The following is a 68,698-nucleotide window of genomic DNA, read 5'->3' on the forward strand; positions in this document are numbered from 1 at the left end:
GAGTACAGACTGCACACAACTGTGTTAAAATCCTCCTTCTTAGACTGTTGTAACTGCTGTTGCCTCCCCCGCAGCCTTCATCTCCAGTTCCTCATCATACCCAGACAAAGCCCCAGTTGGGGGTTGCACAGCCCAATTGGGGGTTCTATAGCTTCTACATGCTCCTCACTCCCAATCTCTCCCTCCTCCTCACTGTCCAACTCCTCTGACAGCCACACTGGCTGACTATGCCCAGATGGACTGGGTTGATCTCGCTCGAATTCTGTTGCAAGAAAATCTGGCTGCAATCCAATGGCAACAAGATCCAGTCTGCAAAGCAATGATGGGGAATGTAAATAGTCAACCCGCATTGCTTCAGTCAGGTCTATCCAGTACGAAAAGGAAACATTGGACTAGCATGGATTTGGCATGGTCTAGCCAATGTGAAGAGGAAATATTGGACCAGCGGGCTTTGCCACAGTCTACCCAATGTGAAGAGGAAATATTGGACGAGTGTGGCTTCGGCCCTGTCTGCACAATGTGAAGATGAAGCATGTCAGCAGTTTGTGGAATGGTGTCAAAACGTGGCCATAGACACCCAGTCAGCTATGCACACCCAGTTGGACATGCCTAGTTAGTGGCATCAAGCTAGCTATACCCATCCAGCTGGCCACAACCACCCATCCCCCCGAAGTGAACCACAGTCCTGATGGGGCCCTCAATGAAATTGAGTTTGACACCCATTATTTAGCATATGATTTTTCTGCAAGAAAAAGACGAGATCCATCTATCTATGTTTCTAGAGCAAAAATGTCTAAATTGGATTTGAAGTAGAAAGCAGGCAGGGACAAACTACACACAAAAAGAGCAGCAGAATTCCTGGATAACAGAACTATCAATCTTCTGCAGGTTCCATTACAAAGTAAAGGGGAAGAAACAGGCAATCTCAGACTAAAATTATTCAGGAAGTGAACAGTGAATGGATAGCTTGAAGTGAGCAAGACCATGTCTCCGGTTATTAAGGAGAGGGGCGGCATACAAATCTAAATAATAAATAAATAAATAAATAAATGAAGGATAATTTGCGCCAACAGCAGAAAGGCAAGACTCCTATCATCTTTGTTGGAGGGATAATTCACATGATAGTTGTTAAAGACATCCTTAGACCAGGAGTGTCAAACTTAGTTTCACTGAAGGTTGCATCAGGGCTGTTGGTGACCTTGAGGGGCTGGGTGGGCATGGCCAACTGCTTGGGATTGGCCACCTTTTGACACCATTCCCCAAACTTCTGGAATGTTTCCTTTTCCCACTGGGTACACTGGGCAGAAGCCATGTTGGCCCAATGTTTCACCTAGGGTAGATTAAGCCAAAGTGATGCAGGCCCAATGTTTCCTCTTTGCATTGAGTAGACTGGGCTGAAGTGATATAGTTTGACACCTTACACTTTCCAGGATGGCTCTGCAGGCCAGGTCTGACCACATTGTGGGCTGAATGTAAGCCACAGCCTTGAATTTGACACCCCCTGCCTTAGTTAAAGAATTTTGATTTCAGATGCAGTTCACTGTGAACCCTGCCCAGAAGACCAATATCCCAACAAGGACCTTTGCATTGCCAAGAAGATCCACTTCCTCTCCTATCAAGACACCCTGGGATACATTTTAGTTTTTCTTGCTCTTTTTCTTTCTATGATCACTTCTGCAGTCCTGCTGATTTTCCATAAACACCATGATACACCAATTGTCAAAGCCAACAACCGAGACCTCACCTACATCCTCCTGCTCTCCCTCCTGCTCTGCTTCCTCTGCTCCTTCCTCTTCATTGGTCAACCAGGCAAGATCACCTGTCTCTTCCAACAATCTGCCTTTGCCATTCTCTTTTCCATTGCAGTTTCCTCTGTGTTGGCAAAAACGGTCATGGTGGTTCTGGCCTTCATGGCCACCAAGCCAGGGAACAAGGCAAGGAAACTCTTAGGAAAACCACTGACCAACTCCATTGTCATAGGCAGTCCTCTGATCCAAGCAGTTCTTTGTGCCATTTGGCTGGGGACGTCTCCCCCGTTTCCCAACTTGGACTTCCACTCCTTGTTTGGAGAGATTATCTTGGAATGTAAGCAAGACTCAGCTTTAATGTTTTACATGGTCCTCTCATACCTAGGTTTTCTGGCCTTCATTAGTTTCACAGTGGCCTTTCTGGCTAGAAAATTGCCAGATAGCTTTAATGAAGCCAAGTTCATTACTTTTAGCATGCTGGTCTTTTGTAGTGTTTGGATTACTTTCCTCCCCACCTATCTGAGCAGCAAAGGAAAATCCATGGTGGCTGTGGAGATCTTCTCCATTTTGGCCTCTGGAGCTGCTATTTTGGTTTGTATCTTTTTCCCCAAATGCTACATTATCGTACTGAGGCCCCATCTGAATTGTAGAGAAAATATGGTAAGAAATAAAAATTTCTAACTAATGCAGGATTGGCCTCTTTTATATGTGTCTTTGATGCATATTTTGAATGTGATAAAATTACATTTGTTTAACCCTGCTGTTCTGTTTGAAAAAACTCCCTAATCTTATGTTCCCGGGTCTATTTGACCCGGACTGCAAATTGATCATTTTAGGTACTTATATTTGGTCTTTTTGAAAGCTTTTTTCACCTGGAAACAAGTTTGAACATTTCTGCACACAATGGAATGAAAATTGAACTGAAGAAATTAATCCTTATTGGTTTATTTTGCACATAAATGTGCCTCCACCCCGTTTTTGTGAATTTTTTTTAGGTTTATTGATAATTTTGCCCGCAAAATGCATTCTATTTTACTAAAGTTGGTGTGGGATTGGTAGCTTGAACATTTCTGAACATAATGATATGAAAATTGAACTGAAAAAAATGATCCTTATTGGTTTATTTTGCTCATAAATGGGCCCCCATGCTTATACTCAAATATGCTTATACTCGAGTAAGCTTATACTCGAGTATAAGACAATATGGTATTATATTCAAAAATAAACCCATAAGAATCATTTTTTTCAGTTCATTTCTATTTTTCTTATGTTTAGGATTGTTCAATTTAGTATATCAAAACTTTTGGGGGAATATTCCTTAGAAATTTGTAGCCTAAAGAAATATAAATTGCCAAAAAAGTCAGAAAGCATTGGGGGAGGGGCTTTTTGATCAAAATAAAAATATAAGCCTCAATTTTTTCAGTTCAATTTTCATATCATTATGTTCATAAATGTTCAAACTAGTTTTCCAGTGGAAAAAGTTTTCAAAAAGACCAAATTCAAGTACCTAAAAAAAATCATTTTGGTCCAGGTCTATATGACCCGAAACAGAGTCAACATGATTTTTCTTTTTGCCCAGAAAAATTTTTTCCCCACCCCCACAAATATTTTTATGATGATCAGCCATGTTAAAATGAGTAAATGAATGCATAAGATATTAAAAATATTTCAGATTTGAAGCCTGCGTAAATATAAAGTGAAAATGTTTGCAAGCAGCCAAGGGGGTGGGGAGGGCTTATTTATTATTGTAAACAACCAATAAGAAACATTTATTTCAGTTCATTTATATTTTTCTTATATTCAGAAATGTTCAAACTACCAATCCCACACCAACTTTAGTAACATGGAACACATTTTGCAAGCAAAACTATCCATAAATTGAAAAATATTTCACAAAAATGGGGGGGGGCATGCATTCTATCAGCAAAATAAACCAATAAGAATTACTTTTTTCATTTCAATTTTCATATCATTGTGTGCAGAAATGTTCAGACTACTTTCAAATTGACCAAACATAAGCACTTCAAATGAAGAGTTTTCGGTCCGGGTCAGGGTGACCCGGGAACAGAATAAGTGTGACTTTTTTGTTTTCAGCAAGAAAGAACCCCCCCCCCCCAAAAAAAATGTCTCATAGAGAGAATCCCTGAAATGATGAAAAGTCATGAAATTTCAAGTTTCAGATATGCAGGGAAAAAATTTTACAGGGACTCAAACTTGGCTTCGGGTCACATACGACCCGAACAGAACAGCAGGGTTAAAAATAATCTTTATTAATTATTTACATTAAGAAAAAAGACATAAATACCACAAAACAAACAGAAACATGTCCTATATAGATATTGTCTTTCATAATTACAATTGTATATCAAGTCTTAAACACTCATCAATTTACACATTTACCAACCTACCTTTTGACACTATTGCTGCAACTATTTTTATTTTATTTCTTCAGCATACTAGTTTACATTGCTATATTATATATTATTACCTAAACCCTACTCTTTATTAATTTCAATCATATTACCTGAATCATATATTATCCAAAATTAATTGCTAAACAACAATTTTATCTTTTATATCTAGTAAATGAAAGGAGTAACAAGATTGCTTACATTTCCCCCCCATTTTCCTGTATACTTTCAGATTGTACAAGTATTGGCTGCTTATAGATATTTAGGCTTTGAAATATTTTTTTATTATCCCAATCGTACCATCTTCTCCAAATTTGGTAGAATTCAGTATTGAATGTGATAAGATTTCTAATAAATGATGATGCAAAGGATGAATTTGTCTGTAAAACAATTCCTTATGAAATGCTGCAACTGATTGCAACATATCCTTGTTCATTCTTTTGTTTATCATGTTTTCAACTTGGGCTTAGTAAGTTCCGGTGCCCTGCATGGAAGGAAATCTTGTTGTTAATGATGTATTTATTATTTCAAGGAGGATATTTTCTTATTTTATTCCTTATTTTATGTAGTCTATATTTCAGGTAGCATTTTAAAGGATTGGGTTCAATATGAATGTTGTAATAGCAGAATTTAACCCCCCCCCCTTACAGGTCTGCATAATGTCCTCATCAATGTTGGACAGAATTTCCCTAAAAGTAGTGAGTAAAGACTGTCATCATTGTATGCAATATATTAATCATACTGATAGGGATGCGGTGGCTCAGTGGCTAAGACGCTGAACTTGTTGATCAGAAAGGATCAACTTGTTGATCAGGATCCTTCCATAGTTGGATAACTGTGTTCCTATCAAACAGGCAACAAGTTGTCAAAATAGGGAGTGCAATATCTAACCCTGTTCCAGTTAAGAGTGTCATCCCCTATGGCAGTGTACTTGGACCAATCACTCTTCATATTCTACATAAATGACCTTTGCGATCACATTACAAGCAACTGTGTTCTCGTCACCAATGATGTAAAACTTTTCAACACTACTGCTAACACAGCTACTCTCCAGAAAGATCTTGACTTGGTGTCCGAATGGTCAAACATTTGGCAACTCCAAATCTCAACCAACAAATGTTCTGTCCTACATATTGGCAAAAAGAATCTGAACACCAAAAAGAACCTTAATAAACAACACCTTACAGACAACCCTCACTCTGTAAAAGACCTTGGAATACTCATGTCAAATGACCTAAGTGCCAAGGCCCACTGCAACAACATCACCAAAAACGCTTCAAGAGTTGCTAACTTAACCCTGCGTAGCTTCTGCTCTGTCAATCTCACACGACTAACCAGAGCATACAAAACTTTCGCCAGACCAATCCTTGAATACAGCTCATCAGTCTGGAACGCATATCGCATTTCAGACATAAACACTCTACAAAATGTCCAGAGATACTTTACAGAAGAGCCCTTCACTCTTCCACTCACAAACGAATACCCTACGAAACTAGACTTACAATCCTAGGTTTAGAAAGCTTAGAACTATGTCGCCTTAAACACGATCTAAGCATAGGCCATAAAATCATATAATAATAATAATAATAATAATTATTATTATTATTATTATTATTATTATTATTATTATTGACTAGATTTGTATGCCGCCCCTCTCTGAAGACTCGGGGCTACAACATCCTTCCTGCCAACAACTACGGTAGTATCATGTATAAAATATTATTATATCTTTACATACCTCCAATATGTACTTGACAAAACAAACAAACAAGAAAGCAAACAAACAAATAAATAAATAAAATAAAGATTGGCAGTTTGGTGGTTTGAATCCCTAGGGATGCGTAACAGAGTGAGGCCACATAATTGCCCCTGCTTCTGCTAACCTTCAAAAGCATGTAAAAATGTAAGTAGAAAAATAGGGAACATTTTTGGTGAAAAGGTAACAAGCATTCTGTGTGCCTTTGGTGTTTAGTTATTTAGTACATGGGTGAAAAATTACAAGTTGACAAAATCAATGTCATATAAGGAAAACATGCATAAAATGTTTTAGAGGTAGCATTTAGTGCCAGCAAGGTTTCCAAAGATGTATCCCAATCTAACACCTAATTTTTGTAAATGTGGACACAATAACAATGCATTTTTCCATATGTGATGGACTTGCCCTGAAATTTAAAAAAAAAATTGGAACAAAATCAAGATCTGGATAAATGAAGTTACACTACAGCAACTCAATATGAAACCAGATTTTTTTTTTTAATTAGGCATAATAGAGCAATAGAGTAATAGAGTTGTATTAGTACCTTACACAACATATTATAGCAGCTGCAAGAATCTATATTGCCCAAAACTGGAAACCAGAAGAAACACCAACAGAAAGGAATATTATAAAAAAAATATTTGAATGTGCAGAATTAGATTGAATGACACTGGAGCTAAATCAATGATTAGAAAAAAAGGAAACAAAAGAAAGCTGTATAAAGGGAAGTTAAATATGTTAAACAGATAGAGAAATTATATGTTAAAAAGGTTAATATAACATTAAAAGAAATTATTGAAATATGAGTATACTATAATGGGAGTTAACAGGAAGATATTTAGAAAGATAGGTTTCGCATTAAGCCAAATATCAACCTTTGTAATTATGCACTATAAAATATATTAAAAGACAAAGGGTGAGCTTTCCAGAAAGACAGGTGGGAGGGAGAGGTTCAATGGGTTTATTTTCAGTTTCTGTCTTTTTCTTCCTGTGTTTTTTCTTGATCCCATCTTCCCTGGGACAGTACCTCCAACACTCTGTATTTCGGCTAATTGGGTTTTACTATGAGATGTTTTTGTTTGATCTTTTTTGGTTTTCCCCCTTTAGTTTGTTATTGGAAGTTTTCTGGTGTTTATTTTAGAGGGTTTTTTTTATTAATGGGCGATTATTATTTAAAAGGTTCTTTAAATATACATGAAAATTTTTATAGAAGAGATGTGCAGAAATTTGAAATTTTATAGCCTAATCATCTTTTAGATATTGAAAATGTGAACAGCTTAAAGGAGGTTTAGCTATTAGCATTGTTGTATAATGAAAGAAAATAAGCAACTATTTTTTTTAATCTAGATGTCAAAAGTCAAGGAGGCAGCATTGGTTTTTTCTTTTGTATACCATAATTTTAAAAGTGACCTATTGTAAAGCAATTTGATTGTATTGGTATTTCTTTGTATCATGTATGGAAAGAAAAAAATAAAAAAATACTTGAAAAAAATCATCATAGGGCTGGAGGGAATCTTGGAGGTTTTCTAGTCCAGCCCCTTGATCAAGATAGGTCTCCTTATACCATGCTGGACAAATGATTGCCCCATATATTCTTAAAAATCTCCATGGATGGAGCACACACAGCTTCTGGATGTAAACCATTTCATTGATTATTTATTGTCTTTCTCTGAAAATTAATCCCCATTCTAAGTTGGATCTCTCTTTGATAAGTTTCCAACCATTACTTTCCTCCAGTGATTTTGAAAATAAATTGACCCCATCTTCAGTGGGACAGTACCTCCAACATAGGAAAGCTAGTACTGTATTTATGCATCTTTGTGGTGTAGTCATGTTGGCCACATCACCATGGAAATTGTTTTCAGACAATGCTGCTTCCTTCGACCAAGAAACAGAGATGAACACCATTCCCAAGAGTCAGATATAATTAAAAAGGAAACTTTTACCTTTTTGCCATCATTTCAACCCTAATCCTTTAGTGCAAACATACTATTGCCCTTAAATATACATTATGCCAATTCATATCCAAGTCTCTAATCATCTTTGGGGTTCTTCTCTGGTCTCTTTCTAGTGTCTCAGCATCTTTTTCTATCGGAAACTGCTTTGGTCGCGTTGATGGATGATCTCTGGCGGGGCTGGGACAGGGGTTTATTATTATTATTATTATTATTATTATTATTATTATTATTATTATTAATTTATTGGATTTGTATGCCGCCCCTCTCTGCAGACTCAGGGCGGCTAACAACAGTGGTAAACCAACATGGACAAATCCAATTAAGTTTATCCTCTGTCCTGGTGCTTCTTGACCTCTCAGCGGCTTTCAATACCATCTACCATGGTATCCTTCTGTGCTGGCTGGAGGGGTTGGGAGTGGGAGGCACTGTTCTTCAGTGGTTCTCCTCCTACCTCTCTGGCCAGTCGCAGTCGGTGTTAGTGGGGGATCAGAGGTCGACCTCGAGGTCTCTCTCTTGTGGGGTGCCTCAGGGGTCAGTCCTCTCCCCCCTGCTATTTAATATCTATATGAAACCACTCGGGGAGATCATCCAAGGACATGGGGTGAGGTATCATCAGTACGCTGATGATACCCAACTGTACATCTCCACCCCATGTCCAGTCAATGAAGCAGTGGAAGTGATGTGCCGGTGCCTGGAGGCTGTTGGGGCCTGGATGGGTGTCAACAGACTCAAACTCAACCCGGATTAGATGGAGTGGCTGTGGGTTTTGCCTCCCAAGGACAATTCCATCTGTCCGTCCTTTACCCTGGGGGGGCGGAATTACTGACCCCCTCAGAGAGAGTCGGCAACTTGGGCATCCTTCTCGATCCACAGCTTACATTAGAGAAACATCTTTCAGCTGTGGCGAGGGGGGTGTTTGCCCAGGTTCGCCTGGTGCACCAGTTGTGCCCCTATTTGGATCGGGAGTCACTGCTCACAGTAACTCATGCCCTCATCATCTCGAGGTTCGACTACTGTAATGCTCTCTACATGGGGCTACCTTTGGAGAATGTTCAGAAACTTCAGATCGTGCAGAATGGAGCTGCGAGAGCAATCATGGGCTTCTCTAAGTATGCCCATGTTACTCCAACACTCTGCAGTCTGCACTGGTTGCCGATCAGTTTCCGGTCACAATTCAAAGTGTTGGTTATGACCTTTAAGGCCCTTCATGGCATCGGACCAGAATATCTCTGAGACCGCCTTCTGCCGCACGAATCCCAGCAACCGATTAGGTCCCACAGAATTGGTCTTCTCCGGGTCCCGTCGACTAAACAATGTCATCTGGTGGGACCCAGGGGAAGAGCCTTCTCTGTGGTGGCTCTGATCCTCTGGAACCAGCTCCCCCCAGAGATTAGGATTGCCCCCACCCTCCTTGCCTTTAATAAACTCCTTAAAACCCACCTCTGCTGTCAGGCATGCGGGAATTGAAACATCTCCCCCTTGCCCATGTAGTTTTTGTGTATGATTAGATTGTGTGCTTGTTTTTTATATATTGGGGTTTCTTTCCCCCCTGATTTTTTAACCTAAAACTGTAATTTAGATATGCTAAATATTAGATTTGTTACTATGTACTGTTTTTTTACCATTGTTGTGAGCCACCCCGAGTCTGCAGAGAAGGGCGGCATATAAATCCAATAAATCTAATCTAATTTAATCTATCGTGGAAACCTGGCCATTTTGCCATGCAGAACTTCCACTAAAATAGCCAACATCTAGAATTGGATGCAGATGCAAACCAAAAACCAATGCAACTTGTATAACAAGACAACTGCATGTGCCATTTTAAGGGTGGCTGTAGCTTCCAAATGTTCTTCAAAGGTAGCCCTATGCAGAGCCTATTGTATGAATTCAAATGCAAGATGATCAGAATGAATGAGCAAAGGGACTCACGATGCAGGAAAAGCTCCAACTGCACATTATATGAAGTTACGCTAAATACTACCTAGTTGCAATTGTCACCTGTTCCTCAAGCAAGAGTTATGAGGCCAGGAGGTCCCTCAGATTACACACTCACTTAGTCTGATGCACTACAACCCTTTAAATGTCAAAAGATAATAAACACTCAGATACAAGAGCAACCTATTCATCCACAACCACTCTATTCTAGCCTGTTATTTCCCATTCAGATCCCATAACATTCAGGTGCCATGAAGAAACATCCATAGTATCTGTTACTTTACCTGGCACATGGATATGCAATGGGGCAGGGGTGAGTTCTGCTTTTCTTCACTGCTGTTTCGCTCAGGGACAGGGTATGTTCGTGTGCATGGTGTCGCCTATGGCGCTGCTGAGAGAACGGGCCAAAGGGTGTGAGAGGCCTTAGTCACTACCAGTTATATAGAATTGGTCTGAACTGGAAGGAACCAATCTCTGCAACACAGTATCATCTGCAAACAAATATAGCACACCTCTCATTCCACCTTGAGATCAATTGGGACTGGCCACGGAGAAAGGCAATGAATCAGCCCCAAATTATACTCCACTCTCTTAAGTCTGCTGCTTCCTTCGACCAAGAAATAGAGATGAACACCATTCCCAAGAGTCAGACAACTGAAAAGGAAAGATGTATTTATTTATTTGCTTGCTTGCTTGCTTGCTTGCTTGCTTGCTTGCTTGCTTGCTTGCTTGCTTGCTTGCTTGCTTGCTTGCTTGCTTCCTTCCTTCCTTCCTTCCTTCCTTCCTTACTTACTTACTTACTTACTTACTTACTTACTTACTTACTTGACTTATATGCCCCACCTCTCCGTGAACTCGGGGCTATCATTTTTGCTAGCATTTCAACTCTAACCCTTTAGTGCAAATATACTATTTTACTTAAATATACATTATATGCAAACAGATACATTTCATTCTGTTATAACATGTAGATATTAAACAGGAATAAGGAGAGCACCAAGTCCTCAGGGACCCCTTCAATGTAAGGGCTGCATGGTGGACCTCTTGGAGCAGATTCAAACAATTTTCTCAACCAGGTGCATAGAGTATTCCTCGGTGAGGCCTGAAGGAAAAGCAACATGTGACCCTTACCCAGAAGTTTCCAGATAATCTTTTAAAAGTCTATGGGAATAGAATAGAATAGAAAGTTGGAAGGAATTCTGGAAGCCTTCTAGTTCATCCCCTGTTCCAACAGGAGTATCTCTTCCATTTCAGACAAACAGCTGTCCAAGTCTCATCTTAAAAACCTCCAATGATGGAGCATTCATAAGTTCTGTAGGGAAGCGGTTCAACTTGTTGATTGTTCTCACTATCAGGAAATTCTTCCTTAGTTCCAGGTTGCTTCTTTTCTTGATTGGTTTCCATCTCTTGCTTCTTGTCCTGCTTTTAGTTGCTTTGGAGAATAGCTTGAGTCCCTCTTCTTTATAAGAACGCTTAGATATTGGATGGGAGTATCTGCTTGGGGTGAAAAGCAGGACAAAGGGGACCCCAAGGGATGGGAAGTGTTGATGGCTCAGGGGGCAGGAGAGCCCTTGGAATTACACCTGAGGCACCACGTGTCACTAAAAAGGTGCACAGTTCCATTCTGTAGCATCTCTTCCAATTACAGGCCCTTCTTCCCATTTATTACAGAAGGCCACTCACCTTTCTTTCCAACCTATCAAATGGATCTCAATGTGTATAATGCAGAGACTAACTGTGCCCCAGCAAGAATCTCTGTGGCGGCCCCGGCTCTCTGGAACCAACTCCCCCCAGAGATTAGAACTGCCCTCACCCTCCTTGTCTTTCGTAAACTACTCAAGATTCACTTATACCGCCAGGCATGGGGGAGTTGAGACACCTTTCCCCCAGGCTTTTTTATACTTTGTTTTATGTTTGGTATGAATGTGCTGTTTGGTTTTTTAAATAATGATAGGGTTTTATATGTTTTTTAATATTAGATTTGTTCCACTACTATATTGTTTTTATTACTGTTGTGAGCCGCCCCGAGCCTTCAGAGAGGAGCGACATACAAATCTAATAAATAATAATAATAATCTTCCCATGGATAGGATAGGATTTGCCTCATGTATCCCAGCAACCTGTTAGGGCTCACAGAGTTGGCCTTATCCACATCCCATTAGCCAAACAATGCTGGCTGGCAGCCCCTAGGGGAAGAGCTTTTTCTCTGCGGGGTGGGGCAGCCCTGTGGAACAAACTCCCCCCCCCCCAGAAATTCGCACTGCTCCCAATCTTCCAGTCTTCTGGAAGATGCTTAAAATGCACTTTATCCTGCTCCTGCCAGAGGTCACCCAAAAGTGTGACTAATATTGACCTTGAAATCTGACTGGATGGTTTTGAGATAATCCACTTAACCCAGAATCCTCTCAAGGTGCAGCACTACCACTTTCTCAATCTCATTCTCTTAAAAGGGGAGGAGAGAGGGTAGATGAAAATAATCAGCATGTGGGGTCCATCAAAGACTTGTTGAGTAGAAAGAAGATATGCACTTGTTTAAAGGGTGCTGGGAACACCGTCTTCCTTAAGGATTAATTAAAAATTATTAGTATCCACCCACATTTCCCCTTACAGGTGGCCTTGACCAGCCAAGAAGGGCATGGATCTAGTTCATAGGTGGTCATATTTACATCCCAAGGAATCTGTCTACTTCCTTGGGATCAACAGGGCCAAACTGTTCCTATTTAACTGGATACATCCTTTCCCTCGCCATATTCATAGGATCTACACCATGCTTGGCCACAAAATCTAGAGCAGATCCAAATGATTTTATCAACCAGATGCACAGAGAATTCTTCTGTAAGGCCTGAAGCAGAGGTAGTTTGCTCCCGGTTTGGATAAGTTCCATACAATCCATAGTGGGAATTTCCCCTCGCTTTCTGAACCGGCAGAGAATGCTGGTTGACCACAATACTTGGTGGTGCCACCATCTTATTTTTGGCTCCTTCACGTGCAAAGAAGCTTGGATTTTCAGCACTGCACATGCACACATGCTCATGCAGCATGGGGGGAAGCGAACTGGCAGTGAGAACTCGCCCTTAGCTAAAAGGTAAACCTACACATGACTCTTACCCACATAAGCTTTTTTTTTTTAAAGCCATGGAGTGGCACTCAGTGTAAGAAGAAATACAATAAGAATGGAGAAGTATTGACATTTCACATCTAGTAGTACCAGGAGGTAGGCCTGAATAGCAACTCTAGCACACGTTGAGTCAGAGTCATCCCTCATCTTATCCAAACATTTCTCTAGATGTCTTTCAACCTTCTTCAGCTCCCTCAATTCTTCCATAAATCACAGGGTGGGAGAAATGAACCAAGGGAGATTGCATGTGAGCAATTCTATCCAAGGTCTTAGTAGTTGTCGAGGCTTCGTCACATTTTAGTTCAGAGGTGGAAAAGGAGTTAATAATAATAATAATTAATAATAATTTATTAGATTTGTATGCCGCCCCTCTCCGAAGACTCGGGGCGGCTCATAACAACGATAAAAACAATATTATAATGGCACAAATCTAATATTAAAAAACTAAAAACCCTATCATAATTAAAAACCAAACAGCACATACATGCCAAACATAAATTATAATAAGCCTGGGGAAAAGATGTCTCAAATCCCCCCTGCCTGGCGGTATAGGTGGGTCTTAAGTAGTTTACGGAAGACAAGGAGTGTGGGAGCAGTTCTAATCTCCGGGGGGAGTTGATTCCAGAGGGCCGGGGCCGCCACAGAGAAGGCTCTTCCCCTGGGGCCCACCAGACGACATTGTTTAGTCGACGGGATCCAGAGAAGGCCAACTCTGTGGGACCTTATCGGCTGCTGGGATTCGTGCGGTAGCAGGCGGTTCCAGAGGTACTCTGGTCCAATGCCATGTAGGGCATTGGACCAGAATTGGAACTGGAACCATCCGATGAAGGCACAGTCCCCTCCAAAAAATGTGGAGTCCAGTGGCTGAGTACGAGGTAATCCCTGGGTTGTGTGGCACTGGGGGAGGGGCAGATGGTAGTTTCCTCCAGGAGCAAAGCAGCTGCAGCAGGTCAAGACAAATGACAAACTCAAGAGCACTTTTGATGAGGAGCAGCTGTCTCACCAACGTGGTACATGGACAAGGGCAGCAGAGCCAAAGAAAGCATAGAGGAGGCCAGCAAAGCTTCTTGTGGGGACCCAGCCATGTCCCTCTTCACAGGGTCCACCTGGCAAAGAGTGAGTTAGCTAGACCCTGAAGGAAAGTGTGTTTGTTGGGAACACCTGCTTGTTATGATATACCCCTTCCCAGCTTTCCTTGATTCTGTTTCTTGAACTCTTGGTTGTGATTTGGACTATGAACTTCAGAGACAATAGATTTCAAAAGGACCAGGCAGAAGAACCTCAGGTATAATTCTCAATTCTATTTGGAACCTGTTGTGGTTAGCTCTGGCCCAGCTCCTGCCCCAAGGACTGTGGATGTGGGGGAGACATCCACATGCTGCAGGCCTGTTTTGCCCCCGGTGGAATCTGCTGATGAAGGCTCCTCTGACCAAGAAGACATGAGTGACAGAGAGGAGGACAGTGGGGCAGACAGCTCAGAAGGAGATCAGTCTGTGGAGAGGGGCGGCATACAAATCTAAATAATAAAAAAATAAAAAAATTATTTAGCTCCTCCTTGGATTCAGAACAAGAGTTAATGATACAGCCACGCATGCAGAGAGCGATGCATAGGCAACAACAACTGAGAGATTATTATCAAAGTAAATGAGGCCACCTGTGGTTGGATCGGGCTGTGGTAATTAGTGAGGCTGCTATAAATAGCAGCCTGTGGGTTTGGCCATTGTGGAGGATTACCTGATTGTTGTGTTTCGTGACTGCTTTACTGACTTTGACCTTTTGTGTGCTGATTTTTCCCCACTTTGAAACTAAACCAGAGCAAAGTGTGTTTCACTTTGTGAAAGAAGAAGGACTATGAATTGCCTCACAGCTGCAAGCTAAGTATCACAGAACTGATAAGGGACTTGTACAAATTACCAGTTTGTTTGGAGACGAATGCTCTTTGCTATACCAAAAGAGGGCTTGGTTTAAGTGAATTTTCATTATAAAGAACATTGTTTTGAATTTTCAAACGTGTGTGTGTCTGAAATTTGTACCTGTGAATTTTTGGGAGGAGTCTATCAGAGAGCCCGACAGAACAGAACCCTATCATGTTTATTAGTCACTAAGAGTGGACCGGTCAAATAGATCTAATCTTCCTGTAGAGAGGGGCAGCATAAGAGAATGTGAAAGACATAAGGACTTGGTATGGCCAGGACACAGGGGACAAGGATAGCTCCCCCTCAGATTATATTGCTACTTGCTTTGGCAAGAAAACCATGTTGGGTTTGTCATCACTGTGTTTGAGTTGAGCAATGAATTATGATGGCCATGGTGAGATACCTACCCCAAGGATAGCACATTGACATCCCACACGACCATTAGTCTGAGGAACCCCATAGTTATTGGAGACATGAAGGTTGCTGTGCAACAGGCAGGCTGGGACGTATCAATGACCCCAACTGGCTCTGTGAATCTTCAAAAACAGAGTCTGAGCAACATGGGGAGCATCATGTCTGTAGACCAAAAAAGATTCCTGAAAAACAATCTGCTACCCTTAGGCTATATCAAAAGCACTTAGTGCAAGACTGCTAAACTCCCAGTCTGCAAGCTGAATGTGTCACATGTTGTCCATGCCCACATCTAGTTTAGCATAAAGTCCTGATACATCACATTATGCTACCATGATGATGTGGGTTTGACACCCCTGACTTAGTATCTTCTCTGAGACACTTTCTAAAATTACATTTCTGCCTTCTACCCTATTGGCACGCTATTATTTGACCCAACTATGGCATAAGCCAAAATCCATCTTCTACTCAGGGATTTAGTTTCATCTGTCAATTACAAAGCTTCCCTATGACTCCATCTGCTGTATGAATTACAATAAGAGACACAAACATGTCCCCCTCCCCCCCATTCTGCTGCATGAAGAGAAGCTGTTGCTACGTGGGTAGGACACTGGCTGTTCCTTGCAATTATCTGAAGTACAGTCATTCTTCATGTATCCCCCGTGGATTTATGGACACAATAACATATCAAGATGAAACCTTCCTTAAAAAGTACCTCTGAATTCTCCAAATGGGGACAGGATAAGACACTTTAGCTGCTCTTGCAAACATCTTAACTCGTGATGTTGAAGAGACTCACATGCCTTCATTGCCTCTTTGGTCACAGGCCAAACACAGGTAAGAGGATACATTGTTCATATAAATTTGCTCTGTGGCCATCCAGATGACACAGGCAGTGTCTCATCTGTTAAATTTGCAGTGAGATTTGAGGAGCAACCTTCAGATCAGATTCTGCATAAAGCTTCATTTCTGTTCTAGGAGGGAAGGTGATAAGAAAGACCAGGAAAGAATGATGCTACTGCTGATACCGATATTCTTCTGGCTCCTGGCTCCAGCTACAGTGAAGAAGGTGCAAACCATTTGTGTGTTCAGGGATTTTATGGACTTGGATGAAAACTACTATAGGCCTGGTGATTTCATTATTGGTGGGAATTTGCCCTTCGGAACCACATTAATACCTCTTATCCCAGTCTTTAATACATTGAATCTTATTGTACATAAAGTGTAAGTTTCACATGGAGGAGAAACGTGCAAATAAATGTTCTCTTCATTTTAAATTCTAGTACTACATTTAGGAATACTTCTAGTACTTTCTCTTGTCCTAGTGTAAGTACAACCTATTGTGCTTTTATCAATAAAGTAGTATGCTCTTAACAGATGCTGGAATTCTAAATCTACTCAAGATAAAAAGTAAAAAACAAACTTAAAGATGATCACTACATTAAAAGCTGTGCTGGCCTAGTGAAGAAGTTCAGTTACAACATTTATGTTGATAGTAACTTGTGGTGGAAAACTCAAATAAAAATTCAATCCTCTTCCAGTGTTCAGGAGTTACAAAAATCACTCCCAGTGTTGGAATTTTTCATGAAAAATGGCCTCAAGTAAATATATGAGGTGACCCCCCCCCACCTTGGTCTTGTGGTCATCAATGTTTACCACACCTGTAGAAGCTGCTTCAAAAGATACCCAAAATCATTAGTATGAAAGGGAAGCAGCCACTGGAGCAAAGTGAACATGTCAGGGATGATAGAGAGTATAAAACAGTCCGTTATACCTATAGAAAGGCTTGTCTCCTTTCTCACAAAGTCATCTAAGGGTAGTCAAGGGAGATCCATTAAAAGTACCTAAAACCAATGAAATTACCTGTCTCCAAAATCTCTGCCCCCTGAAACAGTGTAGAAAATTCTACCAGCAAACATTAGCTTTCCTGTAACGTTCCCCAATGTTTTACTCACTACAGGTTCACCCCCAGTAACTACCAGCAGTTCCTTGCATTGATGTTTGCTGTCTCTCAGGTCAATAAGGACTTTCTTCTGCTCCCAAATATCACCCTTGGCTTCCACACCTATGAACATTTCCAAGTTGAGATATTTATTTCCTTAAACAGCTTCTCCATGCTCTCATCACGAGGCCAAGTGGTTCCAGGTTACAAATGTGATCGGAAGGACATTCTGCTGTCTGTCATTGGTGGTCTCAATGCCAAATTCTCAAGGCTGATGGACTCCATCTTCAGCATTTATAAGGTTCCACAGGTAAGAGAGCACCCCAAGATACAATATGGAATAGACAAGTATCATCAATGTACACAGAAGGCAAAAGCAGCTTTTTGTGTGTGAGAGAGGTCATATTATGAGCTTCTGACTCTGTTTATATTTGATAAAATAGTAGCTATTGTTTTAGTGCCATTTATTCCCTGTATCAGGTTTATGGTTCCTTCTCTTTTCTTCTAACGTACCCCGACCAATTAAAATGTGTACCGGGTGGTCAGTGAAGGGCTACCAAAATTTTTACTACCGCACTATGCGCGTGGCTTATGCAGGTCACCCTGTATTTTCTTTCAACATCTTTCAATGCAAATTGGGTGCTCTGGGGTGGAGCTCCATTTTTGCTACCCCACTGCGTTCCTCCCCCAGCCGAGCAGTAGCCCACCACTGCTGGTGGCTCTCCAGTGGTACCGTGTTTCCCCGATAGTAAGACAGTGTCTTACTATCTTTTTACCCGCAAAAGCCCCACTAGGTCTTACTTTCGGGGTATGTCTTACATACCCCCCCCTGCCGTTTCCCGCCTCCACTAACCAAATTGACAGGGTGAAGTCGGGAAGACCCAGGGAGGCCGCCCAGCAGCTGATCTGCTCGGTTCCCTCCGCTTTGACGGCGCTGGTCCGCTCGCTCGTTCCCGCAACCGACCCGCTTCCCCGACACGCGTCTGGAGGGGAGGAGCCGCTCTGCGCAGTTGGGCAGCCCCACCTGCCTGCCAGAAAGGAGGCGGGCGAAGGAGGGCGCAGCTCCGGCCGCCCGCTCGGCTCGCTTCTACAACTTCGGACCAGCGCCGTCCTTCGCCTCGCATTTCCGGGTTGGCGAGCCTGGATTGTTTTTCCTGCGAGCGCTGGTCCCCGCTAAGCCTTCTGCGCCTGACTCTGCGAGGCGAGAGGGAAGAAGGAGAAGCGCTTCTCCTTCTTCCCTCTCGCCTCGCAGAGTCAGGCGCAGAAGGCTTAGCGGGGACCAGCGCTCGCAGGAAAAACAATCCAGGCTCGCCAACCCGGAAATGCGAGGCGAAGGACGGCGCTGGTCCGAAGCCTCACTCGGCGAGGCGAGAGGGAAGAAGGAGAAGCGCTTCTCCTTCTTCCCTCTCGCCTCGCAGAGTCAGGCGCAGAAGGCTTAGCGGGGACCAGCGCTCGCAGGAAAAACAATCCAGGCTCGCCAACCCGGAAATGCGAGGCGAAGGACGGCGCTGGTCCGAAGTTGTAGAAGCGAGCGGGCGGGCGGAGCTGCGCCCTCCTTCGTCCGCCTCCTTTCCGGCAGGCAGGTGGGGCTGCCCAACTGCGCAGAGCGGCTCCTCCCCTCCAGACGTGTGTCGGGGAAACGGGTCGGTTGCGGGGACGAGCGAGCGGACCAGCGCCGTCAAAGCGGAGGGAACCGCCGCCAGGGCGCTGCGAACTGCTCCCTCGCTTTTAGTACCGTGTTTCCCCGAAAGTAAGACATATGTCTTACTTTCGGGGTATGGCTTATATAAGCCGACCCCTCTGAAACCCCCCATATGTCTTACAATCGGGGGGGTCTTACTATCGGGGAAACACGGTAGGATTCAAATGATTTAGCAACTGGTTCTGGGTGTGTGGCTGGGTGGTCGTGCGACTGGCTGGTCATAGCCAACTTGATTGGTCTCACCCTTAGGATATTTCTCTTTAGTCCAACTCACAATAAAATTGAGCAATAAAATAGCACTGTTCCAATATATAGAATAGAATAGATCAGAATAGAACAGAACAGAACAACAGAACAGAATAGAATAGAACAGAATAGAAGCTGAAAGGTCTCTGAGGTCTTCGAGGTCAACCCCCTACTTAGGTAGAAAACCCTATACTACCTAGACAAATGGTTATCTAGAAACATAGAAACATAGAAGACTGATGGCAGAAAAAGACCTCATGGTCCATCTAGTCTGCCCTTATACAATTTCCTGTATTTTATCTTACAATGGATATATGTTTATCCCAGGCATGTTTAAATTCAGTTACTGTGGATTTACCAACCACGTCTGCTGGAAGTTTGTTCCAAGGATCTACTACTCTTTTAGTGAAATCAAATGTTATCTGGTCTCTTTCTTAAAACTTTGTCCCACTGATTAATTGTTATGTCAGGAAATTGTTTGTTTGTTTTTGTTTGTTTGTTTGTTTGTTTATTATTTGGATTTATATGCCACCCAACTCCCAAAGGACTCTGGGAGTTGAGGAGCTCCTACAAAACGAGGTGGGTCAAACTACAAATTTTGTATTTGTAGTTTACCAATACAAACTACAAATTTCAGGGGTTCCTGCAAAAATGAGGTGGGTCAAACTATTTTCCAAAGCACATGACAAGAAAGAACAGATGGAATTAACCAGAGAGGGAATTTTAGACTTTAAGAAATTCCTAAGATGAGACCAATCAACCAATGAAATTGCTTGCCTTCAGAAATTGTGAGTACTCCATCACACACAGCAACACAATTACACGATAATTTGAAAGCTTTACAGTCTAGTACTAACTCTTAAATGCTCAAAATGCAGGATCAAAATAGGTGGATATTGCCTATCTGGACTTCAGCAAAGCCTTTGATACGGTTCCACATAAAGAGCTGATAGATAAATTAGTGAAGATTGGACTTAATCCCTGGATAGTTCAGTGGATTTCAAGCTGGCTGAAGCATAGACATCAGAGAGTTATTGTTAATGGCGAGTATTCTGAGCAGAGACAGGTTACAAGCGGTGTGCCACAAGGGTCTGTTCTGGGTCCTATTCTTTTTAATATGTTTGTGAGTGACATAGGGGAAGGTTTGGTAGGGAAGGTTTGCCTATTTGCCGATGACTCTAAAGTGTGCAATAGGGTTGATATTCCTGGAGGGGTCTGTAATATGGTAAATGATTTAGCGTTACTAGATAAATGGTCAAAGCAATGGAAACTGCAGTTTAATGTTTCCAAATGTAAAATAATGCACTTGGGGAAAAGGAATCCTCAATCTGAGTATTGCATTGGCAGTTCTGTGTTAGCAAAAACTTCAGAAGAGAAGGATTTAGGGGTAGTGATTTCTGACAGTCTCAAAATGGGTGAGCAGTGTGGTCGGGCGGTAGGAAAGGCAAGTAGGATGCTTGGCTGCATAGCTAGAGGTATAACAAGCAGGAAGAGGGAGATTGTGATCCCCTTATATAGAGCGCTGGTGAGACCACATTTGGAGTACTGTGTTCAGTTCTGGAGACCTCACCTACAAAAAGATATTGACAAAATTGAACGGGTCCAAAGACGGGCTACAAGAATGGTGGAAGGTCTTAAGTATAAAACGTATCAGGAAAGACTTAATGAACTCAATCTGTATAGTCTGGAAGACAGAAGGAAAAGGGGGGACATGATCGAAACATTTAAATATGTTAAAGGGTTAAATAGGGTTCAGGAGGGAAGTGTTTTTAACAGGAAAGTGAACACAAGAACAAGGGGACACAATCTGAAGTTAGTTTATTATTTATTTTATTTATTACTTAGATTTAGTTGGGGGAAAGATCAAAGGCAACATGAGAAAATATTATTTTACTGAAAGAGTAGTAGATCCTTGGAACAAACTTCCAGCAGACGTGGTTGGTAAATCCACAGTAACCGAATTTAAACATGCCTGGGATAAACATATATCCATTGTAAGATAAAATACAGGAAATAGTATAAGGGCAGACTAGATGGACCATGAGGTCTTTTTCTGCCGTCAGTCTTCTATGTTTCTATGTTTCTATGTTTCTATAAACATGAGATATGAGACAAATGTGCCCACTTTCACCCCTTCTATTTATTTTAACTGTAGAAGCACTCACCAAAATAATTAGAAGTAACGAGCTAATGAAAGGTTTAAGAATCAAAAAGGAAACATACAAACTACAGGCCTTTCCAGATGAACTTGTCTTCATTTTTGAAGACCCAATGGAATCGGGTCTGAAATTACTGGATATATTAGAAAAATTTGGGAATGCAGCAGGATTAAAAATAAACAAGCAAACAACCAAAATGATAATTACAAATATGAGGGAGGATCAAAAAAAGGATTGACTGCAAAGTTAAATATTCAGATTTAAAAAAGGATAAAATTTAACAGCAGAATGTCTAACATTAAAAACAGATAATTATGATAAATTAAATGGAAAAATTAAAAAGATTTAAACAAATGGGGGAAAATTCAACTCTCTCTTATGGGAAGAATCACGACAATTAAAAGGAACATATTACCTAAAATTCTTTTTTTATTCCAAACTATACCCATAAAATTAAAACAACAATACTTTACAAACTTGAATAGTTTAGTTAGCAAATTCATATGGCAACACAAAAAACCCAGAATCGAGCTTAAATATCTACAGGAAGCACAAGAGGATGGCAGTCTTGGTTTACCAGATTGGAAAGAGTACTATAATGCTTCTTTATTTACATGGATTAAAGATTGGATCCAATTAGACAATACCAGGTTACTAGACTTAGAGGGTCATGTTTTACAATCAGGATGGCATTCCTTTTTATGGGATAAGAGATCCAAAATGCATAGATATTTTACAAACCATTAAATCAGAAATTCACTGTTGAATGTCTGACTAAAAATAATAAGACAGATATATGGGGCATCCCAAATTGGTTCTCACCATTGGAAGCTTTTGTCCATCCAAATTTTAGAAAACTGGGCAAAATAGTAAAATATAAAAATATTAAAGATGATGGGAATATTAAAACAAGAACAGAATTAAAGAACAAAGGAATTAAATTAGAATGCGACAAGGAAAAGAAAGAACCAGGAATTGAGAAGGAATGGATATTAGATAAATTACTGCTAGGAACATAGGAAAAATCAATTCAGAAATTATATCATTATTTATTGGCCCAAAAGATAGAAAAGGGAAAAACAAAGGTAAATATGGAAAAATGGGACCAGAATTTTGGATACAACATAGAGTTAGATGAATGACAGCAGACGTGGGAGAGAAATAAAAAATTGACTCTAGCCACAGCCAATGTTCCCTCTAATTTTTTTTCAGTGTGGGTGGAAAAGTATAATGTCTGAGCGGCGTGGATCGGCTAGAAACAAAAGGGGGTCACGTGACCTCAGGGCACACAGCAACGGTCATAAATATGAAATGGCAGCCAGGTTTTGATCCTGCAATCATCGGGCTGCTGCGAAGGTCCTAAATGTGAAGAGGGGGCATAAGTCACTTTTTTCAGGACCGTTGCAACTTCGAACGGTCTGTAAATGAACCGTTGTAAGTCGAGGACAACCTGCCTTTCCCCCTAGATGTTTTCTATGGAGCTTCAAAATGGACTCCTGATCTGCTGATCTGCTTCTAAACGAGTGCACTGGTCAGACAGATAATCCTTGACTTTTGTTCTGACCCCAATGGAGGCCAACGTTTCTATCTATCAAAAGAACAGAGTGGACAGAGTTGGGGGAGAGTGAACAATGGGAACTGAACTGCCGAAGACCATCAAGGCCAATTAAACTGGGGGTATTAGCAAATGTTAAGATCGTTGCTTTGTCATCTCCCCCCTTCCTCCCCCCACTTCCATCTTCTGTATTGAACAACATTGAAGAACTGCGCCCCTAGTGGAAGATTTTATAACACAACAGACTTAAAGAAGGACTTATTAAAGACATTATTATCATCCTGACCTGGATTGATTGATTGACTGATGAATTTTGAACTACTGATTTAAGAACTGATTTTATATTAATTGATCCTAATTATATTATTGTCTCAGTTTAATTTTGCACAACACTGGAAAAATGAAATGGTGTCACAGGAGGAGGAGATAATAGAGAAAATTACAACATGTGCAGAGATAGATAAATTAATACTGGAAATAAAAAATAAGGAGGAGTCTGAATTCTATAAATGCTGGGATATGTCTTATTGATGGCTAGAAAAAGTGATTACAGTATTGTACATGCAATTAACAATTATAAAGAACTATTACTTGGTGACAAATTGTATAATGGAAAAATAGAGATATAAGATTACTTATATAAATTATTATTATTGTTTATTTTTTTTAAAACTGGTTTCTTGTAAGTATTTTAAAAGTGATATTTAATGGAATATGAGTACAGTTATATCGATTTGCTAAACATTCATCCAATTTTCTTTTCAAAAGTTTTATTTTTGTTTCATGTGTTGTGTGTATATATGTATTTAAATTTTAAAAATTAAAAAAAAAATTGAAACCTCTTCCCTGGCCTAATCCTCTCAGGAAAAGGAGATATTCAACCTAAAAATAAGCAGGAATTTTATGATAGTGAGAACAATCAACCAATGGAACAGAATATTGTGGGAGCTGGAGGGTTTCAAGAAGAGATTGGACTGCTATTTGTCAGTAATGGTGTAGAGTCTCCTGCTTGGGCAAAGGGTTCGACTAAATGACCTACAAGGTCCCTTCCAACTCTCCTATTCTGTAATCTGTATGTGCTGATTGCATTCCTACAGTTTTGTTATCACAATTAAGTATTCACATTTATTCTTGCATGTCTGTCCAGGATAGAGCTATTAACTGAAGGGAGAGGGGGAACCTCTCTTGCACTTTCTCCTGAACTGGTACAAACCAGTTGAATTCCTTAAAAAAGTAGCCCATTAAGCTTGCCACTCAAAGAGCCACTCAATGAGCCGGGGTGGCACAGCAGGTAGAGTGCTGTACTGCAGGCCACTGAAGCTGACTTGTAGATCTGAAGGTCAGCGGTTCAAATCTCATCACCGGCTCAAGGTTGACTCAGCCTTCTATCCTTCCGAGGTGGGTAAAATGAGGACCCGGATTGTGAGGGCAATAGCCTACTTCTGTTAAAATAAAAGTGCTATTGCTAACATGTTGTAAGCTGCCCTGAGTCTAAGGAGAAGGGCGGCATAAAAAAATAAATAAAATAAAAATAAAAAGAGAATCAGCATGACTGTTAGGGTCATAAATCACACAGTGGTGACCCATAAAGTCACCACAAAACTTTACTGTGTGTTTGAAATACTTTACTTTCTCCTTTTTTCCAGCTCAGTGTTGGCTTTGACTTCTCTCAGGGAGGGAGAAGAGTTTATCCTTCCTTCTTCCGGATTAATTTATATATATGGTATTTATATATATGGTATGGAATTTATATATATGGTATGCTTGTGTGTGAGTCTGTTAGTTTGTGGGGTTTTTTAAATCTTTAAAATTTTAAATTGTTGATTACTTATGATTTGTCTTTTACATGTTGTGAGCCGCCCCGAGTCTTCGGAGAGGGGCGGCATACAAATCCAAGTAATAAATAAAATAAATAAATAATCCCAAGGAATCTCCTCAGTATGTGGTTTTAGTCCAGCTGCTCCTGTATTTCCAGTGGAACTGGGTTGGGCTTCTGGCCCCTGAAGATGACAATGGAGAACGTTTCATCTCAGCTCTAATGCCAATGCTGAAGGAGAAGGAGATCTGCCTGGCCTTCACTAAAAGGTTGAAATCAAATGATTTAACAATGGCATTCAATCAATTACTTCACATTTTCACAAAATGGTCTAAAATTGAAGTGTTTATTCTCTTTGGAGACTCCACTGTTACTAGCAGTCTACAGGGAGCTATGGCTTTTTTTGAAAAAATCAAAAAGATATCATTTAGGAAAGTTTGGATCTTCACTTCTCATTGGAAACTTTGTATTGATGACACTGAAAGAACATTGAAATATATAAAGCCTCTCCATGGAGCTCTGCATTTCAGGGACCACACTGGGGATGTCTTAGAATTCAGCCACTTCCTCCTGTATTTAGACCCCTTGAAGCCACAAGGAGATGTCTTTCTTCCTGTATGGTTGGAACATGTCTTTGGCTGCAATATCCATAAATCAGGAATGATCCCTCAAAAGGGGGAAAAACAATGTACAGGAAAGGAGGATGTGCAGAATCTGCCCAATTACACTTTTCAAACAAGAATGACAGATTAAAGTTACAATATCTACAATGCCGTTTATGCTCTGGCATATGCTTTACATGCAGTGTGTGAATCCAGAGTTCGACCCACCATGATAAGGCTTGAAAAGAAGGTCTCAAAAGTCCAGTCATGGCAGGTAATTACTATGGCTTGTAATTCAGTCCACAGATGCTTAAAGAGGAAGCTCCCTATGTGATTATCCCTATGTGATTGCTCCCTAGTAATTCTTCAATTCAATGTCTCCCCCGGGCATATACAATTTATGAATGGTATGTGTGTATGTATGCGTGTTTAGAAATGGGGTTTTAAATGTTTTAGTAGAAATTTAGATTTGTTATAAATTGTCTTTTTGCACTTTGTTGTGAGCCGCCCCGAGTCTGCGGAGAGGGGCGGCATACAAATCTAAATAAACATAAACATAAACATGTTCCCATATCATTTATTTATTTACTTACTTACTTACTTACTTACTTACTTACTTACTTACTTACTTACTTACTTACTTACTTACTTACTTACTTACTTACTTACTTATTTGTCGAATACACAAATAAATAGGAAGAAAAATAGACATGTGGTAATATATATGAGGGTAAAAGTGAACTTAGAGGAGAGGATATATGAAAGGAAGAGAATATATAAGATAGGTGAAAGAAAGGAAAGACAATTGGACAGGGGACCAAAGGCACACCAGTACACTTATGTACGCCCCTTACTGGCCTCTTGGGAACCTGGAGAGGTCAATCGTGGAGAGTCTAAGGGAGAAATGTTGGGGGTTAGGGGTTGACACAATTTAATTTAATTTAATCTCAAAAGGTGTTCAAATAGCAACTATTTAAAAAAATTAAGACGGATATTTTTTGAAAGAGGGTAGAAGGGGAAAAGAGAAGTAAAACAAACCAGTGGTCCATAAATTTAATTGAAGAAAGACCTTTATAAAGTCCTGAATAGCCTTCAACAGTTAGCCAATTTTCAGGTGGTGATCATTCCAAGATAGAGATGTCAGCCCAAAGCAGGATAGTAATCTGGCTGTGATTGTGCAACACATTTCAGCAGGCCAGTTGAAATCTTATAATGAAGAAATGTGCCCTAAATCCAACTTGTAATAATACACTAAATTTGTTTTAACTTTGGTTTATGTTTCTATGGATTGTGTGACCCTACCCTTTTTGCTTAATTTTCCATTTGTTGTACTACTCAGCTTGCTGTGTCATTATAGCTTCTTCTTCATCATCATCATCATTATCATCATCATCATCATCATTTAGATTTATTATATTTGTATGCCGCCTCTCTGTGTGGAATGGATGGCAACTAACCAAGGAGAGAAGCACCCTAGAACTAAGGAGAAATTTCACAATGCAAACATTCAGGGAAGTGGTTTGCCTTTAGAAGTTGTGGCTGCCCCATCTAAGATGAGACAGGACAACCACTTGTCTGAAATGGTAGAGGGTCTCCTGCTTAAAGAGGGGGTTGGACTAGAAAACCTCTGATATTCTATATTTCTATGTCAACCACACCACTCAGCAAGACTCAGACAAGTCCAAATGGGCTCTCTGAATAGTGAAGTGACAAAGCAGATCAGATGCTTCATTCCACATGGCCCAGTTGGCCAAAATTAATTCCTGCATTATGCTGCCTTTATCTATGAACTAGACAAAGTCAGTGGAATTTTCCATGGTTGTGATAGAAATCATTTATTCATTTCTAAAATTAATTTGTCTATTAACAAGACCTTGGGCCAAAGTAAGTATTTGAAACTGCAGGTAGCCAAGTATCACAAGCGGGAAAACCCAAACATTAAATTTGGGGTCTGGAACTAAAATTTTTCTGTGTCTTGTATTTTGATAAAAAAGGAGTTAGAAATGATGCCCAATAATAAAGGGAACTATTTGTAATTTCAGAGTTAAGTATTTAGCATTACTCTTGATTCTTCAGATCTCCTCCAAGAGCTCTAAGTTTTCAGACATAAACTCTTCTTCTTAAGATGGCCAACAAGTTATGATGGAAGCCAAGATGTCTCATTTATAGCTCTAGGACAAATACTCCAATTTCTGAAGGTTTCCGTTCTTTCAGATTCTTGCCTATATGAAGAATGTGCAGTTCAACAACAGTGCTGGAGATGAAGTCTCGTTCTTAGAAGATGGACTGGCATCTGCTCGTTTTGATCTTCTCAACTGGGTTTTCTTCCCCAATGCGTCTTTTGTCCCCATGAAGGTTGGGCAAGTAAATCCTGAGGCTCCTCCAGGCCATGGTTTCACCATTAAATCTGATGGAATCATCTGGGCCACAAAGGTGAGATGCCACGAAATGTTATGAATTTAGGGAAATAGTTATTATCTTCCTGACATGCAGAACATCTTTCTAACTGGAAAAATTATCAACTGAATCAGAAATTATGACAGTCATTTGGTGGAAAAACTGCTTTGCATCTACTTATTTGATGTTTAATTTGTATCATTCCACAAAGGCTTAGGCTTGGAAACATATTCTGCTTGAAATGTGGGATGCAATTACAGCAAACAACAGTGATTTCCATGGACCGCTGCTGGTCGGTTGTAGCCTCAGGGTTCTTCCTTTAGAAATGCTGTAGTTCCACCACAATCCTTCCTCTGCAGGCCAATCCCAGTTCTGATCTCCCACATCCATTGGTGTGTCAGAAATGCCAGTAGCCTGAATTCCTCAGGAGTTGTTCCTGATTTCTGGTACATGCTGCCAAACTATTTCTTTAGAACAGAATCTAAACATAGAAGTAGGAATAAGGAAGAGAATATGGGAATGGGAAAAGGAATGAATGTAGCAAGTTCATTGCTTGGATAATTAGAGGAGGAAAGGGGTCTGACTGTTTTCCAAGATACAATTCTGAGCAAAGGAGCATGAGGGAAGACTTCTACTGGAAAGCTCACAAGGTTCAGCAAGATTTGATCCTGGAGAAGGAGGCCAACCTGGCATGTGTGACTGAAACGTGGCTGGGCCCAGAGGGAGGAGTTCCTCTCACTGAAATTTGCCCAGACGGGTTTGAGGTATGGCATCACCCTCGACCCCAGAGAAGGGGGGGAGGATTGGCTATTATAGCCAGGGAGAGCCTTTGCCTACGTAGACTCGTTGCTCCAGAGATTGCAGGTTGTGAGTCCCTACGGGTGAAGTTGGATTTGGGGGTTCAGGTGAGTATGTTGCTCACGTACCTGCCTCCCAGCTGCGTGTCAACAGCCCTGCGGAGGGGGGTTTTCCCGGCTCCCTACAAGGAGGCACTTGTGCGCCCCCTCCACAAGAAGCCTTCCCTGGATCCAGCCATTCTTAACAACTACCGTCCAGTCTCTAACAGAGTGGCTGTGGGTTTTGCCTCCCAAGGACAATTCCATCTGTCCGTCCATTACCTGGGGGGATTTACTGACCCCCTCAGAGAGAGTCTGCAACATGGGCGTCCTTCTCGATCCACAGCTTACATTAGAGAACCATCTTTCAGTTGTGGCGAGGGGGGCGTTTGCCCAGGTTCACCTGGTGCACCATTTGCGGCCCTACCTAGACCAGGAATCACTGCTCACAGTCACTCATGCCCTCAACACCTCACGGTTTGACTACTGTAATGCTCTCTACATGGGGCTACCTTTGAACAGTGTTCGGAATCTTCAGATCGTGTGAAATGCAGCTGCGAGAGCAATCATGGGCTTCCCTAGGTATGCCCATGTTACACCAACACTCCGCAGTCTGCACTGGTTGCCGATAAGTTTCTGGTCACAGTGTTAGTTATGAACTATAAGGCCCTTCATGGCATCGGACTAGAATATCTCCGGGACCGCCTTCTGCCGCACGAATCCCAGCAACCAGTTAGGTCCCACAGAGTTGGCTTTTTCTGGATCCCGTCGACTAAACAATGTCATCTGGCGGGATCCAGGGGAAGAGCCTTCTCTGTGGCAGCCCCGACCCTCTGGAACTAGCTCCCTCCAGAGATTAGGATTGCCCTCACCCTCCTTGCCTTTCATAAACTCCTTTAAACCCACCTCTGCCGTCAGGCATGGGGGAATTGAGACATCTCCCCAAGGCCTATATATTTTATGCATGGTATGTTTGTGTGTATGTCTTGCTTTTTAAATAAGGGTTTTTAGATATTTATATTAGGTTTGTTGTACATTGTTTTTATTATTGCTGTGAGCCACCCCGAGTCTACAGAGAGGGGTGGCATAAAAATCTAATTAATAATAATAATAATAATAATAATAATAATAATAATAATAATAATAATAATATCTGAAAGTAAACTCCCCCCACAGGGAATGGTGCTGGCGCCAATCCAGCAAAAACTCTTAAAGACATATTACATCTTTACAGTTAAAATACCTTTGGTAACTCCAAAATAGCTGAGTACCATGTACTAACAATATGCTTCAACATCCTTCCTGTCAATAACTACTTCAGCTTCAATCACAACAACACAAGAGCACACAACAGATTTAATGTAAACCACTCCAAACTTGACTGCAGAAAATACGACTTCAGTAACTGAGTAGTAACTGAGTAGTTGATGCATGGAACTCACTACCAGACTCTGTAGTATCATCTCCTAACCCCCATAACTTTACCCTTAGACTATCCACTATTGACCTCTCCCAATTTCTAAGAGGTCTGTAAGGGATGTGCAAGCTTCTTTACTAGTTGCATGTATTTGATTATTTTTATTTCTAATACTCTTTTTTTTTCAAATTTTTGACTTTTAATATTTATTTACTTATTTACTTATTTACTTATTTACTTATTTACTTATTTACTTATTTACTTATTTACTTATTTACTTATTTACTTATTTACTTATTTACTTATTTACTTATTTACTTATTTACTTATTTACTTATTTACTTATTTACTTATTTACTTATTTACTTATTTACTTATTTACTTATTTACTTATTTACTTATTTACTTATTTACTTATTTACTTATTTACTTATTTACTTATTTACTTATTTACTTATTTACTTATTTACTTATTTACTTATTTACTTATTTACTTATTTACTTATTTACTTATTTACTTATTTACTTATTTACTTATTTACTTATTTACTTATTTACTTATTTACTTATTTACTTATTTATTTATTATGCCGCCCTTCTCCTTAGACTCAGGGCGGCTTACAACATGTTAGCAATAGCACTTTTTTAACAGAGCTAGGCTATTGCCCCCACAATCCGGGTCCTCATTTTACCTACCTCGGAAGGATGGAAGGCTGAGTCAACCTTGAGCCGGTGATGAGATTTGAACCGCTGATCTTCAGATCTACAAGCCAGCTTCAGTGGCCTGCAGTACTGCACTCTACCTGCTGCACCACCCTGGTTGGTTCCAGAGGGCCGGGGCCGCCACAGAGAAGGTTCTTCCCCTGGGTCCCACCAAGCGGGATTGTTTAGTTGATGGGACCTAACTGGTCGCTGGGATTCGTGCTGCAGAAGGTGGCCCCTATCTTAATATTATCATATCTTCACTTGACAAAACAAAATAAATAAATAAATAAATAAATATTTCTCTTTTCTCTTTTAGGAGGTGCCCTTAGCCAGGTGTAGCACAAAGAGGTGCCATGCAGGAGAGAGGAAAAGAGTTCCAAAGGGTGAGCAGGTTTGCTGCTACCAGTGTGATCCTTGTCCAGAAGGCACCATTTCTAATCAGACAGGTAGGCAAGACTTCACATGTAAATCTTCCAGGCTCATTCCAGGTGGCATTGGTAAAAATGTAGCTAGGGTTGTGATGAGGGCTGGGGATGGAGTTACCCTACTATTTAACTTTGGATATTTGCAGCCAGGCCTCACATCCCTCAGCCCCTGTAGCTGCTACAAGAACTCCAGATGCAGAGCACTTTTATCAGCTAAAGAGGCTTTCAGGAAAGCCTTTCTCACTGCAGAAGAAATGAGTGGAGGTGTGCAAGGACTGGTTGCAACTCTCCAAAGCTGAAGAGGTTTCTGAAAGCCTCTGGCATTGAAAAGAAAGCCGGGATGATACGTGCAAGTGAGGCGAATCAGCGCATGACTTTCCTTCTGAAAATAAGACATTGTGCCTTTTTGGTGGCAAAATTATAAGACAGGGTCTTATTTTCAAGGAAGTTGGTTTTAGAGGAAACCAACTTTCAAACATTTCCTGAGATAGTCCATGCTTTAATTCTTAACCATTTAGAGCACTGGTGTGAAACACAAGGCCCATGGGGGATCAGATCCAGATTATGAGGCTATGATAGAAAATGTAAGGAGTCAACCCGCATTGCTTCGGTCCAGTCTACCCAATTGGAAGAGGAAACATTTTATTTATTTGTTTGTTTGTTTGTTTGGTTATTTATTTATTTATTTATTTATTTATTTATTTATTTACTTACTTACTTACTTGCTTCTTACTTACTTACTTACTTACTTACTTACTTACTTACTTACTTACTTATTTATTTATTAGATTTGTATGCCGCCCCTCTCCATAGACTCGGGGTGGCTCACAACACAATAAAAACAGTTCCTGACAAATCTAATAATTTACAATTTAAAATAGTTAAAAAAAACCATTCTTAAGCAGACATACCTACAAACATACCATACATAAATTATATAGGCCCGGGGGAGATATCTCAGTTCCCCCATGATTTACAACAAAGGTGGGGTTTAAGGAGTTTACAAAAGGCAAGGAGTGTGGGGGCAGTTCTAATCTCTGCGGGGAGTTGGTTCCAGAGAGTCGGGACTGCCACAGAGAAGGCTCTTCCCCTGGGGCCCGCCAAACAACATTGTTTAGTTGACGGTACCCGGAGAAGGCCAACTCTGTGGGGCCTAATCGGTCGCTGGGATTCGTGCAGCAGAAGGCGGTCTCGGAGATATTCTGGTCCGATGCCATGAAGGGCTTTATAGGTCATAACCAACACTTTGAATTGTGACCGGAAATTGATCGGCAACCAATGCAGACTGCGGAGTGTTGGTGTAACATGGGCATACCTCGGGAAGCCCATGACTGCTCTCGCAGCTGCATTCTGCACGATCTGATGTCACGATGTCAGCAGTTTGGGCAGTGGTGTCAAAAGGTGGCCAGAGACATCCAGTCAGCTATGACCACACATTCAGCCATGCCCAGTGAATGGCATCAAGCTAGCTATACCCACCCAGTTGACCATGCCCACCCATCCCCCTGAGGTGGACCACAGTCCTGATGTGGCCCTCAATGAAATTGAGTTTGACACCCCTGATTTAGCATGTGCTTCTCCTATCCACACTATCAATCTCTGAGGAAACAGACCTGCCAGAGAAAGAGGAGATCCATCTATTTATGTCGCTTTCATAGAGCAGGAGGGAGCAAAAATGTGTAAATGAGATTTGAAGTAGAAAGCAGGCAGGGACAAAGTAGACACAAAGAAAGCAGCAGCATTCCTGGACAATGCTGGACCAATCCTGGACCTCTGCTGCATGAATCCCAGCAACCGATTAGATCCCACAGAGTTGGCCTTCTCCAGGTAATGTTGACTAAACAATGTTGTTTGGCAGGCCCCAGGGGAAGAGTCTTCTCTGTGGTGGCCCCGACCCTCTGGAACCAGCTTCCCCCAGAGATTAGAACTGCCCCCACCCTCCCTGCCTTTTGTAAACTCCTTAAAACCCACCTTTGCCATCAGGCATGGGGGAATTGAGTCATCTCCCCCGGGCCTATACAATTTAAGTATGGTATGTCTATGTGTATGTATGTTTTAATAATGGAGATTTTAATGTTTTCTTTTTTCATCGTTAAAATTATTAGATTTGTTATGAACTGTTTTCTATTGTTGTTGTGAGCTGCCCCGAGTCTACGGAGAGGGGCAGCATACAAATTTAATAAATAGATAGATAGATAGATAGATAGATAGATAGATAGATAGATAGATAGATAGACAGACAGACAGACAGACAGACAGACAGACAGACAGACAGACAGACAGACAGACTAAATAAATAAATAAATAAATAAATACATACATACATACATACATACATACATACATACATACATACAATAAATACATAAAACCAGTCTTCTGTTGGTTCCATTACAAAGTAGGTGGGAGAAACAGGCAATCTCAGACTAAAATTATTCATGAGGTTAACAGTGAATAGATATCTTGAAGTGAACAAATCCTTGTCTCTGGCTAGTCAGTCCTCAGGATAATGCAAATAGTTGTTCAAGACATCCTTAGACCAGGAGTGTCAATTTCACTAAAAGCTGCATCAGGGTTGTGGTTGATTTTGATGGGTTGTCAGGCATGGCCAAATGCATGGGAGCGGCCATCTTTTGACACCACTCCCCAAACTTCGGCTATGTTTCCCCTTCCCATTGGGTAGACCAGGCCAAAGCCATGCTAGTGCAATGCTTCCTCTTCACTTTGGTTAGGTGGAGCCAAAGCAATTCAGGCCCAATGTTTGCATTGGATAGAGTGGACAGAAGTGACATGGGTTGACCCCTTATATTTTCTAGGATGGCTCTGCAGGCCAGATCTGACAACTTTGTGGGCTGAATGCAGGCCATAGTCTTGACTTTGACACCCCCTGCCTTAGACAGAGACTTTTGATTTCAGATGCAGATCACTGTGAACCCTGTCCAGAAGATCAATATCCCAACAAGGACCGGGACCAGTGTATTGCCAAGAAGATCCACTTCCTTTCCTATCAAGACTCCCTGGGATACGTTTTAGTTTTTCTTGCTCTTTTTCTTTCTGTGATCACTTCTGCAGTCCTGGTGATTTTCCATAAACACCATGACACACCAATTGTCAAGGCCAACAACCGAGACCTCACCTACATCCTCCTGGTCTCCCTCCTGCTCTGCTTTCTCTGCTCCTTCCTCTTCATTGGTCAACCAGGCAAGATCACCTGTCTCTTCCAACAATCTGCCTTTGCCATTCTCTTTTCCATTGCAGTTTCCTCTGTGTTGGCAAAAACGGTCATGGTGGTTCTGGCCTTCATGGCCACCAAACCAGGGAACAAGACAAAGAAACTATTAGGAAAAACCTTAACCAACTCCATTGTCTTAGGCTGTCCCCTGATCCAAGCAGTTTTTTGTGCCATTTGGCTGGGAAACTCTCCCCCTTTTCCCAGCTTGCACTTCCACTCCTTATTTGGAGAGACTATCTTGGAATGTAAGCAAGACTCAGCTTTAATGTTTTACATAGTCCTTTCCTACCTAGGTTTTTTGGCCTTCATTAGTTTGTCAATGGCCTTTCTGGCTAGGAAATTGCCGGATAGCTTTAATGAAGCCAAGTACATTACTTTTAGCATGCTGGTCTTTTGCAGTGTTTGGATTACTTTCTTCCCCACCTATCTGAGCACTAAAGGGAAATCCATGGTGGCTGTGGAGATCTTCTCTATTTTGTCCTCTGGAGCTGCTCTCTTGGGTTGTATCTTTTTCCCGAAATGCTACATTATCCTACTGAGGCCCCATCTGAATTGTAGAGAAAATATAGTAAAAAACAAAAATTTCTAACTAACGCAGGATTGGCCTCATTTATATTTATCTTTAAGACATATTTCGAATGTGGTAAAATTTCTAATAAATGATGACCTGAAGGAGGAATTTGTCTGTAAAAGAATTTTTTTATTAAATGCTGCAACTAGTGTTGGGCAAACCCAACGAAGTTCAGGTTCGGCGAGTTCGGTCGAACTTGCCATGAAGTTCAGGTGAGTTTGCCGAACCCGAACCTGAACACTCCATGATGTCAAAGCTCCGCCCCCAGAATCATATCGTGGGATTTCCCAGCTTCTTTTACTGAAAGGACCTCCTTTTGCTTGCTTGGAAGAGAGTGCAGAAGCGTCGCTGGTTCTATGGTGTAATGGTTAGCCCTCTGGATTTTGAATTGAGTGATCTGAGTTCAAATCTCGGTGGAACCTCCTTTTTTAATTTTTATTTATTTTTTATTTTTATTTATTTATTTATTATCATCATCATCATCATTTATTAATTATTTCCATGGGCACGTAGGGAAGGTTCCCTTTTGCCTTCAAAGAGCTGGAGGGTCTTTTGCCAACCCCAGCAAAGCAATGCAAGAAGCCCCACCACCACCCGGCCAAAAAAAATGGAACAAAATCAACATCTGGATAAAGGAAATTATTCCACAAGAACTCAATATGAAACCGGAAATATTTTTTATTGGGTATAATAGAGCAAAATATGAGAAAGGAATATTACTACATTATACAACATATTGTAACAGCTGTAAGAATCTGCATTGCCCAAAACTGTAGTCTACGGAGAGGGGAGGCATACAAATCTAATAAATAAATAAATGAATGAATGAATGAATGAATGAATGAACGAACAAACAAACAAACAAACAAACAAACAAATATTTTTTTAAAAAAATAGAAGGTTATTAAACCTAGAGGGCCATAATTTAATGCTAGGCTGGCATGCCTTTGTATGGTATGAAAAGTCCAAATCCCACTCATACTTTAACAGTAACATAATTAGGAAGACATTAATAGAAGTTTGGAATGAGATAAAAAAAATCCCATCCTAATTTGTTAAAAGAAGGGAAAATATGGAAATATAGAGATTTACTCGATAATCCAATAAAAACTAAAAACAAAACAAGAATTACAGGAGTCAGGGGCGGAAATAGATTGGTGGCAATATGCCCAGATTAACTCTAGATATCAAAAAGACGTGAGAATATTCATTTTCAAGAACGATAATAATACACTTGGGAAATTATTAATTCAAAACCAAGGAAAATGGATTGGGAAGTTATATAAATATTAAAATAAATTATAAGATGATATATTATAGTAGTATACTAAGAGATGTTTTACTAACAAATTTTACTTTTCTGTATTGATCTAAACTATAATTAGTCTTTCTTTTTTATATTAGGAAGACTTCTATGTTTAGTGGAGCAATGGTAGCTCCTTTGCATGTTAAATGTTGTTTGTCTGGTTTTGTGTTATTTTTTTAAAAATCAATAAAAATATTTGAAAAAAAATAAAATATATTTGAAAACTAATAAAAAAATTCAAAAAAAGAAAAGAAAAAAGAAACAAAATAAAGCTGAATAAAGGGAAGTTAAATATGTGAAACAGATAGAGAAATTATATGTTAAGAAAATATGGATATATTATAATGGGAGTTAACTGGAAGATATTTGGAAAGTTAGGCTTTGTTATTATGCACCATAAAATAAATTAAAAGGCAAAGGGTGAGCTGTCAAGAAAGACCGGGGGGGGGATGTCAATGGGTTTATTTTCATTTTCTGTCTTTTTCTATGTGTTTTTTCTTTTTTGTTATTGCTTTTCTACTATTTGTTTGTTGTTCTAGCTTAGATATACTGCATGAGATTTTCATATTACTATGGTTATGACAGGAAATTATAGATTATGTACTGACTTTTTAAAATGTAATTGTATAGAAATCTAATAAACATTATTTTTAAAAAATGTGTGAGCATATATTCAATTCAATTCAATTTATTAGATTTGTATACCGCCCTTCTCCAAAAACGTGGGGCAGCTCACAGAATAAGCATAAAACAAAGCATATAGAAGAAATCTAATATGTTAAAAAAAGTATAACTAAAAAAGATATATAACACTCAGTCAAATAGTCCAATCACACTATACATCACATTTATTGGCCAGAGGGGCAAGGTCTAATTGCCCCAAGCCTGGCAACATAGATGAGTCTTAAGACTCTTATTTATTTATTTATTTTATTTATTAGATTTGTATGCCGCCCCTCTCCGAAGACAATGTAAACAAATCTAATATTAAAATAATCTAAAAATCCTCAATTTAAAGAACCGATCATACATACAAGCATACCATATATAAATTCTATAAGCCTAGGGGGAAGGGAAAATTTCAATTCCCTCATGCCTGACGACAGAGGTGGGTTTTAAGGAGCTTGCGAAAGGCAAGGAGGGTGGGGGCAACTCTGATATCTGGGGGGAGCTGGTTCCGAAGGGTCGGGGCCGCCACAGAGAAGGCTCTTTTCCTGGGTCCCGCCAAACGACATTGTTTAGTCGACGGGACCTGGAGAAGGCCAATTCTGTGGGACCTAAACGGTCGCTGGGATTCGTGCAGCAAAAGGCGGTCCTGGAGATATTCTGGTCCGATGCCATGAAGGGCTTTATAGGTCATAACCAACACTTTGAATTGTGACCGGAAATTGATCGGCAACCAATGCAGACTGCGGAGTGTTGGTGTAACATGGGCATACCTTGGGAAGCCCATGATTGCTCTCGCAGCTGCATTCTGCATGATCTGAAGTTTCCGAACACTTTTCAAAGGTAGCCCCATGTAGAGAGCATTACAATAGTCGAACCTCGAGGTGATGAGGGCATGAGTGACTGTGAGCAGTGGAAGGTTAGGAGGGTGGGGGCAGTACAAATCTCGGGGGGGGGGATATGATTCCAGAAGGCTCTTCCCCTAGGTCCCGCCAAACAACATTGTCTGGTTGATGGGACCTGGAGAAAGCCAAAACTGTGGGACCTAACTGGCTGCAGGGATTTATGAGGCAGAAGACTCATAAGTAGTCTGGGCCAATTCCATGTAGGGTGTTATAGGTCATTACCAACACTTTGAATTGTATCCGGAAGCCAATTGGCAACCAGTGCAATCCGCAAAGTGTTGGAGAGACATGGGTATATCTGGGAGACCCATGACCGCTTGCGTGGCTGCATTCTGCACAATTTATTTATTTATTTATTTGATTTTTATGCCGCCCTTCTCCTTAGACTCAGGGCGGCTTACAACATGTCAGCAATAGCACTTTTTTTAACAGAGCTAGGCTATTGCCCACACAATCTGGGTCCTCATTTTACCCACCTCGGAAGGATGGAAGGCTGAGTCAACCTTGAGCCAGTGATGAGATTTGAACCGCTGACCTTCAGATCTACAAGTCAGCTTCAGTGGCCTGCAGTACAGCACTCTACCTGCTGCGCCACCCTGAACACTCTTCAAAGGTAGCCCCATGTGTGAGAACCTTTACCTTATGTTAATAATCTCCTGTAGCATTTCATCTCTTGGACTTGTGGCAGACCATGCTGTTCTATGAGATCTGGGTTCACAGGGAGTCTCCAGAAGAATCATTCTACTCATGCCCACAATCAAATTTCTTTAATGAGGACATGTTCCCAGCAATGCCATTCAAAGTATGACAAGGTATGTCAGTATCAAAGTCAAGAAGCATCTAAAAATCACAGAGTCCTGTGACATGTAGTTATTTAAAGGTGATAACCAGCACCATCAATTGTGCCTTGGAGGAATCTGGGAGCCAGTATAACTCATGTCACAGAACTCTAACACGGGTGAACCAAGAAGGGACACTTCATTTTAGATCACCTGTCATTTTCAAGGGGGGCTGTAGATATATATTGCAACTGAGAATAGTAGCTAGAGAATTTGGTTATATCTCTAGGAAACAGTTAACCATACCCTGACAGTATATAAGCAAGAATTTCTGGGTAAAGGGGTGTAATGTTCCAATGTTTGTAATGGCGGCATCCAAGATTTGGAGTTCCAGAAATGCCTCGCTGGCAACATGCTATTATTCTTCTAACTTCATTGGGCAGAGCTGCAGCTGTGTGAGCAAAACCTGGAGAATCGTGAGTGTATGTGTGACTGAAGAACCATGTCCTCACTGAGAAATGTGCTATTTAGCTTTGACTCTTGACAGCTGCCTGGACTCTTATCTCTTAGCCAATTTGATAAAGACAGCTGCCAAAATGGACTGAAAGGCTTGAATATACTTGTATAAATTCCTCCTTTTCATATAAAAGTGTTTGATTCGAAATATCAGCATGCGGATCCTTCCTTTGTTCGGATCTGCATAGGCCAGAGTAGAACAGCTACAATGATGATGTGAGTTTGACACCCCTGACTTAGTATCTTCTCTGAGACACTTTCTAAAATTACATTTCTGCCTTCTACCCCATTAGCACCACTATTATCGGACCCAACTATATCATAAGCCAAAATCCATCTTCCGCTCAGGGTTCAATTTCATGAAAGTCAACTACACAGCTTCCCCATGACTCCGTCTGCTGTGTGGATTACAACAAGAGACACAAACATGTTTTTTTTCCACATTCTGCTGCATGTAGAGAAGCTGTTGTTAAGTGGGTAGGACACTGGCTGTTCCTTGCAATTATCTGAACAACAGTCATTCTTCATCTATCCCCTGTGGATTTCTAGACACAAAAACATTTCAAGATGAAACCTTCCTTAAAAAGTATCTCTGAATTCCCCAAATGGCTGGTCTTGCAAAGATCTTAATACTTGGGCTTGAAGAGACTCATTGCCTTCATTGCCTCTTTGGTCACAGCTCAAACACAGGTAAGAGGAAACATTGTTCATATAAATTTTCACTGTGGCCATCCAAGTGAGACAGGTGATGTTTAATCTGTTAACTTTCATGTGAGATTTCAGGAGCAACCTTCAAATCAAATTCTGCACAAACCTTCATTTCTGTTCTAGGAGGGAAGGTGAGAAGAATGACCAGGAAGGAGTCATGCTACCGCTGATACTGATATTCTTCTGGTTCCTGGCCCCAGCTACAGTGAAGAGGCTTCAAACCATTTGTATGTTCAGGGATTATATCCAGTTAGATGGAATCTACTATAGGCCTGGTGATTTCATTATCAGTGGGAATTTGCCCTTGGGAACCATTCCAGTGCCTCTTGTACCTGTCTTTAATATATTGAATCTTCTTGAAGATTATATGTAAGTTTCACGTGTAGGAGAAGCATGCAAATAAATGTTCCCTTTGTTTTAAATTCTGGTACTCCATTTAGAAATACTTCTATGACCAGAACATTAAATTGATAGAGACACAGGAGATAAAAGAGACAAAGCAAAAAGAAGGGGAGAGCAGGGAAGAATTGACCTCAGAAGAGAATCTGCAAGAGCCAGAGATTAGATACAAACAGAATGACAATGACAGAGGAGGAGCAATTACAAGATCCCAGACAGGAGCTAGGGAACGGAGTTAAAAATACAACCTTACATGATGAAATAGGATTACTCTCTATAAATATCAATGGTATAAATGCGCCAAAAAAAAGAAATAAAATATGTTACAAATTAGTGAAATATAATCCAGACATCACCTGTCTCCAAGAGGTACATATTAAAAAGGATCAATACCAAATTTTAGAATGTCCAAAGTTAGGGAAGCTTTTTGTAGCCTTGGCCCCAGTTAAAAAACATGGGATTGCAATTTATGTCAAAACATGGCTAAAACCCAAACTACTATATTCAGATGAGGAAGGAAGGATTTTGATTGTACAAATAAATAAGGGAACTACCCGTACAGTAATAATTTCAATATATGCCCCCAATACAAACCAAAGCAAATTTTATGCAAAGATACACCAAATATTATTAGAGATGGAGCCAGCAAAAGTAGTGATTGTTGGAGATTATAACTCAATAGTAGATAGGAAAAAAGATTATAAAAGCAATAATAAGAAAAAAACTAGGAAAACATTGCCTCCTACCTTTACTCAAATGGCAGAAGAACTTTACCTGAAAGATACTTGGAGATATTTTAGAATCAACTATGTTAGACCTATTTAATGATATAATGAAAGGAGGAAAGTTGCCAGAATCCTGGAAGCACGCATATATAAGTTTAATACCTAAGCATGAAGTAGATAAACACCTAATCCAAAACTAAAGACCAATCACTCTCTTGAATACGGATTATAAAATTCTAGCTGCAATTATAGCAGAAAGATTAAAACCGGTACTAAATCAAATTATTCATAGAAATACTTCTAGTACTTTAATCTTGTCCTAGTGTAAGTGCAACCTATTGTGCTTTTATCAATAAAGTACTATGCTCTTAACAGATGCTGGAATTCTCAATCTCTTCTCAAGATAAAAGATAAAAAACAAACATGAAGATGGTCACTTTTTTTAATGAAAAGAAGGACCAAGGGAGACATAATAGCATTGTTCCAATATATCAGGGATTGCCCCAAAGAAGGAGTCACCCTATTCTCCAAAGCACCTGAGGGTAGAACAAGAATCAATGGGTGGAAACTAAACAAGGAGAAAAGTAACTTAGAACTAAGGAGAAATTTCCTGACAGTCAGAAACGATTGATCAGTGGAACAGCTTACCTCCAGAAGTTATGAATGGCTCAACACTGGAAGTTTTTAAGCAGATGTTGGATAACCATCTGTCTGAAATAGTGTAGGATTTCCTGCCTAAGCAGGGAGTTGGACTAAAAGACCTCCAAGGCCCCTTCTAACTATGTTGTTGTTATTGTTATTTTTATTGTTACTACATTAAAAGCTATGATGGACTAGTAAAGAAGTTGAATTACAACATTAATGTAGATAGGAACTTGTGGTGGGAAAGTCAAATAGAAGTTCAATTCTCTTCCATTGTTCAGGAGTTACAAAAATCGCTCTCAGTGTTGGAATCAGCATTTTCCATGCATAATGGCTTCAAGTATTTAATTATTTTATTTAATTAAATTGTTTATTTAATTATGGCCTCAGGTATTTATTTATTTATTTATTTAATTGTATTTAATTTGACTTCTATGCCACCCAATCCTAAAGGGACTCAGTAAATCTTATGAGGTGAGCCCTACCGTAATGTTTACCACACCTGAAGAAGCTGCTCCAAGAGAGACCCCAAATCACTAGTGTGAAAGGGGAGCAATTGGAAATGATCAGAGCCCCTGGAGCAAAGTGAACATGGCAGGGATGATAGAGAGTATAAAACAATGCATTATATCTATGGGAAGGCTTGCCTCCTTTCTTTTTTTTTCTTTTTAAATATTTTTAAAAGAAAACACAATAGTAAGTACAGAAGAAAATCAAAGAAAATTAAATTAATAATAGTTTATAGAGATATTAGCATTATACAGTAATACCTCGTCTTACGAACCTAATTGGTTCCAGAAGGAGGTTCGTAAGGTGTAAAGTTCGTAACACGAAACAATGTTTCCCATTGAAAACAATGTAAAAGCGATTAATGCACTCCGCTGGGCGCCGCCACCTAACTGTCACCTTTTAAAACAGCCGGGGGGCTTCTTGGCGTTCTCCCGAACCCGAACTTGAACCTAACTTTTCGGGTTCGGATTCGGGAGGCCGCCGAGAACTGCCGTCACCCGCCTGTCACCTTCTGAAACAGACAGGGGGCTTCTCGGGGTTCTCCCGAACCTGAACCCAAACCCAAACTTTTCGGGTTTGGTTTTGGGAGGCCACCGAGAAGTGCCGCCGCCCGCCTGTCACCTTCTGAAACAGCCGGGGGGGCTTCTCGGCATTCTCTCGAATGCCAAACCTGGAGGTTCAGCAAAAGTTCAGGTTCGGGTTCCGGAGGCCGCCAAGAAGCGCCCGGCGGTTTCAGAAGGTTACAGCTGGGTGCCGCCACCCGGTGGAGTGCCATTTTTGCAATCGGCAGCGGCGTTTTCGGCCGATCTGGAGCTGAAATGGAGGTGGGGAATCCCAATAGGGAATTCCATGGGCGGAGCTTTGACATCACGAAGTCATCCTTCCTGGTCAGCCGAAACGTTTCCCCCTTCAAACCACCAGCTCTGCAAGTCAGCAATTGCTCTAAAGTTATTGAAAAAAAACAATGAAAAGACAAAGCAGCCTGCAGAGAAATTGGAGGCTGCTCCTCAGTGACATGGCATTGAAACCGGAAGTTGGTTTGTCTCCTTTCTCACAAAGTCATCCAAGTGTAGCCAAGGGAGATCCATTGAAAGTACCCAAACCCCATTGAATTACCTGCCTCCAAAATCCCCCTCCCCAAACAGTGTCAAAAATTCTACTAGCAAACATTAACTTACCTATAATGTTCCCCAATTTTTTTCTCACTACAGGCTCATCCCCAGTTACTACCAGCAGTTCCTTGCATTGATGTTTGCTGTCTCCCAGGCCAATAAGGATTTTCTTCTGCTCCCCAACATCACCCTTGGCTTCAATATCTATGCACATTTCCAGGGTGAGATGTTTATTTCCTTCAACAGCCTCTCCGTGATGTCTTCACGACGTCCAGTTGTTCCAGGTTACAAATGTGACCAGAAGGACATTCTGCTGTCCGTCATTGGTGGTCTCAATGCCAAATCCTCAAGGCAGATGGACTCCATCTTCAGCATTTATAAGGTCCCACAGGTAAGAGAGCACCACAGGATACAATGTGATATTGACAAGGATCATCAATATGCGCAGAAGACAAAAATAGCTTTTTAGGGAGAAAGAGGTCATATTTATGTTTGATAAAATAGCAGCCATTGTTTTAGTGCAATTTATTTCCTGAATCAGGTTTATGGTTTTGCCTATTGTCTCCTAACATATGACAACCAATCAAGATGTGTACCTGGTGGCTCTACAGTGGTGGCATGCAAATAATTTAAAAACTGGTTCTCTGCCCTAATAACCAATTGGCTGGGGTGTGGCTGGATGGTCATGTGAATAGGCTGAGCATAGTCAACTTGATTGATTTCACCCATAGGAAAATTTTCCTTAGTCCAACTCACAATAAATAGCAAAATAAAATACTACTATTCCAATATTTATACTAGGAGAGACCAGACCAGACCAGACCAGACCAGACCACACCAGACCACACCAGACCACACCAGACCACACCAGACCAGAATAGAATAGAATAGAATAGAATAGAATCTGGAAAGACCTTGGAGGTCTTTCCCCCTGCTTAGGCAGGAAAACCTACACCATCTTGAAAAATGATTATCCGATCTCTTCCTGAAATCTTCCAATGTTGGAGCATTTACAACTTTTGGAGAAAAGTTGTCCTACTGATTAATTGTTCTGTCAGGAAATTTGAGTGGCTTCCACAAAAATGAGGGGTGGGGGAAGTCAAACTATTTTAACAAAAGGCATGACAAGAAGCAATGGATGGAGCTAACTAAAGAGAGAGGCAATTTAGGACTAAAAAGAAATTTCCTGAGTCTAAGGAGAAGTTCGGCATAAATGTCAATCAATCAAGCAAAGAAACAGTTCTCCAGAACTAGTACAAACCATTTGAATTCCACCACTTCCTCTTCCTAAGAAAAGGACATTAACCTTGCCTGACTGATAGGGTCATAAATCACACAGTAGTGACTCCTAAAATCACCCCAAAACTTTACTGTGTCTTTGAAATATTTTACTTTGTCTATTTTTCCAGCTCGGTGTTGGTTTTGAGTTTTCTCAGGGAGACAGAAGAGTTTATCCTTCCTTCTTCCGGATTAATCCCAAGGAATTTTCTCAGTATGTGGTTTTAGTCCAGCTCCTCCTGTATTTCCAGTGGAACTGGGTTGGGCTTCTGGCCCCTGAAGATGACAATGGAGAACGTTTCATCTCAGCTCTAATGCCAATGCTGAAAGAGAATGAGATCTGCCTGGCCTTCAGTGAAAGGTTAAAATCAAATGATTTAAAAATGGCAATCAATCAATTAGTTCACATTTTCTTGAATTGGTCTAAAACTGAAGTGTTTATTCTCTTTGGAGATTCCACTGTTACTAGCAGTCTACAAGGAACTCTGGCTTTTTTTGAAAAATTCAAAAAGATATCATTTAGGAAAGTTTGGATCTTCACTTCTCATTGGAAACTTTGTATGGATGAATCTGAAGGCACATCAAAATATATAAAGCCTCTCCATGGAGCGTTGCATTTCAGGGACCACACTGGGGATGTCTCAGAATTCAGCCACTTCCTCCTTTCTTTAGACCCCTTGAATCCACAAGGAGACGTCTTTCTCCCTCTATGGTGGGAATATGTCTTTAGCTGCAAGATCCATAAATCAGGAATGATCCCTCCAGAGGGGAGGAAACAATGTACAGGGAAGGAGAATATTCAGAATCTGCCCAATTACACTTTTGAAACAAAAATGACAGGAGAAAGTTACAATATCTACAATGCCATTTTTACTTTGGCACATGCTTTACATGCAATGTGTAGATCCAGAGTTCAACCAACCATGCTGAGGCTTGGAAAGAAGATCTCAAGACTCCAGTCATGGCAGGTAATTTCTGTAGCTTGTTACTCAGTCCACAGGTGCTTAAAGAGGAAGCTCTTCTGAATTTCTTCAATTACTAATTCAATATCTGTAAATTCCCATATCAATCCATCTCAAAAGGTCTTAAAACAGAAACTATTTTTAAAAAATTAAGAAGGATATCATATTCAAAGAAGGTAGAAAGGGAAAAGAGAAGTAAACCACCCCTGTGGTCCATACATTATATTGAGGAAAGACCATTATTATTATTATTATTATTATTATTATTATTATTATTATTATTATTATTATTATTATTAATTAGATTTGTATGCTGCCCCTCTCCATAGACTTGGGGCAGCTCACAACAATAACAAGAATAATGTAAGAACAAATCTAATAATTTTAAAAATGCTAAAAACCCCATTATTAAAAGCAAACATACACACAAACATACCATGTATAAACTGTATAGGCCCGGGGGAGATGTCTCAGTTCCTCCATGCCTGACAGCAGAGATGGGTCTTAAGAACTTTACGAAAGGCAAGGAGGGTAGGGGCAGTTCTAATCTCCTGGAGCAGCAGGTTGCAGAGGGTCGGGGCCGCCACAGAGAAGGCTCTTCTCCTGGGTCCCGCCAAACGACATTGTTTAGTCGACGGGACCCGGAGAAGGCCAACTCTGTGGGACCTAACCGGTCACTGGGATTTGTATGGCAGAAGGCGGTCCCGAAGATATTCTGGTCTGATGCCATGAAGGGCTTTATAGGTCATAACCAACACTTTGAATTGTGACCGGAAATTGATCGGCAACCAATGCAGACTGCGGAGTGTTGGAGTAACATGGGCATACCTTGGGAAGCCCATGATTGCTCTCGCAGCTGCATTCTGCATGATCTGAAGTTTCCGAACACTTTTCAAAGGTAGCCCCATGTAGAGAGCGTTACAGTAGTCGAACCTCGAGGTGATGAGGGCATGAGTGACTGTGAGCAGTGATTCCCAGTCCAGATAGGGCCGCAACTGGTGCACCAGCCGAACCTGGGCAAAGTCCCGAACTTTATAAAGTCCCGAATAGTCTTGTACACTTAGCCAAATTTCAGGTGGTGACCATTCCAAGACAGAGATGTCAGCCCAAAGCAAGATAGTAATCAGGGTGTGATTGTGCAACACATTTCAGCAATTCAAATCTTGGAGGCTATAAATGCAGAACAATTTCAGTTTAGTGGGCTCCTGGTTTGAGATTCATCAGAATTTTCTGCATCAAAGGCTGGAATGTTGGACCTCTCTGAATAGTAAAGTGACTATTCAAGTTAGATGCTTCTTCCATATGACTCAATTGGTCAAACCTAATTCCTGCATTCTCCTGCCTTTGTCTATGAACTAGACAAAGTCCGTGGGATTTTCCATGGTTTGATAGAAACCATTTATTCATTTCTACAACTAATTTAGTATTGTGTGACCCTACAGTTTTTTCTTAGTTTTACATTTGTTGCACCATTGAAGCTTGCTGTGTTTCTTTTTAATAATGGATGGCAACTAACCAAGGAGAAAAGCAACCTAGAACTAAGGAGAAATTTCATATTGCAAACATTCAGGGCAACAGCTTGCCTTTTGAAGTTGTGGCTGCCTCATTGCTGGAGGCATCTAAGATAGAAATATAGAAGACTGACGGCAGAAAAAGACCTCATGGTCCATCTAGTCTGCCCTTATACTATTTTCTGTATTTCATCTTATATGTTTATCCCAGGCATGTTTAAATTCAGTTACTGTGGATTTACCAACCACGTCTGCTGGAAGTTTGTTCCAAGGATCTACCACTCTTTCAGTGAAATAATATTTTCTCACGTTGCTTTTGATCTTTCCTCCAACTAACTTCAGATTGTGTCCCCTAGTTTTTGTGTTCACTTTCCTATTAAAAACACTTCCCTCCTGAACCTTATTTAACCCTTTAACATATTTAAATGTTTTGATCATGTCCCCCCTATTCCTTCTGTCCTCCAGACTATACAGATTGAGTTCATTAAGTCTTTCCTGATACATTTTATGCTTAAGACCTTCCACCATTCTTGTAGCCTGTCTTTGGACCCGTTCAATTTTGTCAATATCTTTTTGTAGGTGAGGTCTCCAGAACTGAACACAGTATTCCAAATGTGGTCTCACCAGCGCTCTATATAAGGGGATCACAATCTCCCTCTTCCTGTTTGTTATACCTCTAGCTATGCAGCCAAGCATCCTACTTGCTTTTCCTACTGCCCGACCACACTGCTCACCCATTTTGAGACTGTCAGAAATCACTACCCCTAAATCCTTCTCTTCTGAAGTTTTTGCTAACACAGAACTGCCAATGCAATACTCAGATTGAGGATTCCTTTTCCCCAACTGCATTATTTGAGACAGAATAGCCACTTTTTTAAAATAAAAGAGGGTCTCCTGCTTTAACAGGAGATGGTACTAGAAGACCTCTGACACTCTATATTTCTATGTCATCCACAGCACAAGCAAGACTGAGAAGTGCTAGTGGGCTGCTGGTTTGAATTCATCAGAATTTTCTGCAGCAAAGGCTAAAACGTTGGGTATCTCTGAATAATGAAGTGATGAAGCAGGTCAGATGCTCCATTCCACATGGCCCAGTTGGTCAAACCTAATTCCTGTATTCTGTTGCCTTTGACTATGAACTAGACAAAGTCAGTGGGATTTTCTATGGTTGTGATAGAAATTATTATTATTATTATTATTATTATTATTATTATTATTATTATTATTTATTAGATTTGTATGCTGCCCCTCTCCGTAGACTCGGCTCACAACAGTAATAGTACAATATATAACAAATCTAATAATTAAAAGTCACTAAAAACCCCTTATTAAAAAGAAACATACACACAAACATACCATTTAATCATTTATTCATTACTAAAATTATTTTGTCAATTAACAAGACCTTGTGCCAAAGTAACTATTTCAAACTGCAGGTAGCCAAGTATCACAAGATGAAAAACCCTATCATTAAATTTGGGAACTGGAACTAAAAATTTTGTGTGCCTTGTATTTTGATGAAACTGGAGTTGGAAATGATGCCCAGTAATAAAACAAAATATTTGTAGTTTCTGAGTTATGTATTTGGCATTACTCTTGATTCCTCAGATCTCCACCAAGAGCTCTAGTTTTTCAGACCTAAACTCTTCTTCTTAAGATGGCCAACAAGTTATGATAGAAACCATTATGTCTCACTTATAGCTCTAGTTCAAATATTCCAATCACTTAAGGTCTCTTTTCTTTCAGATTCTTGCCTATTTGAAGAATGTGCAGTTCAACAACAGTGCTGGAGATGAAGTCTCCTTCTCAGAAGACGGAGTAGGATCTGCTCATTTTGATCTTCTCAACTGGGTTTTCCTCCCCAATGCATCTTTTGTCCCCATTAAGGTTGGACAAGTAAATCCTGAGGGTCCCCCAGGCCGGGGTTTCACCATTAAATCTGATGGAATCACCTGGGCCACAAAGGTGAGATGCCAAGAAATTGTATGAATTCAGGGAAATAGTAATTATGTTCCTGATGTGTAGAACATCTTTCTAACTTGAAAAATTACCAACTGAGTCAGAAATTATGATAGTCATTTGTTGAAAAAACTGCTTTGCATCTACTCATTTGTGTCATTCACCAAGGATTAGGCATGGGAACATCTTCTGCTTGAAATGTGGGATGCAATTACAATAAACAACAGTAAATTCCATGGACAACTGTGGTCAGTTGTATCCTCAGATTGAGTGAGTGAGTGAGTGAGTGAGTTAGTTAGTTAGTTAGTTAGTTAGCTAGTTAGCTAGTTAGCTAGCTAGTTAGTTAGTTAGTTGTTTGGTTTTGCTTGTTTGTTTGTTTGTCTCTCTGTCTGTCTGTCTGTCTCTTTGTTTGTTTAATTTGACTTCTATGCTGCCCAATCCTGAAGGACCCAGGGCGGCTTGCAACAATAAAAGAATTACAAAACAATAAAAGCAGTCAAAATACTATCCAATCTTTAAAACCCTAATAAAACTAATATAAAATAGACTCAACAACATGCATACACACCAATCCTACACATTCATACATGCGGCCAGGTACGTTGTTAATACTGTATCAGCTCTCCCTTTAGAAATGCTGTAGTTCAGCCACAAGCCTTCCTTTGCAGACCAAACTAGTTCTCATTTCCCACATCCATTGGTGTGCCAGAAATGCCAGTGGCCAGATTTCCTCTGGACATATTCCTGATTTCTGATATATGTTGGTGAACTATTTATTTAGAAGAGAATCTGAACATAGAAGTAGGAATAAGGAAGAGAAATAAGAATAGGAAAAAGAATGAATGCAACAGGTTCATTGCTTGGGTCATCTCAAATAATTACTTTTGGTTTTAGAAGGTGCCCTTTGCCAGGTGTGGCATGAAGAGGTGCCATGCAGGAGAGAGGAGAAGAGTTCCAGAGGGCAAGCAGGTTTGTTGCTACCAGTGTGATCCTTGTCCAGAAGGGACCATTTCTAATCAGACAGGTAAACAAGACTTCAAATGTCAATCTTCCAGGCTCAAGGAATCCATTTAATAGATCAAAATATTTTTTCCGCTTGTGGTCATTTGTGACAACATTGACATGAACTCATACTGTTCAGTACCCTTCTGGTTACAGTTCTATACCTCCTTGGCCATAGGGGCCACCTTCCCTGATCCCCAATAATTATATGCAGAACGGTTTTAGTGAAAAATTTATGACTCTCCAACTTGCATTTATACTCCTAATGTGTTTCCCAAAAATTACATTCAACTCAGAAAGTAATGTCTAGCTTGGTTTTTACCCTACCCAATATAAACACTATCCATAGAATAGAATAGAATAGAATAGAATAGAATTTCTATTGGCCAAATGTGATTGGACACACAATGAATTTGTCTTGGTGCATATACTCTCAGCGTACATATTCTTAATGATTGTCATAGGGGTCAAATTATTTTCAGGAGGAATCCAACTTACAAACTTTTCCTGAGGCAGTCCATACTCTAATTTTTATCATTAAGAGCAGGTGTGTGAACCACAAGGCCCATGTCAGATTAGATCTGTTCTGTCTCACGTGGCAATGGAGCAGTAACTAACGTCCAACTAATGCTCAGACATACAAGGTTTCAAAATGAAAAAGTCTATTTACAATAAGGTTTGTTGAGAAGCACAAACTAGGACAAATGAATATCTTTCAACTGACAAAGTTCAACGAGGAGGTAGAGTTGATAAGATAAAGTCCCAAACAAATGGTTTCAAAGCCAAGAATTATCAAAGGATTTTTAACCCTATAATTGTCCAGAACTGCAGCAAGGTTTGTTTGAACAATACGCAAAAACTTTTCACATGCCCCCTTCCTTCGAAGGATCAAACGTTGGTTTTCTGCTAAGGAAACCTCTGAACTTCTCCCCCTTATATACCCCCTGGGAGTACAGACTGCACACAGCTGTGTTCAAGTCCTCCTTCTGAGCTTGTATAACTGTTCTTGCCTCCCCCCATATCTTTCTGACCCTTGCATCCAGGATCCCTCATCTCCACTTCCTCATCAGACCCAGGCAAAGTCCCAGTTGGGGATTGCAAATCCCCAGTTGGGGGTTCTATCGCTTCTGCAGGCTTCTCACACCCAATCTCTCCCTCCTCCTCACTGTCCAACTCAGGTTCGTCTGGCTTGCAGTCTGTTGCAAGAAGACCTGGCTGCAATCCAACCACAACAAGATACATCCCACAAAGCTGTGATGAAAAATGTAAGAAATCAATACAGATTGCTTCAGTCAGGTCTACCCAGTATGAAGAGGAAACATTGGACCAGCGTGGCTTTGGCCGGGTCTACCCAATGCAAAGAGGAAATATTGGACAAGCGTGGATTTGGCCCTGTCTACCCAACATGAAGAAAAAATATTGGACCAGTGTAGCTTCGGCCCAGTCTACCCAATGTGAAGATGAAACATGTTAGCAGTTTGGGGATTGGTGTCACAAGGTGGCCATAGACACCCAGTCAGCTAAGAACACCCAGTCGACCATGCCCAGTTAGTGGCATCAAGCTAGCTATACCCATCCAGCTGGCCACAACCACCCATCCCCCTGAGGTGAACAACAGTCTTCATATGGCCCTGAATAAAATTGAGTTTCACACCCATTATTTATTGTGTGCTTTTTCTGCCAGACAAAGAGGAGCTCCATCTATCTATCTTTCTAGAGTAGGAGGGAGCGAAAATGTCTAAATGAGATTTGAAGTAGAAAGCAGGCAAGGACAAAGTAGACACAAAAATAAAACCCAGCAGCTTTCTTGGATAACAGAACTGTCATTCTTCTGTGGATTCCATTACAAAGTAGGGGGAAAGAAACAGGCAATCTCAGATTAAAATTATTCAGGAAGTGAACAGTGAATGGATAGCTTGAATTGAGCAAAGCCATGTCTCTGGCTAATCTATCCTTAGGATCATCATAAATGGAGGATGATTTGCTCCAGCAGCAGAAAGGCAAGACTCATATCATCTTTGTTGGAGAAATAATGCACATGATAGTTGTTTGAGACATCCTTAGACCAGGAGTGTCAAATTCAATTTCACTGAAAGCTGCATCAGGGCTGTGGTTGACCTTGAGGGGCTGGGTGGGCATGGCCATCTGGGTGGGATTGGCCACCTTTTGACACCACTCCCCAAACAGTCCTCTTCCCACTGGGTAGACCCAGCAGAAGCCATGCTGGGCCAAGGTGTCCTCTTCACCTTGGGGAGATGGAGCCCAAGCAATACAGGCCCAATGTTTCCTCTTTGCATTGGGTGGATTTGGCTGAAGCATTGTGGGCAAACCCCTTACATTTTCCAGGATGACTCTGCAGGATAGTTCTGACCACATTGTGGGCTTAATGCAAGCCCAGACTAGAGTTTGACACCCCTTGCCTTAGACAAAGACTTTTGATTTCAGATGCAGCTCACTGTGAACCCTGCCCAGAAGACCAATATCCCAACAAAGACCAGGACCAATGCATTGCCAAGAAAATCCATTTCCTCTCCTATCAAGATACCCTGGGATATGTTTTAGTATTTCTTGCTCTTTTTCTCTCTGTGATCACTTCTGCAGTCTTGCTGATTTTTCATAAACACCATGACACACCAATTGTCAAAGCCAACAACCGAGACCTCACCTACATCCTCCTGGTCTCCCTCCTGCTCTGCTTTCTATGCTCCTTCCTCTTCATTGGTCAACCAGGCAAGATCACATGTCTCTTCCAACAATCTGCCTTTGCCATTCTCTTTTCCATTGCAGTTTCCTCTGTGCTGGCAAAAACAGTCATGGTGGTTCTGGCCTTCATGGCCACCAAGCCAGGGAACAAGACAAAGAAACTATTAGGAAAACCACTGACCAACTCCATTGTCATAGGTGGTCCCCTGATCCAAGCAGTTCTTTGTGTCATTTGGCTGGGAACCTCTCCCCCATTTCCCAATTTGGATTTCCACTCCTTGTTTGGAGAGACTATCTTGGAATGTAAGCAAGACTCAGCTTTAATGTTTTACATGGTCTTATCCTACCTTGGTTTTCTGGCCTTTATTAGTTTCACAGTGGCTTTTCTGGCTAGGAAATTGCCAGATAGCTTTAATGAAGCCAAATTCATTACTTTTAGCATGCTGGTCTTTTGTAGCGTTTGGATTACATTCATCCCCACTTACCTGAGTACCAAAGGGAAGTCCATGGTGGCTGTGGAGATATTCTCTATTTTGGCTTCTGGAGCTGCTATCTTGGCTTGTATCTTTTTCCCCAAATGCTACATTATCTTACTGAGACCCCATATGAATTGTAGAGAAAATATAGTAAGAAACAAAAATTTCTAATTAACATGCCTCAAAGACATATTTTGAATGTGATAAGATTTCTAATAAATGATGACTGGAAGGAGGAATTTGTCCATCAAAAATTCCTTATGAAATGCTGCAACTGGTTGCAACAAATCCGTGTTCATTCTTTTGTTTATCATCATAATAATAATTAATAATAATTTATTAGATTTGTATGCCGCCCCCCTCCGAGGACTCGGAGCAGCAGCTTAGTAAGTTCCAGTGCCCCGCATGGAAGGAAAGCTTGCTGTTAAAGATGTATTTATTATTTCAAGCAGGAAATTTTCTCATTTTATTCCTTATTTTATGTAGTTTATATTTTAAGGTAGGTTTTTTAATGATTGTGTTCCATATCAATGTTTTAAAACATATACTTTATGAGCATTTCCTTAGATGTTTGAGACTTTACAGAATTTCTCTTCCACTATTCAATTGTTTTTGAAATAGAAGAATTTAAATCCCCCCACCCATACAGATCTACAAAACATCCTCATCAATGTTGGGCAGAATTTCTCTGAAAGCAGTGAGTAAAGAATGTCATCATTGTATGCAGTATATTATTCCTAATGATAGGGATGAGATGGCTCAGTCATTAAGACATTGAACTTGTTGATCAGAAAGGTTGGCAGTTTGGTGGTTTTAATCCCTAGGGCTGCATAACAAAGCCGTTCAAAAGCATGTAATAATGCAAGTAGAAACATAGGGACCCTCTTTGGTGGGAAGGTAACATTGTTCCGTGTGCCTTTGGTGTTTAGTCATTTAGTATATGGGTGAAAAATTACAAGTTGACAAAATCAATATAATATAAGGAAGATATACATAAAGTGTTTTATAAGTGGCACTGAGAGCCAGCAAGGCTTGTGAAGATGTAGCCCAATCTAATACCTAGAATTTGGAAATGTGGACACAATAACGATACATTTTTCCATATGTAATGGAGTTGCCCTCAAATTTTAAAAAAATTTGAATAAAATCAAGATCTGGATAAAATAAATTACACTATAAGAACTCAATATGAAACCACAATTTTTTTAAAATTGGGCATAATAGAGCAAAAAATGAGGAAGGAACATTAATACTACTACTATGGCTATGATGGGAAATTATTTTATTAGTTGTGGCTGTGGCAAGGAGGGCATTTGCCCAGGTTTGCCTGGTGCACCAGTTGCGGCCCTATTTGGACAGGGAGTCATTGGTCACAGTCACTCATGCCTGCAAACAGTCACTCATGCCCTCATCACCTTGAGGTTCGACTACTGTAATGCTCTCTACATGGGGCTACCTTTGAAAAGTGTTCAGAAACTCCAGATCGTGCAGAATGCAGCTGCGAGAGCAGTCATGGTCTTACCTAGGTATGCCCATGTTTCACCAACACTCCGCAGTCTGCATTGGTTGCCGATCAATTTCCGGTCACAATTCAAAGTGTTGGTTATGACCTTTAAAGCCCTTCATGGCACTGGACCAGAATATCTCCGAGACCGCCTGCTGCCGCATGAATCCCAGTGACCGATTAGGTCCTACAGAGTGGGCCTTCTCTGGGTCCCGTCAACTAAACAATGTTGGTTTGCGGGCCCCAGGGGAAGAGCCTTCTCTGTGGTGGCCCCGGCCCTCTGGAACCAACTCCCCCCGGAGATTAGAACTGCCCCTACTCTCCTTGCCTTTCGTAAGCTCCTTAAGACTCACCTTTGTCATCAGGCATGGGGGAACTGAGACATCTCCCCCGGGCATATACAATTTATGAATGGTATGTCTGTATGTATGTTTGTTTAGAAAATGGGTTTTTTGGTTTTTAAAAAAATATTTTTAAACAGTAATTTAGATTTGTTGTAAACTGTTTTCACTTTGTTGTGAGCCGCTCCGAGTCTCCGGAGAGGGGCGGCATACAAATCTAAATAATGAATGAATAAATAAATAAATCACCTCGAGGTTCGATTACTGCAACGCTCTCTACATGGGGCGACCTTTGAAAAGTGTTTGGAAACTTCAGATCGTGCAGAACGCGAACATGAGAGCCATCGTGGTGCTTCCCAGATTCGCCCATGTTTCTACAACACTCCGTGGCCTGCTTTGGCTGCCGATCAGTTTCCAGTCACAATTCAAAGTGTTGGTTATGACCTTTAAAGTCCTACATGGCATTGGACCAGAGTACCTCTGGAACTGCCTGCTACCGCACGAATCCCAGCGATCGATAAGGTCCCACAGAGTTGGCCTTCTCCGGGTCCCGTTGGCTAAACAATGTCATTTGGTGTGCCCCAGGGGAAGAGACTTCTCTGTGGCAGCCCTGGCCCTCTAGAATCAACTCCCCCAGGAGATTAGAACTGCCCCCACCCTCCTTGTCTTTCGTAAACTACTCAAGACCCATCTATACCGCCAGGCATGGGGGAGTTGAGACACCTTTCCCCCAGGCTCTTTATATTTTATGTTTGTATGTGTTGTTTGGTTTTTAAATATGATAGGGTTTTATATGCTTCTCTTTTTAATATTAGATTTGTTTCGCTATAATATTGTTTTTTATTATTGTTGTGAGCCGCCCTGAGTCTTTGGAGAGGGGCGGCATACAAATCTAATTAAATAAATAAATAAATAAATAAATAAATAAATAAATAATTAAATATATGTGTGAGAACCTTTACCTTATGTCAATAATCTCCTATAGCATTTCATCTCTTGGACTTCTGTGATAAACCATGCTGTTATCTGAGATCTGGGTTCACAGGGAACAAAAACAAAAAAACATCTCTGCCACTACCTAGAAACAAACAAGATAATAACCAACAGTCAGCATGGTTTGTCAGAAATAAATCATACCTGTTCTGTCTGGGTTCCCCCAGACCTCAACACCAACTGGAAAAAACAGCCAGACACTCTGGTAAAAGCCAAAAGTATTTTATAGCTGGAAAAAATAAACACAGAGGAAAACCTGTTCTTCCCAACAGACAGGCTATAATACGTTACAGCAGAGTCCTGATGTCCAGACAATACAGCAAGCTTCTTAATGGCACACACCCCCAAGGTTTCAATAGTCAAAGGCACAAACCAGGATTCCAAGACGCCAAAGTTCACAGCCAGGTCCCAAGACTCTCCAAGATAAAACTCCACAAGCCAGGAAGGGTGGGTCTGCCTTTTAGCCTTTCCAAAGAGCACCACACCCAAACCCAGCTGTTGCCTCTTTAATGCTGAAAGTACTTAGCCAATTGCTCCCTTCTCTGAGTAGCTCTTCTCTGTCGCAGATCAATTATGGCTTGTGCATTTTCCTCTAAGGAATCCAGGCTGCTTGCTGGGGAGAGCTCCCCCTGGTGGGACTCTGGCTGTCCTCCCTCTTCTTCAGCCTGGGATTCCTCCTCCTCGTCTGCCTGCACCTCCTGTTCCTCAGCCTCTCCCTCTGAGCTGGAAACCGACAGAAGATCAGCTGTTCCCTGAGGGGCCTCAGACGGAACCACAACACCATCCCCCCGCGGAAGGCCCCTCCCCACCTGCCAGCGGAGAGGACGCGGTCTCTGAGGGAACTGGGCGTGAAAATCCTGAATAAGGTCGGGAGCGTCCAACAACGCTGCTTCCACCCAGGAGCAATCATCAGGGTCCCCCTCCACCCATTGCACCTTGTACTGGAAGCAACCGTCCACCCAACGGGAATCCACAATGTCATGTACCATAGCTTCAGGGAGGTGGTCACGAACACACGGGGCAGGAAACACGGGAACATTGGGACGGAGCGGACAATCGGGAGGAACAGGGGCTAACAGTGAATGGTGAAACACAGGGTGAACCCGCAAGTTGGCCGGCAGGGTGAGCCGGTAGGCCACCGGATTGATCACCCGCTCAACGGGAAAAGGACCCAGGAACCGGGGATCTAATTTGTGTCGGGGTAATTCAGAGGCTACGTATTTCGTGGACAGCCACACCTGATCCCCCACCACCAAGGGGGGCACATCCCGTCTGGAGCGATCAGCCACCCTCTTGTAGTCCTCCTTGGCTTTATTCAGGTACCTCTTCACCATCTCGTGGACCACCTGCAGCTCCGAGAGAAAGTCCTCAGCAGCAGGCACCGGGGAATCTAGGAGGGTCAAGGGAAAGAAGCGAGGGTGGAATCCATAATTTGAGAAAAAGGGCGTGAGACGGGTCGATGAGTGGCGGGAGTTGTTAAAACGAACTCCACTACAGGGAGGAACCGGGACCAATCAGTCTGGTGCTCCGCCACAACACACCTCAGGTATTGCTCCAGTATCCCTATAACTTTTTCTGTGCCTCCATCGGTCTGGGGGTGCTGCGTCGATGCGAGGCACACGGACACATTCAGGGCCGACATCAATTCCCGCCAAAACTGGGCTGTGAATTGTGTTCCCCTATCAGAGACCACTCGATCCGGAAGCCCATGTAACCTAAACACGTGGCTGATAAACATTTGAGCCGTGAGTTGGGCAGTGGGCACCCTAGTGCAAGGTACAAAATGGACCATCTTGGTGAGCATGTCCATCACCACCATGACTACCGTGAAGCGAGCAGAGGAAGGCAAATGAGTTACAAAGTCAATGGACACGGCACCCCAGGGTCTCTCAGGCGTGGGCAAAGGTTGCAGTAATCCCGGTGGGGCTCCAGTCACCCCCTTGGCCGTACGACACCGGACACAGGTGGCCACATAGGAACGCACATCATCTTGGATGCGTGGCCACCAGAATGTCCGAGAGACCAGCTCCAATGTTTTGAACAGGCCAAAATGCCCTGCCACTGGACAGTCATGACACTGGGTCATAATCAACCCTCTCACTGGGCCGGCGGGAACATACAGCTGCCCCCGGTACCGAAGCAGACCGTCTTGAAACGTCCAGGGGGAATTGGGTGTTAACTCCCGAACTCTCTGCGCTACAAACCCATCCTCCCGCTGCGCCTCCCGTAAACGGCGACGCAAGTCCACTGGGTCCTGAGTGGCAGCCAAAGCTGCAGGGGGTAAAACTGTCTGCAGAGGAGCCGGCTCCTTCGGGTGCGTGTACTCCGGCTTGCGCGACAAGGCATCTGCTCGAGGGTTCTGGGCACTGGGAGTGTACCTGATGCGGAAATTGAACCGCGCAAAAAAGAAGGACCAGCGGATCTGTCTCTGGTTTAATTTCCGAGCCGTCTGCAAATACTCGAGATTCCGGTGATCCGTCCGTACCTCAATTTGATGACGGGCCCCCTCCAGGTAATGCCGCCAATGCTCAAAGGCGGCCTTCACCTTCTCCCAAATAGTATAATTCCTTTCCGAGGGAGACAATTTCCGGGAGAAGTAGGCACACGGAAACAACATGTCACCGGGACGATGGGCTTGGAGGAGCACTGCGCCAACCGCTACATCTGAAGCGTCTGTTTCCAACACAAACGGCCGAGCGGGATCAGGATGGCGCAGAAGCGGTTCCGCCATGAACGCCGCTTTCAGGGCATCAAAAGCCCGCTGTTCCGCCTCCCCCCAACCAAATGGGACTTGTTTTTGTAACAACCGAGTCAAGGGCGTGGTTAACGGGGCATACCCCGGAACAAAAGCCCGATAGTAGTTCGCAAACCCCAAAAGACGTTGTACGTCTTTCACCCGTCGTGGAGGTTGCCAAGACTGAAGTGCGGCCACTTTACCCGGGTCCATGGAAATGCCACCTGGAGACAAAATGTGCCCAAGGAATTCGACGGTAGTCTGGAAGAATTGGCACTTCTCCAGCTTGGCATACAAATGCTGCTCCCGCAACCGGAGCAGGACCCGGCGCAAATGGTCCAAATGCAAGGCATGGTTCGGGGAATACACTAAAATGTCATCAAGGTAAATCACCACAAAATGGTCCAACATGTCCCGGAACACGTCGTTCATCAGATGTTGAAACACGGCCGGGGCGTTGGTGAGGTCAAATGGCATCACTATATATTCAAAGTGGCCGTAACGCGTGCCAAACGCTGTCTTCCACTCATCCCCAGCCCGCTTCCGGACCAAATTGTACGCACTGCGCAAATCGATTTTGGTGAATACCGTTGCCGTCCGCAACCGGTCCATGAGTTCAGGGATCAAGGGCAAAGGGTACCTATTCCGCACCGTGATGGCGTTAAGGCGGCGATAGTCACAGCAGAGGCGAAGATCGCCCGTTTTCTTTTTCACGAACAAAACAGGGGCAGACAAAGGGGACTTGGATGGCCGAATAAATCCCTTGGCCAAATTCTTCTCCACAAACTCCTTGAGAGCCACAAGCTCCGGCTCGGACATGGAGTACAAACGACCAGCCGGGAGCTTGGCGTCAGGGAGCAGGTCGATGGCACAGTCATACGTCCGATGCGGTGGTAGCCGATCCGCCTCCTTCTCGTTGAACACATCGGCAAACTCCTCGAGGCAACGGGGTAATTGGATCGTGGGAACTACTGGGCCGTGGGCTGCGCACACATGTCGGTGATGGTCCACGCACTGCAAACTGGAGAATGTGACCAGGTTCTGGGACCACACCACATGCGGGTCATGTGCACGCAGCCATGACAACCCCAACACGAGGGGAAAATGAAGCCCCTTGGTAACATAAAACTGTAGGGCCTCCTCATGAGTTCCGATGCACATCCGCACCGGCAGGGTCTGGAAACGGATGGGACCAGCCAGCAAGACCCGCCCATCGATAGTCTCCACAGTTAATGGCGGGGTAACAGGACAAAGGGGCAAGGAATGACGTTGGGCAAAGGCTTCATCCAAGAAATTCGTCGTCGCCCCCGAATCCACGAGGGCCAACGCGGGATAAGTCCGAGTCCGTTGCGCGATATGCAGAGTCACCGCAAGTGTCAGGTGTCGAAACGGTCCGAATTCGGGAGTCGTGGAGTCAGAAGAAAGTGGGATCCCCGCCCGACCTAGTGTTGCCACCAAGCCAGGCCCCCCTCGTTTCCCGATCATTCCGGCGACGGAGGACATCCAGACGAAGGCCCCGCCATCGGAGAGTTCAGGGCAGGGACGGGGACACAAGGGGTTGTCTCCTGTAACTGCACAGGGGACGCCATGGGAAGCACGGGAGAACTGTAGGGTACGGGAACGACGGCAGCCACCGTGCTCCGCCTCTTGTGGGGACAAACGACAGCAAAATGCCCCGCAATAGAAGCACAACCCAGCTGCCCGCCGACGCCCTCGTTCCTCCGGGGTCTGTCGGGGTCGGGCGTAACTCACGTCCATCGGCTCCCTGGCAGCAACACGATCCATCAGGTGTGGAGGCAGCGCTGGGGAAAAACGTCGGGGCGCAGGGACCGGAGCCGGGGTGCCTACGGTCGACAACCCCCGCCGCGGAACAGGTGTCGGCGGGACGCCTGATGCACGGAGGTTGGACCGTCCCGCTCGACGGACTTCCCTGGCCAACAGCCTGGCCTCTATTGCCAAGCAATGCCGCTCCAAAGCGTCCAACATGCCGGGCATCACCTCATGCACCAGTTCATCCAACATAGTGTCTGATAGTCCATCCTGAAAGGCCTCGATCAGGGCAGCCTCATTCCACTGGACTTGCCCGGCCAGAGACCGAAAGTCAGCCATATAGTCCGCCAGGGGGCGCGAACCCTGGCGTAATTGCTTCAGCGCCCGCGTGGCCGCCTGCTCCTGCACCGGGTCTGCAAATTGGTGACGCAGCAGGTCACAGAAAGCATTGTAGTTCTGGAGTAGCGGGTCATCCCGGGCCAGGTAAGGTGCCACCCACGACGCTGCAGGGCCAGCCAACAAACTACACAGAAACGCCACCTTGTGGTCATCCCCTGGGAAGTGCATCATCTGGGCGTTGATAAAAAGCTGCACCTGGCTCTGGAACGCAGAAAACAGCCGCCGGTCCCCCCAGAACTTTTCCGGCATCGCCACAAAACATTTCCTTCTGGGCAAAGGTGCTGGAGGAGGTACCACAGGTGCCGCCTGGGGTGGGGCCGCCTGGGACAAAACCTCCACTTGGCGTTGTAATAACAAGACTGTCTGGGTCAACTGAGCAATGTCCCCTCGCAACTCTGCAAAGACAGCCTGCATGTCAGCTGCAGAAACATCCATGGTGGCAGGCAAAAACAGGAAGCCGAAAAGCAAAAGATGTCCAACAAGGAACCAGCAGCAGAGAGAAAGAAAAAAAAACAACCAAACCACCCCTCTAAAATGAGCACCAGGTGTCTGGTGGTTGGTGGAGTTTTATACTGTTCTGGAAAAAACAGCCAGACACTCTGGTAAAAGCCAAAAGTATTTTATAGCTGGAAAAAATAAACACAGAGGAAAACCTGTTCTTCCCAACAGACAGGCTATAATACGTTACAGCAGAGTCCTGATGTCCAGACAATACAGCAAGCTTCTTGCTGGCACCCCCCCCCCCCAAGGTTTCAATAGTGAAAGGCACAAACAGGATTCCAAAACGCCAAAGTTCACAGCCAGGTCCCAAGACTCTCCAAGATAAAACTCCACAAGTCAGGAAGGGTGGGTCTGCCTTTTAGCCTTTCCAAAGAGCACCACACCCAAACCCAGCTGTTGCCTCTTTAATGCTGAAAGTACTTAGCCAATTGCTCCCTTCTCTGAGTAGCTCTTCTCTGTCGCAGATCAATTATGGCTTGTGCATTTTCCTCTAAGGAATCCAGGCTGCTTGCTGGGGAGAGCTCCCCCTGGTGGGACTCTGGCTGTCCTCCCTCTTCTTCAGCCTGGGATTCCTCCTCCTCGTCTGCCTGCACCTCCTGTTCCTCAGCCTCTCCCTCTGAGCTGGAAACCGACAGAAGATCAGCCGTTCCCTGAGGGGCCTCAGACGGAACCACAACACATACCAAACCAATCTCATATCATTTTTCATTACCATAACCAAATCAGTAGACCAGCATAATGCAATAGACCTAATATACTTTAGTAAAGCTTTTGATAAAGTAGACCACAACCTACTACTCTACAAATTGGAAAAAATGGGATAGACTACAACACATGTAGCTGGATTAACAGTTGGCTGACCAACACCGCACCCAACCAGTAGTCTTCAACGGTTCCAAATCCACATGGAAGGAGGTAGGCAGTGGGATACCTCAGGGTTCAGTCCTGAGCCCAGTGCTCTTCAACATATTCATCAATGACCTAGATGAGGGAATAGAGGGGGAACTAATCAAATTTGCAGATGACACCAAGCTGGCATGGGTAGCCAATACCCCAGAGGATAGGCTCAAAATAAAGAAAGATCTAGATAGATGAGTATTGTGGGCTCAAACTAACAAAATGAAATTTAATGTTGAAAAAGGCAAAATCTTACACCTAGGTAAGAAAAACCTAAGACATGCATACAAATTGGGAGAAACCACACTTAACAGCAGTGACTGTGAGAGAGATCTTGGAGTTTTGGTGGATAACCAACTAAATATGAGCCAGCTAAAAAGCCTACACAATCTTAAGCTGCATCAACAGGGGGATACACTCCAAGACTAAAGAGGCATTAATACCACTCTATAATGCCCTAGTCAGACCACACCTAGAGTACTGCATTCAATTTTGGTCACTCCACTACAAAAAGAACATAGAAACTCTAGAGAAAGTACAGAAAAGAACAACTAAAACGATAAAGGGACTGGAAACCAAGACATACAAAGAGAAATTTCTGGAACTGGGCATGGATAATTTAGTGAAAAGAAGGGCCAGGGGGGGCATAATAGCAGTATACAGATATTTGAGGGGTTGCCACAGAGAGGAGGGGGTCACACTATTTTCCAGGGCACCAGAGGGCTAGATCAGGAGCAACGGATGGAAACTGACCAAGGAGAGATTCAACCTGGAAATAAGGAAGAGCTTTCTGATGGTGAGAGCAATCAACCAACGGAAGAGCCTGCCAGCAGTGGTTGTGAATGACCCATCACTTGACACATTCAAAAGAAAATTGGATTGCCATCTGGCTGGGGTGGTGTAGGGTTTCCTGCTTCAGCAGGGGGTTGGACTTGATGACCTGCAAAGTCCCTTTCAACTCTAATAATAAATAAATAAATAAAAATAGAATAGAACAGAACAGAACAGAACACAGAGTTGGAAAGGATCCTGGAAGCCTTCTAGTTCAAGCCCTACACCAACAGGAGTATCTCTTCCATTTCAGACAAACAGCTGTCCAAGTCTCATCTTAAAACCCTCCAATGATGGAGGAAATGATGTAAAGAAGGGGGATAAAACCTTCTTCAGATATATTAGCAATAGGAAGAAGAAAAAGTGCAGCATCACAAAGCTTAGTACTGGAGATAATACATGCATTGATGGGAATAAGGAGATCATTGACCATTTGAATAGCTACTTCTGTTCAGTTTTCTCAGAAGGCAATATAATAGTATTAGTTTAGTTTAGTTTAGTTTAGTTTAGTTTATTTAGATTTGTATGCCGCCCCTCTCCGAAGACTCGGGGCGGCTAACAACAATAAAAAACAATGTAACAAATCTAATATTAAAAAGTAATCTAAAAAATCTGGATATGGATGGATAAAGCATTGTTTCCAGCTGTAGGGATTCAGCTCCAATGATCTCAGAGGCCAATGTCTTAGAAGAACTTGAATAACACAAGAACAAAGGGGCACAATCTGAGGTTAGTTGGGGGAAATATCAGAAGCAACATGAGAAAATATTATTTTACTGAAAGAGTAGTAGATGCTTGGAACAAACTTCCAGCAGATGTGGTTGGTAACTCCGTAAATTTAAACATTCCTGAGATAAAGATATATCCATCCTAAAATAAAATACAGGAAATAGTATAAAGGCAGACTAGATGGACCATGAGGTCTTTTTCTGTAGTTAGATTTATTTGGGTGTTGTTTTTAAGATAAATTTGAATTTATGAATTTCTACTAAAGCGCAGAACTATATAGAAATAGATTATTTGGATTATTGGAATTATGAAAGATTGGGAAAGTTATTGAAAATGAAGTGATAAATATTTGAATAATAGTAGATAAAGTTTTTTTTCTCTTATAAGGGTTTCAGGGAATACATAAGAAGGAGGAGTAGGCACGATGGCATGCCTGAATTAGTAAAAAGATATTGATTAATTTAATAAGGTTTAAAGTAAACTAAGGTTGAATTCAATTAGAAGAAAATTAGATATCTAGATGACAAAATTAGAGGTCAAGGTTTGGTGGGTTCGATGAATACAGGAAGTAATTAATTGGGAACTAATAATTTTTGGGGAACATTTATAATTGGTTTACTAACACGATACTGTTTTTATTGTATATTGAAAGTATTTTGAAATGTATTGAAAAAGTCTCTATGGAGAAATATAAACAAAATTTACCCAAAACAAAACAAAAACCCTACACAGCTTCCCCATGACTCCATATGCTGTATGAATTACAACAAGAGAAACAAACATGTTTTTCCCCCATTCTGCTGCATAAATAGAAGTTGTTACTAAGTGGGTAGGATGCTGGCTGTTCCTTGCAATTATCTGAAGAAGTCATTCTTCATCTATCCCCTGTGGATTTCTAGACACAAAAACATTTCAAGATGAAACCTTCCTTTAAAGGTATCTCTGATTTCTCCAAATGGGGACAGGATATGTCACCTTAGCAGGTCTTGCAAAGATCGTATCTACTGGATTTGAAAAGACTCACATGCCTTTATTGCCTCTTTGGTCACTGCCCAAACACAGGTAAGAGGATACATTGTTCATATAAATTTGCCCTGTGGCCATCCAGCTGACACAGGTGGTGTCTGATCTATTAAATTTCCAGTGAGATTTCAGGAGCAACCTTCAAATCAGATTCTGCATAAACCTTCATTTCTGTTCTAGGAGGGAAGGTGAGAAGAATGACCATAAACAAGTCATGCTACTGCTGACACTGATAGTCTTCTGGTTCCTGACTCCAACTATAGCAAAGAAGTTGCAAACCATTTGCGTGTTCAGGAATTATATCCAGTTAGATGAAAGCTACTATAGGGCTGGTGATCTCATTATCGGTGGGAATTTGCCCTTGGGGACCATTTTAATGCCTCTTGTCACAGTCTTTAATAAATTGAATCTTCTTGTAGATTATGCGTAAGTTTCAGTTGGAGCAGAAACAGGCAAATAATGTTCCCTTTGTTTGTTGTTGTTGTTTTGTGCCTCTCAGTCTTTTTGTTGCTCAGAGAATTTGGTGCCCACAACAATAAGTAAGGACATTAGTACATCTTTGTCCTTTAAAAAAAAAAATCTTTATAAAATATATATGTTAAAAATGAAACAGAGGTAAATATAATACATGGCATATCAGTCATATATGTTATACTATGACAAAAATGGAAGAAAAGAAAAAAGGAAGAAAGGGAGAAGATAAGAAAGATATAATAGAAAGAAGAGAAGAAAAAGGGGTTTGATAAAGAAGTGAGAAAGGGAAAAGACATGCCGGCTGTTAGCTGGCACTTCCGTTATATACGACCTCTGATTTAAATATGTAGTTGATGTAAATTTCCCTTGATTTTTCATTAGTTCGTTGTATGGTGTTAGTTAGATTTTTGTAGATATTGCTGGTTTTTATCTGACACACAAATTATTGTCTATGCAGTCAATATTTTGGGGTTTTGTTCATAGAGTTAGTTGTATGTCTAAAGGTTGCATCGATCAATGTCTTTTGTAAGTTATGTGAAAAGTCTGTTTTCGTTTCATGGTGTGTTGCCAGTACATGAGATCGTTATTGAACTATCTTCTTTTTAAATAATGTTTAGGTATTTTTTTTTTGTCTTAGCCAATGGTACCATTTCTCCCAGGCCTTGTAGAAGTCGGTATTATCCCTATTTTGCAACTCCATTGTCTATTTAGATAATTCTGTGCATTCCATGATTTTGATTAAGAGGTTTAAGGTTTGGGCTGTTTGGTTGCTTCCAAAATTGTACATATAAAATTCTCGCTGCAGTTAAGATATGTAGAATGATATAACGATCTTCCTTTTTAATCTTTTGCCTAACGATTCTGAGGATAAATAATTCTTTAACTTGAATGGTCTGGGAAGTAATCTGTTCTAAGAGGCTGCGAGAACTATCGTGGGGCTTCCTAGATTCGCCCACGTTTCTACAACACTCCGCCGATTGGCTGCCGATTGGTTTCCGGTCACAATTCAAAGTGTTGGTAATGATCTTTAAAGCCCTTCACGGCATTGGACCAGAATGCCTCCGGAACCGCCTTCTACCGCACAAATCCCAGCGGCCGATAAGGTCCCACAGAGTTGGCCTTCTCCGGGTCCCATTGACCAAACAATGTCGTTTGGCGGGCCCCAGGGGAAGAGCCTTCTCTGTGGTGGCCCCAGCCCTCTGGAATCAACTCCCCCCGGAGATTAGAACGGCCCCCACCCTCCTTGTCTTTCACAAGTTACTCAAGACCCACCTATATTGCCAGGCATGGGGGAATTAAGACATCTCCCCCAGGCTTTCTTATATTTTGTTTGGTATGTATGTGTTGTATGGTTTTTAAATTGTTGGGGTTTTTTAATGTAATTTTATTATTAGATTTGTTCCATTGTTATACTGTTTTTATTGTTGCAGTGAGCCGCCCCGAGTGTTCGGAGAGGGGCGGCATACAAATCTAATAAATTGAATTGAATTGAATTTTAAGTTTTTTGCCAGTATTTTTTTTTTGTGGTCTTACAAGTGGTACCATCAGATGTGGTAATAAGTTCCAGTTTGCTTTTTGCATTTCCAACAGAGGGGTGACATATTTGGGTACATTTTAGAGAGTTTAGTGGGTGGTAAGTGTCATCTGTAAAACATTTTATATTGACTTTCCTTGTAGGAAGTAGTCATTGTTAGTTTATGGTTTATAGTCCAGATTTTTTCCCATTCGTTTAAGTTGATTGAATAACCAAGTTTTGGGCCCAGGCGACCATTGTCTCTTTGACTTTTGGAACCCAAATTTATTTTTATGTTCATTATATTTTGATTTGATTTGTAGGTAATGTAACCAGTCAAGTTTAATTCCCTTTTCCAGGAGATTTTGTTTAGAGATTAGATCGTTGTTATCATTCAATAATTGTTTGTATGTTATCATTTTGTCAGGAGATAGGGCATTGGGGTATATGGTCACTTCGGATGGGGATATCCATTTGGGAATGGAGTGGTAATGGTTTCTTTTTATGTACTGCCAGGTATCAATTAAGGCCTTTCTTATATAGTGCTGTTTGAAGTATGTTGGTATTTTATGTCTATCAAATGTTAGAAAAGGGTGCCACCCTGATTGAAGATCAAAACCTTCAAGGGTTAGTATTCTTTGATTATTTTAATATTATCCATTCTTTCAATTGATTTAGTATTGATGCCTGATAGTACAGCTCCATATTAGGTAACCCAAAGCCACATCTTATTCTATGATCTTGCAAGTTTTTAAGTTTGATCCCCCCCTTGTGTTTTGCCCAAATAAATCCATGGCTTTTTTTGTGGAGGTTGTTAAAAAAGATTTTGTTTAGTTTAATTGGTGCTGTCTAGAAAAGGTACAAAAAAACCTGAGGGAGTGTGTTACTTTTAATTACAGCAATTTTTTTCCATTAAAGAAAGTGAAGGTTTAAACCACCTAGTAAAATCTTTTTCCATATCGTTGATTAATTTTTCATGGTTATCTTTTGTAATGCTACTGCAGTTTGCTGTGATCCATAAACCTAAGTATTCGACCTTTTTTGTAGTTTGAATTTGAGGGTTTCTTCAAGTTCTGCAATCTGTTTTTGTGTCATATTTTTTTGTTTTTTCTGTGTTAATTTTTAATCCTGCATCCTCCCCAAATGTGTGAATTTGGTCAATCAATACTGGTGCTGATTCCAGAGGATCTTGTAAAATGAATACCATATACCTCTAGTTAAGAATGCCTCTACTTAAGAATTTTTCTAGATAAGAACTGGGTGTTCAAGATTTTTTTGCCTCTTCTTAAGAACCATTTTCTACTTAAGAACCCAAGCCTGGAAAAATTTCCCAGGAAATTTGGGAGAGGCACGAAGGCCCGGCCAGTTTCCTGCCATTCCCCCTGGGTTTCTCTCTCTGGTGCAGTGTATGAGAGGCGCGTGCTCCTCCTCGCTGCCTCAGAGTCCCTCTTTTTTTTAAGCCTTAAAGTTTTGGATTTTTTTGATTCCCTTCACCTCACCTGCTTTCTTCAGCAGCGACTGTCCTTCTCCTCTTCCTCCTCCTCCTCCTCCTCCCACCAAAATTCTGAGTTTTTATTTCTTTCTTAATAGGTTTGAATGTATTATTTACCTTTACATTGATTCCTACAGGAAAAATTGCTTCTACTTAAGAAATTTTCTACCTAAGAACCTGATCACAGAAGGAATTAAGTTCTTAAGTAGAGGTATCACTGTACTTTATAATGTTCTTTTTTGGCTTTCAGTTCTTGATTTTTTAAAATTTTGTTTTACATTGTTTAGCAAAAATTTCTAAGGCGAGGATGAAAATCAATCCCTTTGTTTTAAATTCTGGTACTCCAAATAGAAATACTTCTATTACTTTGTCCTGTCCTAGTAAGTGCAACCTACTGTGCTTTTCTCAATAAAGTACTATGCTCTTAACAGAGGCTGCAATTCTAAATTTCCTCTCAAGATAAAAGGTAAAAAACTAACA

At 41.6% G+C, this 68,698-nt stretch overlaps 2 protein-coding genes across 2 annotated transcripts; both read left to right on the forward strand.

Annotated features, from left to right (window-relative positions):
- The first annotated feature begins 25,504 nt into the window (after positions 1-25,504).
- On the forward strand, positions 25,505-34,876 carry LOC139156921 (vomeronasal type-2 receptor 26-like). The gene is made up of 4 exons (XM_070733149.1): positions 25,505-25,549; positions 27,490-27,708; positions 30,947-31,076; positions 33,918-34,876. Exons 1-4 carry the CDS (start codon positions 25,505-25,507, stop codon positions 34,874-34,876), a joined length of 1,353 nt encoding a protein of 450 aa, XP_070589250.1.
- A 183-nt stretch (positions 34,877-35,059) lies between these two features.
- LOC139156974 (vomeronasal type-2 receptor 26-like) lies at positions 35,060-53,188 on the forward strand. The gene is made up of 7 exons (XM_070733285.1): positions 35,060-35,070; positions 39,862-40,107; positions 43,226-43,517; positions 44,536-45,372; positions 48,624-48,842; positions 49,731-49,860; positions 52,284-53,188. The coding sequence occupies exons 1-7, from the start codon at positions 35,060-35,062 to the stop codon at positions 53,186-53,188; spliced, it is 2,640 nt and encodes an 879-aa protein (XP_070589386.1).
- Positions 53,189-68,698: the final 15,510 nt, after the last annotated feature.

This window comes from Erythrolamprus reginae, chromosome 1 (genome assembly GCF_031021105.1).
Source record: "Erythrolamprus reginae isolate rEryReg1 chromosome 1, rEryReg1.hap1, whole genome shotgun sequence".
NCBI lineage: Eukaryota > Metazoa > Chordata > Lepidosauria > Squamata > Dipsadidae > Erythrolamprus > Erythrolamprus reginae.

Bases quoted from the DNA above. Each gene is read 5' to 3' on its own strand.
- LOC139156921 (XM_070733149.1), top strand. From the start codon at position 25,505: ATGATAAGGCTTGAAAAGAAGGTCTCAAAAGTCCAGTCATGGCAG. The intron at 25,550-27,489 runs GTAATTACTATG...CCGTTCTTTCAG, and splicing joins CAAAAGTCCAGTCATGGCAG to ATTCTTGCCTATATGAAGAA. The intron at 31,077-33,917 runs GTAGGCAAGACT...GGCTGAATGCAG, and splicing joins CACCATTTCTAATCAGACAG to GCCATAGTCTTGACTTTGAC.
- LOC139156974 (XM_070733285.1), top strand. The intron at 48,843-49,730 runs GTGAGATGCCAA...TTTTGGTTTTAG, and splicing joins GAATCACCTGGGCCACAAAG to AAGGTGCCCTTTGCCAGGTG. The intron at 49,861-52,283 runs GTAAACAAGACT...TTTTGATTTCAG, and splicing joins GACCATTTCTAATCAGACAG to ATGCAGCTCACTGTGAACCC.